Source organism: Dromiciops gliroides, chromosome 2 (genome assembly GCF_019393635.1).
Source record: "Dromiciops gliroides isolate mDroGli1 chromosome 2, mDroGli1.pri, whole genome shotgun sequence".
NCBI lineage: Eukaryota > Metazoa > Chordata > Mammalia > Microbiotheria > Microbiotheriidae > Dromiciops > Dromiciops gliroides.
In genome coordinates this window covers 69,912,205-69,984,293 of record NC_057862.1, presented here as the reverse complement: position 1 = coordinate 69,984,293, position 72,089 = coordinate 69,912,205, and the positions used below count along the sequence as shown (strand labels likewise).

General features: G+C 40.2%; 1 protein-coding gene across 1 annotated transcript; it reads left to right on the top strand.

The window, feature by feature from the left end:
* The first annotated feature begins 35,421 nt into the window (after positions 1 to 35,421).
* RBP3 (retinol binding protein 3) lies at positions 35,422 to 57,778 on the top strand. The gene is made up of 4 exons (XM_043990242.1): positions 35,422 to 38,469; positions 45,152 to 45,342; positions 50,417 to 50,559; positions 57,450 to 57,778. Exons 1-4 carry the CDS (start codon positions 35,422 to 35,424, stop codon positions 57,776 to 57,778), a joined length of 3,711 nt encoding a protein of 1,236 aa, XP_043846177.1.
* The last annotated feature ends 14,311 nt before the right edge of the window (positions 57,779 to 72,089 follow it).

Below are 72,089 nucleotides of genomic sequence, written 5' to 3'. Positions count from 1 at the left end.
GACGGTATTGTCTTCCAATACTCAGAAAAAAGCCCAAAGGGCTATTGAGGAGTTATAGATACAAAGATAGGTAAAAGACTGTCCCTGCTCTCAAGGTTCCCATTCTAATGGGGGAGAGAGCATGCAAAAAAACAGGTACAAACAGGCTATGTAAAAAATCAATTGGAGGGAGGCAGCTAGATGGCGCAGTGGTTAAAGCACCGGCCCTGGATTCAGGAGTACCTGAGTTCAAATCTGGCCTCAGACACTTGACACTTACTAGCTGTGTGACTGTGGGCAAGTCACTTAACCCCCATTGCCTAAAAAAAAAAAAAAAATCAATTGGAAATAATCCATAGATAAAACACAGTAGAAATAAAGGGGATTGGGAAAAGTAGGCTTTCTGTGTCTCCTAAGCTACTAGGCTCCCCACTGCCATCACCTATCCGTCTTGTTTATAGATACATAAAACATACATATATGTACATATATATACATGTATGTGTTATACATTATGCATTTACATATGCATGTATATATTTTATTATAGATATGTGTATGTCTTATGCACTGTAGGATGTGTGTTAACCAGGAAGTCTGTATATATCTACGTGAGTCTTTCTAGATGTGATTCACAGAGAGACATAAAATATGTTTAGACTCTTCCATCCACCCTTCTCCAATGGAAACTTTAATTCCTGCCAGGAAGCAAAGAAAGAGATTGGGAACAGAGGCTGGCCACTCTGCTCTTCCCAGAGTGGGGATCTGTGGCTAGGAGTGTAACTATCTATCCTCCTTAAATATTGTTATTTTAGGGAGAATAAATTTTAGGTTTAAGGTAAGCTTCTGATCTTTATCCCCTAACAGGGAAAGAGTGGAGAGAGAGAGAGAGAGAGAGAGAGAGAGAGAGAGAGAGAGAGAGAGAGAGAGAGAGAGAGAGACCCAGATTTCATCCAACAGGAAATCCATTGAAGTCTCTAGTGTAGCAACCTGGGAACAGGGACATGATTGCGGTGGCAGCGCCTCTATAGGTCAACTTCTTCCCAAATTCCTCCTCTCCATTCAAGAATCTGTAAATAGTCTATAACTGAGTGTCTTCTCTTTCAAAGCTGGAGGATCTCTCTTCTCCCAAGCTCTCATCGATTCCACTCTTTATTCAAGTACAGAGTATTCAGTAATCAATTTCTACCAAGGAAAAAGTAATCTAAATGGACTTTGAGATTCAGGTTATAGTATGTGAATATACATATGTGTGTATATACAGTCATATGTGTGCATATGTATGTATACAAGTATGTATGCATGTGTATAGCTGCTTGGCTTCTGGATATAACATATGCTCTTTCAAGTCAGGGACTGAGAGATTGTTTCACTTTTGTCTTTGTACTCTCAAAGGCCTAGCACAGTCTTAGGCATATGGTAGGACTCAAATAATTGATTATTTCATTGAATGAAATTACTAAATAAATTACAGTGATTCTCCATTGCCTTTGAGATAAACTACAAACTCCTCTCTCAGATTTTAAAAAATAGTAGCTAAGTGGCTCTGTGGCTAGTGTACTAGGGAGTCAGGAATATCTTAGTTCAAAACCAGCCATGGACACTTAATAACTGTGTGACCCTGGGCAAGTCACCTAACCCTGTTTGCCTCAATTTCCTCATCTGTAAAATGAGCTGGAGAAGAAAATGTCAAACCACTCCAGTATCTTTGTCAAGAAAACAACAAATAGGATCAAAAAGAGTCCAACATGACTGAAAATTACTCAAGAACAATGACAACAACAGAAACAACAGCAAAATGTGTGAAGCACTGTGCTAAGCATGGGGCTTCTTTCTGCCTACTTCCACATCTTTAAAATGGGGGCTAGTAATAGCACCTACCTCTCAGGGTTATCGTGAGGATAAAATGAGATAATATTTGTAAAGTACTATATAAATGCTAACTATTATTTAAAGTCCTCTACAACCTGGCCTCCACTGATTTTAACAGCCTCATTAAACATTTTACTCCTTGTCAAATTCTGTCAAATAATTAATCTCCATTCCTTACAAGGCACTCCATTTCCTGTCTCTGTGTCTTTGCCCTGGCCAACCCCATGCCTTTACCTCTGCCTAATAGAATCTATCCCTCTTTTCTAGATGCAACTTAAATATCACTTTCTACATGGAGCCTTTTATTTATCACCCTCACCCTCCCAACTGCTAGTGCCCTTCCTCCCTAACTACCTTGTATCATTTTATATTTATTTTATGTGTGCTTATAGTTATACATACGTATCTCCCCTAACAGAATGTAACCTCCTTGAAAACAGGGATTGTCCTCTTTTTATCATTGTATTCCCAGCCCTTAGCACATTGTTTGGCACATAGTAGGTTACTAATAAGTACTTGTCAATTGATTGATTAAAATTAAGATTATAGGAAAAAGATAGCAAAACCTTTTTAAGTGACAAAAATATGAGAATGGGAACAAAAGGGCAGAAGAGTACACAGACAAATGTGTTTCTGCTATCTGGGGTATAGTAGCCTTAGTACCCTGAAAGTCATCTTCATGTTTCATCTCTGAAGGAATCTTGAAACATTCCTCTCCTGGAAATGACTCAAGGGTCATTTGTGGTTCAGGGGACATTGAATCTTGGACCCTTTGCCCCCACACCAATTAATATAGATGAGAAATCAGACCAGCTCTGAATAATTAAAATTACTTAAATATTTCATATTCCTGACAGCATTCAGACAGGAAGACATGAGTAAAAGAATGAGGACATTCTTTCATTCTGAGTAACTTTGAGTCTTTAGACACCTCTCAGAGAAATAAAAGCAGTCAACATGATCAGTTCCTTCTCTTCCAAAAATAGAGTCTCATAAATTTCTGTAGACAGGAAAAGAATTTCCTATCATTGCCTGAGAATGACTTAAAAAGTCAGTGTCAAAGTACTCATGGCCCTTCTCTTCTTACCTACTGCCTGGATCACCTTTCTTGAGGGAAGGCCTGTGGGAAGGTCCGAGAAGACTCTGGGGCAGAGACCCACTCATGAACATGCTTTTAAGCTTTTCAACAGAGGCATAGACTCAAGGTGGTGAATTTTTGGCCAAAGCAATGCAGAAAGACAATCTGGGAGGCAGTGTGGGAAGCAGTAGAAAAAAATTTGGATATGGAGTTTGAAGACTTAGGTTCAAATCCTGACTCTACCACTAGTAAATAACAGGAATTTCCTATAGGAAAAATTAATTTTTCCATTGACTTTTTTCTCTATATCTGTAACTAGGGCAAAGCAACTGACACTTTGCCTCAGGGCTGGGAATTTAAAAGATGCTGACTTCACTTATTGTCAAGCAGCTAGAAACAACTGAGCTTAGTGGTGAGTTAGTAAGACTAGTTAGTTAAAAAAAGGAAACTATAGTATCACCCACTAGTGCCCCAGCCCAGATAAGCCTTTTTCCCCAATTAGCCATAATTCCCAACTCCCAACTGTTTTTCCCAGAAGTCTGAGGGACCTTTTCTTTCACTTATTCCAGGCACATTCCCTGAATTGGTCCCAGGTGCCTTTTGTGGTCTTTACAGACTCTGTACTCCTTCATTTTTTTTCTATTTCCAACATTCAAATTGAACAGACATTTATTTGGTACCTTATGTGTACAAGATATCAGAAATATAAGGATGAATACAAGACTTGGATTCAAGAGAGACTTGATTTCAAATCCCAGATTGACACTTATTAGCTCTATGACCATGTGTGAACTACTTAAGGTTTCCTGGGACCTCAGTTGTTGTTTTTTTCAACTGTAAAATAAGGGAATCAGACTTGATAATACATGAAGACCCAATTCCCCTCATGATACTGCCCTCCCATTGTTTTTCTATTTACTCTCCCATTTTTCTTTGCTGTGGTCTATGTCTTAATGTCTCTCCAACCTGTGGCAGTTGTCTGTGAAGAACAGTTTGAAAATCCCAATCTTAGATCATGCCTTCTTCACATTTCCAAGCTGTGAGGTTAGGTTATGTATTATGCCTTGACCTCTGCAAGGTGAAGCTAATCCTTCCCCAGTCAATTAGAATAAAGGATGATATAGATAGCATTCATCTGTGTCCTAACAGCCCACTGAACCTACAAAAATCAGAGAATCAAACATTAAGCCTTTCCTTATGACCAAGGGACTCCACGGCTCCGAAACCGGCAGTGGCTTTCTTATTGCTTCTATACTAAAAGAGGTTTTCAAAATAAAAGGGACCTTAGAGCTCACCTGGCAGCCTGGCCCAATTCTATCTTTTTACATATGAGGAAACTAAGGCCCTCAAAGGTGAGTTCCAAGATCATCTGAGTAACTAAAGTGGTAATTGAAGGCAGGTCCTCTGACTCCAAATCATCTCCCTGAACACACACTACTCCTTTCCTCCCCCTTGTCAAGCATTTTCAGAAAGAAAACCTACAGTGGTGGTAATAGCAGGGACCTAAATTCTGTCACTGGGCTAGCCAAGCCCTGACCTTCCAATAGAATCACTTTGGGTTATTGACCCATGACTTCAAGCGTGTAGCAAGAAAGGGATAAAATGAACTATTAAGGAATAAAGTGAACAGGTCTTATTTTTCCCAAAGGAGTGAAAGTAACTAAGTACAAAGCTGTTTGTAGAAATCTATATTTCAGAATAGTTTCTGGTTGTCATTTGAAATATCTGAAAAATCTCAGGGACAATGAAACAAGATGTTTCTATCTCAAAAGCTATTGAGTTCAGGAAAAGTGAGTGTGTGTGTGTGTGTGTGTGCGTGCACACACACAAGCATACAAGCATATATGTTTGTTCAGTAATTCTGTACTTCCTTTGAAATCAGTTTTGAGCGCCAATTATTAAAGACTATCTGAGTTGTCTGCTTTCAGAATAGATAGCAATACACACCTTGACCTGAGAACCCAGAATACCTCCTCCTCTTCCTCCTCTTCCTCCTCCTCCTCCTCCTCTTCCTCCTCCTCCTCCTCCTCTTCTTCTTCTTCTTCTTCTTCTTCTTCTTCTTCTTCTTCTTCTTCTTCTCCTCCTCCTCCTCCTCCTCTTCCTCCATCACCACCACCACCACCACATTTATCTAGCACTTTAAGGTTTGCAAAGCACCATAAATAACACCTCAATTGTTCCTTATGACCACCCTGGAAGATAAGTGCTATTATCCTTATTTTACATATGAGGAAACTGAGGCAAACAATGATTAAGTGATGCCCGAGATCACAGGCCTAGGAAGTATGTAAGGCAGAATTTGAAATCAGGCTTTCTTGACTTCAAATCTAACAGGCAGCCATCTAGCTGCCTAATTTAAGAGTTGTCCCTCAATAATTCAAGGATTTCAAGCAGTGTAACTGCTCCCTCTTCTAATGCAGGGTATATTTCCTCTAGACCTTGGAAGATAGTTTAAGGAATTACCATTGTCCAAAACACTAAATAACCTGGAGTCCAGCTTTCCTGTGATTTGACTATCCAAATTTAAACAGGTTCTTCCTTGGAGGGGTGACAATATTTAACTAAGCTAATACTCAGAGATTTTCCAATTTGGTCAACCTTACCAGAGTTTACACTCCATTGTCATAATCTTCAAGAACCCAAATACCCTGTCACATTCCAATTTATTTTTAGAAAGTTTGATGTTAAATTTTAAAATTTAATGTTAGCAAATATGACTCTGAGAAGAGCAAATGCCACTGGTAACAGGCCTAAGGTTTTGACAAATGAAATTCCTAGAAAGTTTCCTAAGGATTAACAAAGAGAAAAGTATCCAAAAAACACTTCTCCTCTAATAAAATCTTTAAAAGAGGTTACAAAGGAAAATAGCTCTTCCTGAATTATAATAAATGATAAAGATGAGAAAAGATCCCTTGTGATTATAACAGATTAGAATCAGTTTTGATCCAATGTATTTAAGCAAAGTATTCATTTTAATTGGTATTTTTTAAAAGGAGAAAAGTAAGGACTTTGACTCAGAATATCACCATTTTTAAAAAATGTGAAGAATGGTTGGATCTGACCAAATATATACAGAATAAATCTTAAATTTCAAAATTCTATAATAATCAGGGATCTATTTTCAATCTCAGAGAGGTAATATTTTAAGAGAATAGAAAAAATTGTTGATAGTATTTTAGCCCCCCAAAAAGGAGGGAGCAATTGAGAATATATAATCAGCTATTAACCCATATTCCTACTGCCCACAGTCTATAGTCTTTATGAAAATGGACTAGGCACATATCAATGGTATCCTTGAAGAAAATATCATAAGGGAATAGAGTTTTGAATATGACTTTCTCTCTGTTGTTTTTGCAGGGCAATGAAGGTTAAGTGACTTGCCCAGGTTCACACAGCTAGTAAGTGTCAAGTGTCTGAGGCTGGATTTGAACTCAGGTCCTCCTGAATCAAAGGCCAGTGCTTTATCCACTGCACCACCTAGCTGCCCCCATGCATATGACTTTCTACAGTACACCAAAGTTATCCCCACAAATTACTTTTCTTTGGGGGGTTTTTATGTTTATATTTCAAAACTAATATTTATTTTGCTCTTTAAATACATATCTACCTTTAAAATACTTGAAGCATTTTGTCAGAGGAAGCAAGAAATGAAATCATATCATCTATTACATTATAAGAATTCACAGAATTTCAGAATTGGAAAAGGTGATCTAATCCAACCTACATATGAACCCCATTCTTCATCTAGAGTAAGTAAATTCATAGATTAACCAAAGAGTTGGAAATAAATAAACTAATCCAACCACTCTCTCTTTGTTATTAATAAAATTGTTCACTGAGAGACAATAGGGCACCCTGAGAATCACATTTCACCAGGAGTCAGAAGATTTTTTGTCTGAATTCTGCCACTCAATTGTTTTCTAACTTCCACAAATTAGCTATTTTTTTTCTAGCACTTGTTTTTAGTAAGCCAACTTGAAGATACTTTAAAGTGAAAAATAATTAACTAGACTAAGAATCATTTTAATAAACACAAGGCAAATAAATTATGCCTTCTACAAATATCTGGGAATGACTATCAGTGGACTTTAATGGATTATTGCTATGGACATAAATTAATATATATTAGTTACATAATTTAATCTATTTTTTCATAGTTGTGACAATTCTTGGTAAGTATTCCATTCTGTCTTCACAAGTGAAATATTTCAACATGTCAGGTTTGGTGGGAAAGAAAAGATTAGAAAGAATAATGACCAATCTGTAGTGAAAAACTTTTTTAAAAATCAGATAAAGCTTTTCTTTTTATTACACTTTCAAAATTATTTACTCACTTTGGCTCACTCTAATCATATGGATTTGGAGTCTCTCCATGATAATTTGACTGATCTTATTGAAATCCATTAGCTTGTTTATCCTAGCAGTACTCACTCATAAATATAATTCAAAACTGAAAAATTAAATAAGTTGCATCTCCCACCTAGTCAACAATACTCATTTAAATTAGTTCCCATGTTTTCAATTTGGTCAACACAAAATACAAAGACAGAACAATATAGCGGGGTGGATATTCTTTTCACAATTTTAATTAAATTAAATTTATAAGTAACACAAATTACAATTACACATCCCCCAATGTGACTATAATAGGAAGCAGAGTTTTTCTTTTACCGCATCCCAGAATCTCAAACTGAGAGTTCAACCCATGCTTAAACTCCAATCTCCTGTCGACCCTTCCTAACAGACTGTCACCAAGCTTTTTCTTCACAGACCTACAGCAAGGTAGAATCCACTGTTACCAGGCATTCAGCTCCACTGTTGGATAGCTCTCATAATTGGGAAATATTTTTTACAACCCCCTTAAATGTGTCTCCTGCCTTTGCTTCAAATTTGGCCACAGGAACCAAATAGAATAAGTCTAATTTTTATGATATTTGACTGTTCTTCAAATACTTGAAGACAGTTATTATGCTTCTCTCTTTAAGACTCCTTTTCTCCAGACTAATCTCCTGTCTTTTGCTCATAGTGACTTAATAAACACTTGTAGGTTGGCACAGTTCTTTGAATGCAAGCTAGGGACCCTGTTACTGTTTCCCTATTGAGCATCAGAATGCAAGGAGTGAACTAAAGCCAAGAATCAAAGCCAGGGCCTGAATGGAAAGAAAGATCCAAAACATAGGTTAAGAAAAAACTCTTTCTTCTAACCCATTAGAGTGTCCCTCCTTAAAATAAATAAATAAATAAAACAAAGAAAGTGTCCTCTGTTACCATGCCAGGTACTTGATGCCTCAAGAGTGCTTTATGGGATTTCTCTTGAAACATGGGCACTCAGTAGAAAAGCAAGCAAATAATGCGTTTCAAACATATGAAGGCCCTTCCAAGAACTTTTTATCTGATTAAGAATAAATATCATTAGTCCCTTAAAAGTATATGGTACTTGGAGGCAGCTAGGCGGCGCAGTGGATAAAGCACTGGCCCTGGATTCAGGAGAACCTGAGTTCAAATCAGGGCTCAGACACTTGACACTTACTAGCTGTGTGACCCTGGGCAAGTCACTTAACCCTCATTGCCCCCCCAAAAAAGTATATGGTACTTGTAAAATGCCTTAAATTCTGTCCCAGAGCAAAAAAGCAATATACAGTTATCCCTTCCACATTACAACTTTCCCTATCATAATTTTGATATGTCATGGGTCAGCATAAGAAATTAAATGGGAATTTGAGGGGAGTCTTATGGAAACCACAGACAACAACAAGAAGGTCAGCAGATGACACAGAAAAAGTTTAGAAACTCAGAAATATATAAAATATATTTAGATTACTATATAATACCAACACACTTTATCTTTTAATACCATAATAATTCAGACTTCTTCTCTGGTGCGAAGGAAGGGTCAAAAAATTTTACACGGATTTTCCAGATCAAGGGGATGCTGTTCCCCTAACCCCCGCAATGTGTAACGGATAACTGCAATCTTTTAAAGAATCAAATCATTCTGGATATACCAGCTTAACCACTTAGGGATAAAGCAGGCAGCTCTTGCTACTAATGTCTAAAATCCTTCCTCCTCTCAAGATAGCATTGGGAGAACATTCCAAAAGGGAAGCAAAGCCTCAGCAAAAAATTTGGAGACAGGAAAATATGAGGCTGTGTCCAGGGAAGAATAATTATTCCTACCGTGACTGGAACATGGGGTTCCTGAATAGAAAGGAAAGAGGATGAAGAGGTACAGAATAAGCCCCCAAGTATTGACAGTGTAGGATAGTAAACTCATTTCTCATCAATTCCCTGTAACTGATCAGACTGTTCATTGACTCTACTTTGGCATATCTACTTCACACTTCCTCTGGGAATGATAATAGGACTCCAAGGATTTCCTGGCTTTGGATTATAGCTCTTCCCTTTGGACTGACTTCAAGCTCTGGATTATCTGGTTCACACCTCTAGAAGAATGAGCTCTGCCTGTCTGGTCCCTGATTCTGGAATATGCATTCTATTCCAGCATGGAAATAGCTATGGAGCCCTGGCGTAAAGAAGCCCCTAAAATAACTTATTCAGTGTCCTATTTGAGGATAGCACCTACTGTATGTCCAGAATCCTGCTGTGAAATTCTTACTATGGTCGCTGCCTTCAGGAAAGGACAGTATTATAACTTGGTTAGGGAATCTAGAATACAAGAAAAGTGAAAATAACAAATAACAAGAACTAAGTAATAACCTAAGAGGGAACATGCCAACTTCGTAGTAAGCAGTGAATGTGCTTATATAATAAATGTGCTTATGTAATATGAACATATAAATATAAATCTGTTTATGTAATCAATATAAGTGGAGTTCAGAAGAAGGAAAAAGTCATGAGGGTAGACAGGCATGGCCTGGGAGGGCTTCATAAGAAAGTATACTGAGTCTTAAGTGAGGTAGGATTTGGGGAGATGGAAGGGAAGTGGGAGAATATTTCCATGAAATGTAAAAAGGCTTGAGCACCCTCCCAGAGGAGCTTACCATGATGTTATTTTTTATTCTTGTATCTCCAGGGCCCCAGGTCCAAGGCCTGTCACATACTATGCACTTAAAAGAATGTTTGTTGAAGAGATAGAAAATATTATGAAATGCAAAATGGATGATTTTGATGACATTAAATTTAAAATGTTTTGTACAGACAGCAACAATGCCTCCAAAATTAGAAGGGAAGCAGAAAGCTGGGAAACCATTTTTGCAGCCAGTGTTTCTGATAAAGGCCTCATTTCTAAAATATATTGGGAACTAAATCAAATTTACAAGAATAAAAGTCATTCCCCAATTGAGAAATGGTCAAAGGATATGAACAGGCAGTTTTCCGATGAAGAAACTGAAGCTATGTATTGCCATATGAAAAAAATGCTCTAAATCACTATTGCTTAGAGAAATACAAGTTAAAACAACTCTGAGGTACCACCTCAAACCTATCAGAATGGCCAATATGACAAAAAAGGAAAATCATAAATGCTGGAGAAACTGTGGAAAAATTGGAACACTAATGCATTGTTGGTAGAGCTGTGAACTGATCCAACCATTCTGGAGAGCAATTTGGAATTATGCCCAAAGGGCCATAAAGCTGTGCATACCCTTTGACCCAGTAATACCACTTTTAGGTCTTTTTCCCAAAGAGATCATAAAAAAGGGAAAAGGACCCACATGTACAAAAATGTTTATAGCTGTTCTTTTTGTGGTAGCAAGGAATTGGAAATTGAGGGGTTGCCCATCAGTTGGGGAATAGCTGAACAAGTTGTGGTATATGAATGTAATGAAATTCTATTGTGCTGTAAGAAACAATAAGCAGGAGGAGTTCAGAGAAACCTGGAAGGACTAGCATGAACTGATGATGAATGAGATGAGCAGAACCAGAAGAACATTGTACACAGTATCAACAACATTATGTGTTGATCAACTGTGATAGACTTGACTCTTCTCACCAATGCAATGGTACAGGAGAGTGCCAGGGGACTCATGATGGAAGGGGATCTTCAAATCCAGAAAAAAAAAAAAGAATTGTGGAGTATAGATGCTGATTGAACCATACTATTTCTTTTGGTTTCGGTGCTGTTGTTTTTCTATTTTGAGGTTTTTCCTCATTGCTCTGATTCTTCTCTTATAACATGACTAATGCAGAAATATGTTTAATGTTTTATATATATAATATATTATTATTCTATATTATATATATATAACCTATGTCAGATTGCCTGCTGTCTAGGGGAGGGGGGAGGGAAGGGAGGGAGGGAGGGAGAAAAATCTGAAATTGGAAAGCTTGTATAAACAAATGTTGAGAACTATCTTTACATGTAACTGGAAAAAAAAATAAAATACTTTTATCAGAAAAGAAGAAAGCTACCTCTACATGTAACTAGAAAATTATTAATTATTATAATAGCTAATATTTATATAGCACTTACTATTTGCCAGACACTGTGACTAAGTGCTTTATAATTATTATCTTGTGTAATTTTCAAAACCTTGGGAGATAGGTGCTATTGTTCCCATTTTACAATGAGGAAACTAAGGCAAACAGAGATTAAGTGATTTGCCTATGGTCACAGCTGCTAAGTATCTGAAGTTGCTTTTGAACTCAGTTCTTCCTGACTCCAGGTGCAACACTTAATCCCCTGCACCAAAATTGAATTAAATGGTTTTTGCATTTGTTCCTGCTGTATTTGTTGTTTCTGCTCCAAGGAGATGAGAGGTGGTATATATCATTAGTGAGAGCAAGGACACATAGGTCATGTAGAATCAAACTCTCTCTCTCTCTCTCTCTCTCTCTCTCTCTCTCTCTCTCTCTCTCTCTCTCTCTCAATCTCTCTCTCTCTCTCTCAATCTCTTTCTCTCTCTGTCTCTGTCTCTGTCTCTGTCTCTGTCTCTCTGTCTCTCTCTCTCTCTCTCTCTCCCTCTCTCTCCTCTAGACTATAGAATAGTCTTTCAGCCATTTTTCTGAAATCCAAACTATAACCAAGTCTCTATTAGCCGTGCTAAAGAAGAGGACCTCCACTGATGTCATACTTTGAAATTTCATCATGGAATGGAGGTTATTTGATACCCCGAAAGACTTTGCAAATGGAGAGAAGTTAGGAGGTCCAACTAAGCTGGAAACTCTTTGCCTATGGAACAAGCAATAGACTACGCGTCTGTTCTTCAAGCACTCTCCTAGCCAGGTATGGAGGGCATAATCTCAACATGTATAGCTAACTTTCAATGATCTACTGCTAAGACATGGAGGCATTGTGAGCCTCCACAAACACACCTGTGAAATCATGTTATCTTTGGAGTCCTGGAGTGTAACAGACCAGAACTGAACAGGCCGATTTGACTGCTCACATCTGAGATTGGAACAAAATAAACCCGTCTAAAAGTTAACAAAAGAAGGTTTAGCCAGTAACAGCAGGGGGAAGACATTAAGAGCAGGGAAAGGACTAGAGATGCAATTGTTTCAGCTGACTGCTGCTTTCCTGTGATACTATTGATCATGCTGTTGGGCTGCTATCCAAAAACCCCTAGAAAGAATTGCAGTCCTGCCTGCCCTGGCTGGTTTTGTACTCAGGCAACAAGAAAGCTTTATCAACAGCTAGAGTTTTAGTCCTCTGAGTCAATGAAATCTTCATGAGAGTTTTAATACCTTATTTAAAAAACAATCTAACCTGAATGTGGAAGGGTCTTAGAATGCTGTTCCTATGACATGAACTAATAATGAATAAGAAGACAGATGCAGATAATCCAAAATGCTTCCATTTAGTTCTGGTGCGCTGTTGCTTGACCTTCATTTTGAAGAGAACCGATGACATCACAGGGTGTGACTTGATTGGAGCATGAAATGGATTTAAGTGAGGCAGTTGTGCAAAGACATTATCTTCATTCTCTCTTCCAGAGCCACTGAAGTTCAGTGGCAAGGCAAAAGTCAGGATGACTAGCAATGGCCAGGGATCTAATGGATAGCCTTAATGTCTGCAATGTCTCACCAAGCTCTAAGCACTCCACAGAGCCTGCTTCAGTCACCTTCGTGGCTGTTGGAACAAATTGGTTTTTGGTGTTGTTGTTTTGAGTTTTTTTTTCATCTTTTTGGGGAGGGGAGGGGCAGGGCAATGAGGATTAAGTGACTTGCCCAGGGTCACACAGCTAGTAAGTGTCAAGTGTCTAAAGCTGGATTTGAACTCAGGTCCTCCTAAATCCAGGGCCAGCACTTTATCCACTATGCCACCTAGCTGCCCCTGAACAAATTGTTTTTATCCATCCATTCTGCCCTGGGAAGTCTTCATGTGCTTGGGGTAGACACCCCTCTAACTCACCAGTTTGTTTGAAGCCTCTCAGTTACCCTCAACCTGGTTTAGCCCATCTGCTGAGATGGTTTTACTGGGGTGTGGCCATTGCATATGGGATAGCTTCTTGGAGCCACAAGTGAGAGTTGGATGAAGGTAAACACCAAAAGTGGATGCGCAGCCCTAAAAAGGGCTAGGCAAGAGCTCACACCAGATATGCTAATCCTCTCTAAACACCATATATCTTGTGTGTATATTGTGATTAGGGAGGTCAGATTTTTTTCTAATTACTTTTGTGTGTGTGTGTGTGAGGCAATTGGGGTTAAGAGACTTGCCCAGGGTCACACAGTTAGTAAGGGTCAAGGGTCTGAGGTCAGATTTGAACTCAGGTCCTCCTGAATCCAGAGCCAGTGCTTTATCCACCTAGCTGCCCCACCCCATTCCACTTTTAAACTGCTCTCATTGTTAGGATTTTTTTCCTAACATTGATCCTAATTTGCCTCTTTGCAACTTCTACCCCTTGCTCTTGGTTCTGTCCTCTGGTCCAAACCCTTCAAACACTTAAAGACAATTATTATGTATCCCTACTTCCTCCCACCCTTAGTCTTCTCCAGACTAAAATAAACATCCCCATTAAGAGACTATCTATTGCAAACCCATCATCATATAGTTGTTTTCTTGTTAGGCTAGACGTCAAAAAGATGGGAAGGCATCAATGAGAAGATCTGCATCAAAAGAGGATACAACTGGGGGTAGCTAGATGATACAGTGGATAAAGCACCAGCCCTGGATTCAAGAGTACCTGAGTTCAAATCTGGCCTCAGACACTTGACACTTACCAGCTGTGTGACCCTGGGCAAGTCACTTAACCCCCATTGCCCCACAAAAAAAAAAATAGAGGTTATAACCACATCAGTGAAAGCCTAGATCCCTTTGAGCACTTGATTTTTTCATGTTTATTTGTGAATCTTTAGGCCAATCACTTTACCACGCAGGCCTCCCTTTCTGTAATTGTGCAATGATTGGAACAAACTAGATTATCTTGAAGGACTCGTAACTCTAAAATTCTGTTATGCTCTAAGAGTCAGGCCTGAAGTCAGAAAGACTCATCTTCTTGAGTTCAAATCCCATCTCAGACACTTACTAGCTGTGTGACCCTGGGCAAGTCACTTAACCCTGTTTGCCTCAGTTTCCTCATTTGTAAAATGAGCTGGAGAGGCAAATGGCAAAAGACTCCAGTATCTTTGCCAAGAAAACTCCAAATGGGTCACAAAGAGTCAAATGTGACTGAAATGCAATTAAACAAAAAAAAAAGCTTCATTTAGTATTGGAAGGAATTTTCATTTTCTGACAATAAGAGGAGGTGGTTTAGAAGTAGAGAAACCAGGGGCAGCTAGGTGGCACAGTGGATAGAGCACTGGCCCTGGAGTCAGGAGTACCTGAGTTCAAATCCGGCCTCAGACACTTAACACTTACTAGCTGTGTGACCCTGGGCAAGTCACTTAACCCCAATTGCCTCACTAAAAAAAAAAACAAGAAGAAGAAGAAATAGAGAAACCTACATAGAGTAATAGAAATAGTTCTAGCTTGGGGGCTAAGGAACATGGATTACTCCCTGTATAACCTCATACAAATCACTCAATATTGGTACTCAGTTTTCAAACCCCTAAGAGAAAGAGGTTTGAGGACTTCTGAGGTCTCAATCTATAAGCCACAAATAATTGGGAATTAAAATTCTTCAGCCATGGGCAAAGTTCCCTGGAATAGGGATTATTAAGCCAAATACCTTGTGATGAAATAGAAATAACACCCGGCTTCAAATCCCTCCTCTATCACCCACCAGCTATGCAACCTTGATCCCTAAACTGTATTAGGCCTCAGTTTCCTTACTTGTAAAATGATAGGTTCAAAGTAGATTCCAAAGTTCCTTCCAGCTCAAAACCTAAGGGGTCCTGTGGTCATCCAGGCAATAAAAAAAAAACAAACTGTGCGACCTGGAAAAAAAAAAAGATTGTCCATAGCTCACACTTGATGGGCCTTGCTTCTATTTTCTGCCAACAGTTGAAGCCATCAGCTCCCACTTATCATTCCCAATATAGGGATCTCTATGTTAGGCAAACAAGCTGAATGACCTGCTGGTGCCACTTCCTGCTCTGTGGTTTCCTCTCAGGATTATTCTGTCACTGGGCAGCCACCCAAGCCACCAAGAGCTTGGTCACACCCAGCACTTCAAGGTTTTGAGGCCAAGCATACAAATTATTCTTCACCCTCCTTCTCCAGAATGACCCCAGTGTCAAAGAGGGGCACAATTCTCCTTTGAAGAGCTGGACTACTGAGGCTCAGGCCAAAGGTGAGAACCAAGAACCCAATCATTCAGGGAACAAACTTTTTTGCACAATTGTTTTCATTTTTTATGGAAATTCTAAAATGAACTATTAAAAGTCATTCAGCCTGCAAAGAGCATCTGTCCTGCTTCTTAGAATAGAAGGAATAAGGACCCTAGAATCAGAGGATTTGTGTTCAATTCTTCACTCTTCCACTTACCAGATGGGTGACCTTGGGAAACTGAGCCTTAGCTTCCATTTCCATAAAATGGGGAAAGTAATAAAAGTGCAAAGAGACAGTGAGATATGATTAGTACTAATACTGACCTCAGAATTGACTGTGTGATCCTGGGAAGGTCATTTAACTTTTCATTGACTCAGGGAACTTGCTAAAATGTTAGACTGTAGAGAGGCATGTGCTGATTGAGGGAATCTTCTCTCTGAAAGTTCCTCATAGTAATAAAGTCACAGGTCTGGTCAAAAAAATAAAAACAAAAACAAAATTACTACATGCATCATGGGGCTATTGTGACGAAAGGACTTTGAAAGCCCTAATATGATATTAAAATATTAGTTAAGGAGTTTTTATTCTTTGTAAGATTATTGATTTAAAGCTGGAAGTCACCTAGTCCAATCCCCTAGTTTTAAAGATAAAGCAACTGAGGTGAGTGATATGCCCAAGGTCACACTTGTATTAAGTGGCAGAGGTCAAATTCAAACCCAGGTCCTTTGAAGAAATTAAACTAGAACTGTTTTGGTTTGGTTTTTTTGAAAGTCCATGCTGTGAGATCATCTTATTGTAAAAGTGCTTGATGGCAAAAAACTTAATGCCCTTGGAGGGGATCCAAGACCTTCCAATTTCCCCACTGGGGTGATCTCCCTGCCAGATGAGGGCCCCAAATTGATCTTCCCTTGCTTGGTCACCCAATGACATGAAAATTACTTCACAGTGTTCCAACTGTAGATCCACATACACTCATCTGCAATACCATTCCCTCAAGTCGAACAGTTCTTATGACCAGATTAAAACTGAGAAAGAGCAAAAAAAATTTTTTTTAATTTAAAAAAATAAAAAATCAATGAAAAAAAATTTTTTAAACTGAGAAAGAGCAAAATTCTACTGAATTTTGGTCAGATATACATGTATGTGCTGGGAAGTCAAGAAGGTCCCTCTGTAATCTAGCACTAAGCTGTGCTAATGATTTTGAAGTGGAGGCTGTGCAGTTTCTGTACACTCTGGAGCTGGTGGTTTATTTGACTGAATGTGAAAGCAAAGGGAAGAGTACTCCCTCCTCTGACCCCTGCCTTTGGAATATGGGTGTTACTGGCAGAATTCAGACACTCCTCCCTCCTCCTTACAAGATATGACCTACTCTCCAGTATCTGACCTCAACTTCCCCTTCTGGAGATGAGGAGGAGGAATGAAGAAAGGGCATGATGACCTCACAACCCAACCTCTTCCCAGACTTCAATGGCAACTCATGCAATTTCACCTAAGGACACAAGTTCCAAATGACCATTTTACCTACTTTGAGACCTTCATATAAAATTAGTAGTTTGGTATTGTTTTCTCTCATATTTATTGATCCTGAGCCCCAGTTGTTATTCACATTTACCAACAATTCACTTTATTCTCTAGACCGAGACCGGTCACTGTTCTCTGCTTTTCTAACCTACCGTTCACAAATAACAAGACCCACAAATAAAAAGCAGCTGTGATCAAAGTTTTTATCTGAAATAAGTCAGTGTTAAGGTACTGAGCAAGTCAGGAATTGTAAGCAAACTTAAAAGAACACAAAAATTCTGAAGCAAATGTCATCTGAAGCAGAAAAAATTGGTGGAAGGACAGAGCTTGACTGCCTGTGAAGCTTGTACCTCCACTCCCCACTAGAATGTCATAGACCACTGATGGCTGAACCATCCTCTACATAATGTCTTCAACTGCTGCTGAAAAGAGGGGTGCTGCAACTTCTGGGGGGTTGGCATCAGCTCCATGTCAGCCTCTACAGCTCAATAATCAACCTCCCAGTCTCTAAACTTTTTGAAATTTTTAAAATTTCAAAGTGCTTATTAGATCTTCTCTTTCTCCATCTTCATCTTTCTGACTCTGATTCACTGTCTCTGTAACTGAGTCTCTTGGTGTCTCTGTGTCTCTGTGTCTGTCTCTATCTCTACCCCTCTTTGTCTCTTTGTGTCTCTATCTCTGTCTCTTACTGTCTCTCTGTTTTTATTTATCTCTATCTCTGCCTTTCTATCTCTCTGATTCTGTTTGGTTTTTTGGTCTCTCTCTGTCTTTGTCTCTAACTCTGCCTGATTCTTTATCTCTCGGTGCCTCTATTTTCTGTCTCTCTCTTTGACAGTCTCTGTTTTTCTGTTTCTCTTTCCAACTCATCCTCTGTGTTTTTCTATCTCTGTCTCTATCTGTTTACACACACACACACACACACACACACACACACACACACACACACACACACGGATGTATTATGATGATTCCCCTTAAGGAAGGACAACCATCAGTGCTTATCTTGGGTGTACCCCCTTGAGTATGTCTGATTAATCCCCAGACTTGTTTGCAAGTTGTACAAAGGTCCACACTCTTAGAACAGCAAGGGGAAATGGTTAAGTGGTGATCTAGTGCTCCAGGCTCAGCTTTGCTGAATTCCTGAGCAAACACTGTGCTGATTATTTCCTTTCTTTTTTGTTGTATCTGTGACATAGGTCAGAGTTGCCAAACTTCATTGAAAATTGGTTTTCTGGATACACTGAAGGAGCCAATTCCTGATATCACTTCAAGGTCCTGGAACCCTGCTGAAGACCATTAGAAGCCTAGACTTTCTCTCTGGAAATGCAAAAGACCACAGGTTCAGGCTACTCCTTTAATAACCCCAATTCTCCAATTCCTTAATCTCTAAAGGATTAAATGCAGGGAGGGATGCAGGCAGAAAACTGAGGGTAAGAGATGAAGCATTAATTTGGTCTCCTGTGCAAAAAAAAAAAAAAATGGCCTTCCCATTCTCCAATGCAATAGCCGGTTAAGACATTTTCACAAGGCAGGAACAGTTTTTAAAATTCAAATGTTGGCCATGGTTGTCTTGCCCTCTCCTTTCAATGTAGAGGCATCCTTAAGCCCAAACACTTATTTATGATGTTTTTGAAATCATGAAACAGGCATGAGTCACACAGATGACAGGGACAATTTTCTTCTATAGTATCTTGTAAACCAGACTCCTCTGGGCAGCCAAGAGCAATAGAGATGCTTATCTACCCTTCACAGGGCTTTCATCCTACCCAGACAGACAAAGAGAAAGAATCCTAAAAATACTACTATATCTACATGCAGGGCAAAGAGGTGTTGCAGTGTATAGACTGCTAGGCTTGGAGTCAGGAAGACCTGAGTTTAAATCTGGCCTGACACTTACTAGCTGTGTGACCCTGGGCAAGTCACTAACCCTGTTTGCCTCAGTTTCCTTATATGTAAAACGAGCTGAAGATGGAAATAGCAAACCACTCAAATATTTTTGCCAAGAAAACCCCCCAAAAAGGGTCATGAAGACTCAAACACAACTCCTTTAAAAATTCAGGCTTTGTTTAAAAAAAAACTTTTCTTTTTCTTTTAGTTTCTTATAGCTTAATTAAAGCCCTAATTAATGAGCTCCTTTTCTTGTCTTCATAATAAAGCCAAGTCATGTCCTGGTCATGTCCATGGTCCAGTCCAGGTCTGGTCCTGGTCTAGTCCAGGTCTGGTCCAGGTCATGTCCATGGTCCAGTCCAGATCATGTCCATGGTCCAGTCCAGGTCTGGTCCTGGTCTAGTCCATGGTCCAGTCCAGGTCTGGTCCTGGTCTAGTCCATGGTCCAGTCCAGGTCATGTCCATGGTCTAGTCCATGGTCTAGTCCAGACCTTTCCAATTATAATCTCATTCAATCCTCACAACAATCATGAAGATAGGTGCAATGATTATCCCCTTTTTACAGATGAGGAAACTAAGGCAAATAGAGGTTAAGTGATTTGCCCGGGGTCACATAACTAGTAAGCATTTGAGACTGGATGTTAACTCAGGTCTTCCTGACCCCAGACCTGGCACTCTGCCATCTAGCTGCCTGCTACTTGTCTTCCATCAAAGGAAGAATATGACTGCAAAGTTGAGACCATGGATATCAGAGAAGAATTTGGACTTGACCCTCTAAGCAGTAGAAACCACATCTTGAAATTGTGATTTTCTATAAAAGCATTTCCCTTCCTTGTTTTCTGCTGGGTAAATTTGGAGGGAATTACATCACAAAAGGTGATGAAATAAAGAAAATTTTGAGCCTCTTGTACAAGAGAACTTACCAAAAAAAAAAAAAACATCTTTTTTTAAAGACTGGATAGCATCCTGAACATTCATAGCTCTTAGAGAAGTCAAAATGATTGTATTAATTTGGAAGGAGCTTACCATAAACATACACATTTGTCAGATGTAGTTCTGAGATGGAAAAATTATAATTTCATGTTTTAAGTTTTTTAAAAAGCTTCCATGGGAGGAATAAGACCTGGACTAGACCTGGACATTTATTGGACAAGACCTGGGCTAGACCTGGATACGACCTGGACGTGACCTGAACCTAGTCATTTCACTTGAGTGGAATGGAAACCAACAGGATTTAAATTCTTGAGCACCCAATCTCATCAATTAATTTAAACCAAAAAAAGCCAAGTTTAAACCAAAAGGCACATCTAGAAAGTTGAAGTACTTGGATTATGGTCTTTCTTAATCAATCTTTCTTATTTCTTTATTGTTGCTATTTATCAAGCCTTTTGCACTGATCATTTCAGACCTGGACATGACCTGGAATAGACCTGGACATGACTTAGACACACCCTGGACTAGACCTGGGCTAGACCTGGACATGACCTATTCTTGACATTTTTAGTGTGTCTAAATATCTTATATTTATAAATGTTTGGAGGATTTTTATAAAGATGAAAAAAAAGTAATGCATTGGGAACCTTTCTGCCTATTGGTCTTTGGTGTCTCTAACTACATAAGTCTTTCATTTCTGTAAATATAAGAAAGCTATTGTATTGCCATTTTCAACATTTGTCTCTTACTAATAAAAAGCTTAAGGAGAGCTTTGTACAGATGGAGTGGCCTTCCAAATTGATCCTTTTATTAACAAAGTCATAGCTCCTCCTAGAGGTGCATACTAGTACTGCAAAAGCAATGGCTAAACTTTGGTTTTTGTAGTCATCCTGATTTTGAATTTTTCTTAGTTTGAGCTATTAATTGCTGGATTAATTCACACTGCAATAACCCTGCCACCCTGCTCCCTTTCCATTGTCAAATGAAGAATGATTAAAGAGGAGAAGCATAATGAAGGTGTAATCTTTAAAAGAAGATAAATTTTCCAGTTTAGAATAAAACTAGATTCATCCCCTTCTAAATGATAAGAAGGTGGAATTTTCTTTTGTTCTACACCTCATCAAGCAGAAGATTACAAGTGTTCTAGAAATAAGTGCCCCAGGTGCTGGACAGTGTGAGGACAGAGCAGAGGGAATGGGAAGCTACAGTGCTCACTGGTCCAACTCTGAAAATCATAGAATTTCAAAATTGAAAGAGATGTTAGCAATCGTCTAATCCAATCCATATACAAACATGGAATGCTCTACAAGTGATCATCTAGTCTTTGTTTAAAGACCTCCACTGAAGAGGAACCCACTATCTCCAGAGGCAAGCCTTTCCACTTTAGGATGGCTCTGATTATTATTAAGGCTAGTGAGGAAAACTAAGGACTATGAAGAGGGTTTTCTTTTTGCTTCTCTAATTCAGTTTTGGGGGTTTTGTTCTTTTTAGACACATTTGGATGGGACAGTAATAATGGACAAGAGAGAGAAGGCAGAGCTGCTCCTGTTATCTTGCTTGGTGTTTTTTTTTTTTTAACTTTTTTTTTCTTTTTAGGGCAATGAGGGTTAAGTGACTTGCCCAGGGTCACACAGCTAGTAAGTGTTATGTGTCTGAGGCCGGATTTGAACTTAGGTACTCCTGAATCCAGGGCCAGTGCTCTATCCACTGCGCCACCTAGCTGCCTGCTTGTTTTTTTTTTTAACTTGAAATGACATAACAAAATTACTAACTAGTTGATGACAAAGATAAATAAGAAGATAATGAGAGAAGAGCTAATTTCTCTTAATGAGATGAAGTCTCCTTGCCCAGATTAACCACATCCTCAGAACTGAAAGGTATATTTGGTGAACTACTCTCAGTAATATTCAAAAACTTATCAAAAATGGGAGCAGTCATAAGATTGAAGAAGGGTAAATATCATAAATTTGTTAAAAGGGGATAAAGGGGAGGGGAGAAGAGAGGAGAGAAGACAGAGAGAAGAAGAAAAAGAAGAAGAAGATGATGATGATGATGAAGAAGAAGATGAAGAAGATGAAGACAAAGGAGGAGGAGAAGGAGAGCAAGAACAAGAAAGGAGGGAGGGAGCAGGGTATGTAAAATATGGTCTAGTAAGACTGATTTTTTTAATCTAGAACTGGAAAAATTCTAGAACAGATCAGTAGAGAGATGAAAAGCAGTGTTCACATAGAACCCTCAGGTCTTCATCCAGAACAGGTTATTCTAGATTAGTATCATTTCCTTTTTTTGACAGAATTATAAAATAGTAGATAAAAGGAATGTTATAGTTTACACAGATTTTTCTTGGAGCCAAGCAGGGTTGAGTGACTTGTCCAGGGTCACAGAGATAGTAAGTATCTAAAATTGGTCTTCCTGACACTAGGACCAGTGTCACAAAGCTGCCCCATTTACACAGATTCTATCAAAGATTTTGACAAAGTATCTCAGCCTGTTCTTATGCATAAGATGGAAAGTTGTCAACTAGAAGATAATACAATGTGGTGGATTCAGGATTGGTTGAAAAGCTGGACTCAAAGAATAGTTTTTTGATAATTCAATGACAATATAGCAGATGAATCGCCAGTAAAATAGCCAAGGGATCCATACATGGTCCTTTGCCATTTAACACTTTTATAAGTGACTTTGATTTGGTTGTATGCTCATCAAATTTTCAGATGGCACAAAGCTTCAAAAGATAGCACTAGACTATTGTTTACATGGCTTTTTTTACAGTTGTGTCTTACTCTTCATGACCCAATTTAAGGTTTTCTTGACAGAGATAGTGAAGTAGTTTGACATTTCCTTCTCCAGCTCATTTTCCAGATGAGAAAACTGAGGCAAGCAGAGTTTAGTGACTTGCCCAGAGTCACATAGCTAGTACATGTCTGAGACCGGATTTGAACTTACAGAGATAAGTCTTCCTGACTCCAGACCCAGCACTCTATCCATTCTGGCACCCAGTTTGAGTATAAAGAATCAATTCACAAGTACAAGCTGATAGAGGCATGGTTAGATAGCAGTTCTTGTGGGGAAAGATGTGGAAGTTTTATTGGATTGAAAACTCAATCTGTGTCAATGGTGAATATGACATCTAGAGAAGCTAATGAAATTGTGGACTGTTCTCAGAGACACATAGTTCCCCAAAATAGGAAGGTGATAGTAACCCTATACTCTTCCTTCAGAATTTGTCTGGAGTATTTTTTTCAGTTCTAAGAGCCACAGTATAGAAAGTAAATTGGTAAACTGGAGAGTGTCTAGGGGAAAAGAAGCAGGATAGTGAAGGGCCTTGAGCCAATGTCATAAGAGAATCATTTGAAAGAACTGGGCATATTTTCTCTGGAGAAGAGAAGAGAAAACTCGGGCAATGGGGAAAGGGGCATGAAAACTATCTTCAAGTATGTGAAGGGCTATCACATGATTAAATTTATTCTATTCATCTCAAGAGGACAACAGCAAAATCAATGAGAGGAAATTGCAAAGAAGCCAATTCAGGTTTAATATCAGGAAAACCTTCCTAGCAATTTAAGTTGTCCAAAAGTAGACTGGACAGCCTCTTGGGGGATGGAATGGGGTTGGCTTCCTGCTCCTTAGAAGTCTTAGAGCAGAGATTGGATGACAACTTGTCTGGTTTGTTACAGTGGGGATTTCCTTCATGTCTGCATTAGAATACATGGTCCCTGAAGCCCTTTCCAGAACTCAAATCCTGTGATTCTGTAAATGATGAAACAAGTGTAAGAGAAAAAATTCAGGTTCTGAGAAAATAGCGAAATGAAAGGTAGCTAGGGAGGCTAATTCTTCAACATCCTCCTCAAAATGCCAATAGAAACACCAAAAGAAATTAAAACTATTAAGAAGCCTAAGAAGAAAATATTGTAAACACTCTCAAAGAAATGAGGACAAAGAAAACTGAAACACTTTATATAAATAAGTTGAAAAATAAATGCTAGAAAAATGTTCTAAAAATACCAAGAAGAGGATCAGAAACAACAATATTTATAACTAGTCTTTCCTCAAAACACCACAAACTAGATTATAAATGCTCTAAAAGAATTAAAGGAAGATATATTAGAAAAAATATCACAATACAAAATTAAAAGGGAACTGATTATAATTAATGGTCATAGAAAGATATGGTGAGAAAAGTTAACTTTAAAATGTCCATGGAAAGTATAAACAAACCAATAGATTTAATTTTTTAAATCAATTGTTTTATTAGAGGATGTTTATAAAGCAGGATGAATAATGGGAAAAGAAATATTCAATGAGAAATAGATTTGGAAGCAAAGACAAACATGAGAAATCTGATGGAAGGAACCAAGGGAGAAAGAATGGAGAAATATGGGTCTTTCCAAAAAACTTTAAACACTAAAAGAATATGAGCATTTTGGGGACTAGGTGGTGCAGTGGATAAAGCACCAGACCTGGATTCAGGAGGATTTGAGTTCAAATCTAGCCTCAGACACTTTATACTTACTATCTGTGTGACCCTGGGCAAGTCACTTAACCCCCATTGCCATGCAAAAAAAAAGAATATGAACATTTTATTTCAAGAATATTTACAGAAATAATGAAAAGGTAACACATTGCAAATAAATAGAATTAACAGGATGCCAATAGTCAAAAATTCAATTCATCCAAAAGCATCATTATCAAACTTCAAGATATATAAGGAGATAATTTTCCTGGCAGCCAAGAATAAGGTGTCATATATGAAAAAAGTAAATACCAATTCCATAAGATTTTTCCACAAAAATGAGAAATGATTGAACTTGGAATAAGATGTCCTCGATGTAAAGGAATGGAGATCTTCATTTTAGAATCAGCTTGCTGAACAAAGCTAAACAATCTATTAGAAGAAAAAAGATGGACAATAAAATATCAGGATGGCTTCTAGAAACTCAGGAGAGAAGGATCAGCCTTAGAGTAGTCTTAGATATGCAAATTCAATAAGAGCTACTCGCTTCCTGACAGAGAGGTGATAAGCTTACAATTCCAAAAGAGACATACATTTTTAGACATGGATAATATGGGAATCTGTTTTTTCTGGGCTATATAGGTATATACTGAGGGATTTATTCATTGGACTTTGAGAAAAATGTTCATTGAAGGTGGTGGAGTGCCAGATTATTTTTTAAATACTAGTTACTTGAAAAAAAAAATAATAAACTAAAGATGTCTATTGTCCAGATTTCAGCATGCAGTTAGGCAGTCCATTGCTTTAGTCCATCAGAATACATATTTTGGACAGGTAAGGTAAGCAAGCCAGATAGATTTAAGTAAACTGCACAAAACTATTCACTAATACGGAAAGGCATTTTTTAACACTAGAATCCTTCCTATAAGACAAAAGAGCTGAGAATCATAAAATGCTACAATCTCTAAAGAAACAAAATGGCAGTTAAGCAGAATACTGAAAAAAATAATTCCTTAAAAATTAGAATTGGGCAAGTGGAAGCTAATGTCTCCATGAGACATCAAGAAACAATAAAATCAAGTCAAAAGAATGAAAAACAAAACAGGACAAAATGTGAAATTTTTCATTAGAAAAACAACTGGACTGAAAAAATAGACCATAATTTAATTGTTGTACTACCTAAAAGCCATGATCAAAAAAAGGAGCCTAGACATCATTTTTCAAGAAACTATCAAGGAAAACTACCTTGAAATCCTACAACCAGAAGGTAAATTATAAATTTAAAGACTCTACACAATCACTTCCTGAAAGAAATCCGAAAATGAAAATTGGCCAGGAATATTTTAGCCAAATTCCAGAGCTCTCAGGTGAAGGTGAAAATATCACAAAGCAGCCAGAAAGACACAATTCAAATATCATGGAGCCATAGTCAGGATGGCACAAGATTTAGCAGCTTCTACATTAAAAGGGCTTGAAATATGATAGCACAGAGGGCAAAGGAGCTAGTATTACAACCAAGAATCACCTACCCAGCAAAACTTAGTATAATCCTTTGAGGGGAAAATGGATATTCAATAAAATTGAGGACTTTTAAACATTCCTGATGAAAAAAACTAAGCTGAATAGACATTTTTTACTTTCACATGCAAGACTCAAGAGAAAGATAAAAAGGTAAACAGGAAAAAGAAATCATAAAGTTATCATAAGGATAAATTGTTTCTTTTGTTATTGAGGAAAATGATACTTGTAACTCCTAATAACTTTAACGTTATTAGGACAGTTAGAAGAAGTATACAAAGACAGAAGGCAAGGTGTTAATTGATTATGATAGGTTGATACAAAACAATTAAGGGGTGAAAAAGAGAGATGCATTGAGAGAAGAGGGAAGGGAGAGACAGAATGGGGCAAATTATCTCACATAAAAGAGACACAAAAGAGTTGTTTTACAATAAAGGGGGAAATGAGGGATGGGAATGGTGGGCAATACTTGAACCTTACTTTCACTGGCATTGGCTCAAAGAGGGAATAACATACACACTCAGGTGTATAGAAATCATTCTTACCCTGGGGGGAAGTAAAAGGGGAGGAAGATGGGGGTGATTTAAAGAAGGCAGCGTAAATTGGGGAAAGTAGTGGTCTGAAGCAAAACAGAGACACAGTGAGGAGGGACAAGGTGAAAGGAGAGAAAGATAAATGGTAGGGGAAGTACGATGGAGAGAAATAAAGAGTTAGTAATCATAACTGTAAATATGAATAGGATGAACTCAATCGTAAAACAGAAGCAGATAATAGAGTGGATCACATGATTGAAACATTAGGAGAGATACTATAAGCAAATTGGAGGGACATGAAATAGTTTACCTGTCAAATCTATGGATAAGGGAAGAATTTATGACCAAACAAGAAATAGAGAATATTACAGGATGTAAAATGAATAGTTTTATTACATTAAATTTAAAAGGTTTCACACAAACAAAAACAATGCACCCAAGATTAGAAAAAAAAAAGCAGAAAACTGAAAGAAAAAAATTATAGCATGTTTCTCTGATAAAGCCCTCATTTCTCAAATATATAGAGAACTAAGTCAAACTTATAAGAATATAGATCATTCCCCAATTGTTTTAACATGTAATTGGGGAAAACTAAAATAATATTTAAGAAAATAAATATTTTATTTTGTTCAATTACATGTAAAAACAATTTTACATTTGTTTGTTTCTTTCTTTTTTGGCAGGGCAATGAGGGGCAATGTGTGACTTGCCCAGGGTCACACAGCTAGTAAGTGTCAAGTGTCTGAGGCTGAATTTGAACTCAGGTCCTCCTGAATCCAGGGCCAGTGTTTCTGCTCATCATTTCTTATAGCACAATAGTATTCCATCACAATAATATAGCATGGGGGCAGCTAGGTGGTGCAGTGGATAGAGCACTGGCCCTGGAGTCAGGAGGACCTGAGTTCAAATTTGGCCTCAGACACTTAACACTTACTAGCTGTGTGACCCTGGGCAAGTCACTTAACCCCAATTTCCTCACCAAAAAAAAAAAACCAATAATATAGCACAACTTGTTCAGTCACTCCCCAATTGAAGAGTATTTCCTCAGTCTCCAATTCTTTGCCACCACAGAAAGAGCTGCCATAAATATTTTGTACATATAGACTTCCTCCCCTTTATTGCTGGATCAAAAGATATGCACGGTTTTATAGCCCTTTGGCATAGTTCCAAATTATTTCCCAGAATGGTTGGATCAGTTCACAACTCCATCAACAATGCTTCAGTGTCCCAATTTTCCCACATCCTCACCAACATTCATTTTTTTTCTCATATTATCCAATCTGATAGATGTGAGGTGGTACCCCAGAGTTGTTTTAATTTGGATTTCTCTAATCAGTAGAGATTTATGGTGTTTTTAATATGACTATACATGTCTTGGATTTCTTCATCTAAAACTGCCTGTTCTTATCCGTTATTCTGAAAAGGGGCCCAGAGGTTTCACTGGACTTCCAAAGGAATAGGAGAGAGAGAGAGGAAGGGAAGGAGGAAGGGAGGGAGAGGGGGGGGGAGAAATGAATGACTGGTTTAAAAATTATTTCCCACCCCACTTTTGATCTTTAATACCCAGGCCCTAGCCTTCATCCCTGCTCCCAGTATCCTCATTACTTCTTCCCACATTCTACCCGACACTGATCTCTACTTCCCTCAGCTTCCTATATTTTGGGGTCACACAAGACAGAAACCTTGTAATAACCCCAGCATCACTGCATTCTCCTTTATCGACCCTAAGACACAGTCACGTTAGTCCCAAGACACCAAAACATAAAGTATCATGCCCACCTTGAGATATTAAGTCTGGCCAACTTTAAGCCAGCATTTCTGGGACACCTGGCCTTAATGCAGTTAAGTGGGTGTGTGTGTGTGTGTGTGTGTGTGTGTGTGTTTTATATATACATACATACATACATATATATATATATATATATATACACACACACACACATACACACACACACACACATATATATATATCTGCATTATGATAATGGTTTCCTGCCTTTGCCAATATCATAAAGCAGTTAGGGGTGTGTATGTGTGTGTGTGTGTGTGTGTGTGTGTGTGTGTGCGCGCATGTATGTAAAATTGACCTGATCCCTATTCATACTCACCAGTTCCCATACAGCTATTACCACTTTTTGATGTAAAGTTCTAACTTTGGAAATTCACATGAGGTTCCCTTCCCTGGGGTTTTAGTAGATCATACACACACACACACACACACACACACACACACAATCACGAGGAATATATAGCTGGGTCAATGTATATCATCAACACTAATTTTCCAAAACCCACTCCCTGGGATGAAACAAAATATTATCTAGAGTCCCAAGAAGGAGAAAGTGCTCTAGTCATCAAACCTGTAAGAGCTGGTGAAAACTGGTTTGACTGGTACTGCCCAAGCCCCCAGAATGCATGTGAGCTAAGACTTGCCTTACTCTAGGACTGAATATTCCCTCCCTAACTCCTTGCTTGCTGTGGCACAATCAGAGTTAAGTCTCCCAGGTCCCTTCCGCTTAAATATCACTCCATGTTAGGCAATTCAGGAAATATACCCATTTCAGTGGTCCTGACTACCTGATTGCCTTGTGCCAGGATTACAGGGCAGTCTTCATTTAGTTCCACATCAGCTTTTTGTCTAAAACACTAAATAAGTTTGAGCCCTGAGTGTCTTTGCAAACTTGGATCCAGGTGTGCATCTCCCTATATGTCCTAGCCCTCAGCCTACTCACGGAGCTGGAGACAGTTGGTTGGGGGAAGAGGGTATCCAGCTATTCTATTGGCATCTGTTCTCCTCCCATTTATGCCATACCTCTAAGGCAGTTTTATTCTTTGGGAATAGTTTCATCCTCTTTTACCCTGCAGATGAGAATGAAGAATTAGGGGCACACTGTTTCTAAGGTCAGTGGAAATCTGAGCAACTCCTATAGTCTAACCTCTGACTTCTGGGTAGTCAAACCAGCTGCACAATATTATAAGTTCTTCGAAGACAAAACTGGTTCATTAATTTCTCTGAATCCTCCATAGGTCCTAGCACAGTGCTTTGCATGTACATTATTTACTGGTACCTTTCAATGTGACTCACCTTGTGCTTACTGAAAGGAGAAAAGCCATTTCACTGCTGGAGAACCAGGAAAGAGCAGGATTGGAATTTAGAAAGGTAACCCACATTACCTTTAAACTAAGTATAAATGCCAAGCATCTTTTTGAAAACTTCTTTCTCTAACGATGAGTAAACAAAAAATCAATTTGGAGAACCATAGAAAATTCAGTCATCTGGATTTTGAAAGAATGGTGTAGACAAAACATTCAGAGGATTTAAAGTCTTCACTTTGCAGATATTTGAATGCTGGGAAAACACAGCTGGTAACTCTTAGCTGCTCACATTCATTCAAGATGTGCAGATTTCCATGCCCAAAGGGCTATAAAACTGGGCGTGCTCTTTGACCCAGAAATATCATTACTAGGTCTGTATCCCAAATAAATAAAAGGAAAAGGATCTGTATGTACAAAATATTTACAGTAGCTCATTTTTTTGTGGTGGCAAAGAAATAGAAACCGAGGAGATGTCCATCAATTGGGGAATGGCTAAACAAGTTGTGGCATATGATTGTGATGGAATACTGTTGCACTATAAAAAAAAATGACAAGGGGAATGTTTCAGAAAAAAACTAAGAGAAAGACATGTGAACTGATGTAAAATGAAGTGAGCAGAACCAGGAAAATATTGCAGAAAGTAACAACATTGCAATAATAATCAATAGTGAAAGACTTCACTACTCTGATCAATATGATGATCCAAGAGAATTCTAAGGACTCATGTTATTCACCTCCAGAGAGAGAACTGAAATTTAAGCATACTGTTTTTCATTTTCTTTCTCTTTCTTTTTTTTTTTTTTTTGCAGCATGGCTAATATGGAAATGTTTCATATGATTTCACAAGTCAACTTGGTATCATATTGCTTGCTTTTTCAATGAGTAGAAAAGGAAATGGAGACAGGGAGAGAATTTAGAACTCACATTTTTTTTAATGAATGTTAAAAATTAATTAATTTTTTTAATTAATTAATTTTTAAAAGATGTACTGAGTTTCTTACTTGGCATATTCAGATCCCAACAATCAGGAAATGCAGGCAGGCACAGGGCAGGCAATACCAGTTTGGCATCTTCTGTCCTTTTCGTCTGGACTAGAATTCAAACTTCTTCCAAACTTTGTGGCAACTTGTTTACCTTTTCTTCAGTGTTGTTGTCCTCAAATAAGCCTAATAATGATTTACATTCAATTACTTTCTAGGAATGTACTAAGAATTAACTAATTTAAATCATAACACTTGGGGGTCAATGTAGCCCAAGTTACTTAAGTTCTTTGAGTCCCAAGTATAATGAGAGGTTTGTACTTGGTGACCTCTTAGGGTCACTAACAACTCTAAATCCAAACATAATATCTAATCAGCTCAGTTTCACAAAATTCCTGCTGCATGAGAGTGCAGTGGAAAGAATGCTGGATTTGAAATCTGAAAACCTAGGTCCAAACCTTACCTCTGTCGATTACTACTTCGGTATGTTTGGTCAAGGAGCAGCTAGGTAGCACAGTGGATAGAGTTCTGGATCTGGAGTGAGGAAAACTCATCTTCATGGGTTCAAATTTGACCTCAAACACTGACTAGCTCTGTGACCCTGGGCAAATCACTTAACCTTATCTGCCTCAGTTTCCTCATCTGTCAAATGAGCTGGAGAAGGAAACAGCAAACTCCTCTAGTATCTTTGCCAAGAAAACCCCAAATGGGGTCATGAAGAGTCAGACATGACTGAAACAACTCAACATGTTTGGCAAATTCATAACATTTCTCTGCATCTGTAAAATGAGAGTATTATATTTAACAACCTCTAATGTTCCTTCCATTTTTATAATCCTATATAATTTTTAATGTAAACTATATGAATATGCTTTGGTTTCATATCCACCAAATGTCCCCCATTTCTCTCTCCTTACCCCCTTCCAGAAAGTGGTCTTTCTATACAAAAGGCCTTTTTTTTTTTTTAAGAAAAAAAATCAGCAAAACAAATCTATGTACTGGAAAAAAATCTGACATTGTATGGAGTGTTTCATATCTATGAACACCCACACAGATACATATCTCTGCAAAGAGTTAGGCAACTGTGTCTTCTCATATCTTTTCTATGGGGTCAATCTTGTTCTTTGTAATTTTGCAATAATCATTTTGATTGTTTTGTTGTTCCATTTACTTACATTGTTATAACCATTGTATATACTGTTTTCTAAGCTCTACTTAATGTTACTTTGCATCAGTTCATTTAAATCTTTCCATGTTTCTCTGTATTTAACATAGTCATCATTTGTTACAGCACAGTAATATTCTATTACATTCATCTACTAGAATTTGTGTAACCATTCCCCACATAGATGGTTATCTAATTTGTTTCCAATTCTTTGCTACCACAGAAGATAGTACTATAAATGTTTCAGTCTGTATGGAGATTGTCTTTTTATCAGTTGCTTCCTTGGAGCATACTCCTAGCACTAGAATCTGAGTCAAAGAATATGGGCTTTTTAGTTTCTTTATTTGTATAATTCCAAACTGATTTCTAGAAAGTTTGTACTGATTCATAGCTCCATTAACAATGCATTGGGGGGGGGCAGCTAGGTGGCACAGTGGATAAAGCACCTGCCCTGGATTCAGGAGTACCTGAGTTCAAATCCGGCCTCAGACACTTGACACTTACCAGCTGTGTGACCCTGGGCAAGTCACTTAACGCCCATTGCCCCGCAAAAATAATAAACAAATAAACAAATAAACAAATAAACAAACAAACAAATAAATAAATAAATAAATAAATAAATAAATAAATAAATAAATAAATAAATAAATAAATAAAAACAATGCATTAGTGGGGCAGCTAGGTGGCGCAGTGGATAAAGCACCAGCCCTGGATTCAGGAGGACCTGAGTTCAAATCCAGCCTCAGACACTTGACACTTACTAGCTGTGTGACCCTGGGCAAGTCACTTAACCCTCATTGCCCCACCAAAAAGAAAAAGAAAAAACAACAACAACAACAACAACAACAAACAATGCATTAGTGTGCCTGTGCATGTAAGTTCAGTTCAATCCACAATCCTGCCAACATTGACTATTTCCATCTTTTTTTCAGCTTTGTGAATATACTGAATATGAAGTGAAACCTCCAGTTTTTTTATTTTCATTTCTCTTATTATTAATTACTTGAAGAATTTATGTGAATAGTTATTGACCTATGCCCCTTGAAGCTATTGATTCAGTGTATTTATTACAATAACATTTATATCATGTTTTTAAATTTGCAAATCACTTTTTTTTCTTTTAAACCTTAAAGCAACCCTGTGAGGCAAGTACTACTAACCCCATTTTTAGATGTAGAAATTGATGCAAAGAGAGGTTAAGTCAATTGCCTGTGGTCATGTGGCTAGTCAGTATCAGAACCAGAATTTGAATCCAGGTCTTCTTGGTTCCAAGTCCAGCATTCTAACCTGCTTCTGACAAGTTAGCAAAGCTAGACTTAGTCTAGTTTCACATCTAAACTGCACTAAAATCAAATGCTCTAAATGCATCTGATACTTGTCTGAGGACTCTTGGGGATGAAATAATGCTTCCTCTAAACACTTGTTACCTGCTAAGTACCATATAAACCTCTTTTTGCCAATTTCCCCCCGCCTCAGGGATCTCTGTGTTCTCTGGAACTCCAACCCTATCAGGTAGCCTGGTACCTACCCAACTGTCATCTTCTCCACTGTGTAGAGTCTTTACAGAAAGTAGTTTCTGACCCTTGTCTAGTCCCACTAGATTCATAAACAAGGAAAATTGTTACCAGAAGACCCTGAAGACCCAGAGGCAGGAAGGTCCTATTTAACTAACAAAACTAACCCCCAGTACTCTATCTGGTGCCTCTTCATTTTGTTCTATCTGGAAAAACATTCTCTCTCCTTTTAACACTCACCTTTACATCCTCTCTTATACAGATAACTTCCATTTTAGATTATAGTTGTTTGTGCATCTCTCTTATCTCCCCTCTCAGATTGTGAGCTCCTTAATATCAATGGCTCATTGGACAGAGCACTGGACCTGGAGTCAAGAAGATTCAATTTCTTGAGTTCAAATCAGGCTTCAGATACTTATTAGCTGTGTGGCCTTGGGCAAGTCACTTAACCCTGTTGGCCTCAGTTCCTCATCTGTAAAATGAACTGGAGAAGGAAATGGCAAACCACTGCAGTATCTTTGTCAAGAAAATCCCAGATGGGATCATGAAGAGTCAGACATGAATAAAAAATAACTGAACAGAACAGAAAATAAATGCATATTGATTATTGCCCAAGAAGCTGTGTCAAGAGAGACATAGTTTTGTCAACCTTGAGGGAAAAAAAAAATGAACATAGCCTATGGTGGGGAGGGCGTAGGGGAGTGTCCTTTATCAGTACTTACAAATTATATTGTATATAGCAGGAAGAGAGCCAAGAAGGTAAAGACACTCTTTTACAAAGTGGCATATGTGGGGGCAGCTAGGTGGAGCAGTGGATAGAGCACTGGCCCTGGAGTCAGGAGGACCTGAGTTCAAATCCGGCCTCAGATACTTAACACTTACTAGCTGTGTGACCCTGGGCAAGTCACTTAACCCCAATTACACCACACACACACACACACACACACACACACACACACACACACACACAATGGCATATGTGGTTTGGTGGAAAAAAATCAAATGTTTACCCTGAAGCAGAGATTTGGAGGTGGGGCGAGGCAGGTAGTCATGATAGTTCTCTTTAAATATTTAAAATACTATTATATAGGAAAGTGTTCATACTTGTTTTGTATGAATCCAAAGGACAGAACTGGAATTGCTGGATGGTAGTCACAGAGGGTAAGATTTTAGCTCTCTATAAGGAAAACCTTTTGTCAATTAGAGTTATCCAAAAGCTTTGGAAACTGGTGAGCTTCTTGTCATTAGAAGTCTCCAGGTAGAGAAACTAAATGACCACTTTACATAGGATTCCAGATCAAGTAGGGATTGGATTAGATGGCTTCTAAGATCTCTCCCAACTCAGAGATGCTCTATCCTAGGCTTCGATAATAAATACATAATTAGCCCCTTCCAAAGATGCCGGACCAAGGTCTCCTGAATACATCTGCCCTTCAAAAGCAAACCTCAGCTCTATTGTAGTTGGAGCTGCATTTCCATTGGTTGAAAACAGTGGGGAGACATCACCATATGTCACTAGGGGTCATTAAAAGTAAATCCTAATGAGCTAAGAATTATGAAGATTAAAGTGCCTTCAGTTTTTGCTGCACTGGGCTGCGAGTGAATGCAGCCGTCCTGCCGGGCTCCTGCAGCCTGTCGCGGGTGGTAGCTTTTTGTCACGGCTTTCTCATCAATGTGTGTTGTCTAGAGACTGCAAATAGCCAAATGCTAAAGCATTGGGAAATTGCCCTTCCAGACGATGGGCTGCAAAAATACAAATCATTACTAGCAATTATCCAGGCAATCAGGGCAGTGTGAATTTGGCTCCAATTTATGCTCACGAGATGAGTGTGTGATTGCAGTGAAGTTGCCAGAGGGTAAGTGAGTTCCCAGCAAATAGCTTTACAGTTGAATTACTTGGTGTTAAACAACACTGGGACCAATTATTACATCAGTAAGATCCAAAGGGGAGAGGACTGGTGCATATTCAGCAGCAGCACAAAGATGGGGGTACAATGAACCTGTCCCTTGTAAACCACGTTCTTTACCCACATTCATTAATAGGGTTGTAAACAGCAGGACTGGCTACCATTATCACCCTTTGGCTGATGCACTTCAATTTAATGAGATTAAAGGTTTAATGGAGATAAAAGGCCTTCCCTTTATTCCCTGCTCCCATATTTAGCATAAGGCTTTCTGTCTATAGTCATTGACAAAGAGGGACACACAACGCAGAAGAGACTCTGCTTTGTGGAACAAGAGAGAAGATTCTTTCCAAAGTGTGTTCCTTCTTCTGTCTCCCAATGACTACCCAGTGTCTCCTGCTGTTCTCAGCCCTACTATTTAGTCTGGCCCATGCAGAACAAATCTTCCAACCTAGTCTGGTTCTGGATATGGCCAAGATCTTATTGGATAACTACTGCTTCCCAGAAAATCTAATGGGGATGCAAGAAGCAATTGAACAAGCAATCAAGAGTGGAGAAATCTTGGATATCTCCGACCCCCAAATGCTGGCCAGCGTCCTGACAGCAGGTGTGCAGGGCTCTCTCAATGACCCACGGCTGGTGATCTCTTATGAGCCCAGCACCTCCGAGGCTCCCCAGCAAGTCCCCAGACTCGCCAATCTCACGCGGGAAGAATTATTCACTTTGCTCAAGCAAATGATCAAGTACCAGGTACTGGAGGGTAATGTGGGTTACCTAAGAGTCGACTACATCCCTGGCCAGGAAGTGGTAGAGAAAGTAGGGGAGTTCCTGGTGAATGAAATCTGGAAGAAGCTCATGGGGACCTCCTCTCTGGTGTTGGATCTCCAGCACAGCACGGGGGGTGAAGTTTCAGGAATCCCCTTTGTGATTTCCTACCTACACCAGGGGGATGTCCTGCTGCACGTAGACACAGTTTATGACCGGCCATCAAACACCACCACAGAGATCTGGACCCTGCCCCAGGTGCTGGGTGAGAGGTACGGTGGGGAGAAGGACATGGTGGTCCTCACCAGCCATAGTACTGTAGGGGTAGCTGAAGATATTGCCTACATCCTCAAGAAGATGCGCCGGGCCATTGTGGTCGGAGAACAGACTCTGGGAGGGGCTCTAGATCTCCGGAAGCTGCGCATCGGTCACTCAGACTTTTTCATCACTGTGCCGGTGTCCCGTTCTCTGAGTCCTCTTGGTGGGGGGAGCCAGACATGGGAGGGCAGTGGGGTGCTACCCTGTGTGGGGATTCCAGCAGAACAGGCCCTGGAGAAAGCATTGGCCATCCTCACCCTTCGCAGGGCAAGACCAGGAGCCATTAAGCACCTCATGGAAGTCTTGCAGAATTACTACACCCTTGTCGATAGAGTACCTGCTCTGCTTCATCACCTCACTGCCATCGACTATTCCTCCGTGCTCACGGAGGAGGATTTGGCTGCCAAGCTCAATGCAGGACTACAGGCTGTGTCTGAGGACCCCAGGCTCCTTGTACGGGTTCTGAGGCCTGAGGAGGCTACGGCAGGGGCTGAAGCCAGGGAGGAAGCTGCTACCCCTGCAGCCCCATCACTGCCTGAGGGTGAATCTGAGCGGCAGGCCCTGATAGACTCTGTGTTCCAGGTGTCAGTGTTGCCAGGGAACGTGGGCTATTTGCGGTTTGATGAGTTTGCTGACTCCTCGGTACTTGGCACGCTGGCTCCCTACGTCCTCCGACAAGTCTGGGAACCCCTTCAGGACACGAATCATCTCATCATGGATCTCCGCTACAATCCCGGAGGGCCTTCCTCAGCGGTACCATTGCTCCTGTCCTATTTCCAGGACCCAGCTGCGGGCCCTGTTCGCCTCTTTGCCACCTACGATCGCCAGACCAACCAGACACAGGAGTACCGTAGCCGGGCAGAGCTGCTTGGCAAACCCTATGGAGCCGAGCGAGGCGTCTACCTGCTCACGAGCCACCACACTGCCACAGCTGCGGAAGAGTTTGCTTTCCTCATGCAGTCCCTGGGTCGGGCCACCCTGGTTGGGGAAATCACAGCGGGCAGTTTGATGCACACCCGTACCTTTCCTCTGCTGCAGCCTCCCAATGGGAGCCTAGTTCTCACCGTGCCCATTCTCACTTTCATCGATAACCATGGTGAGTGCTGGCTGGGAGGAGGAGTCGTACCCGATGCCATCGTCTTGGCTGAGGAAGCTCTGGACAAAGCCAAGGAGGTACTAGAATTTCACAAGAGCCTAGGAGCCTTGGTGGAGGGCACAGGGCACCTCTTGGAGGCACATTACGCACTCCCAGAAGTAGTTGGGCAGGCCAGCGCCTTTTTACGAGCCAAGTTAGTCCACGGGACCTACCGCACAGCTGTAGACTTTGAGTCATTAGCCTCCCAACTCACCAGTGACCTGCAGGAGGTGTCTGGGGACCACCGTCTACACGTATTCCACAGTCCTGGGGAGCCGGTCCCCGAAGAATTATCCCCACCCCAAAAGGGGGTCCCTTCCCCGGAGGAGCTGACCTACCTCATCGAGGCCCTCTTCAAGACAGAGGTGCTACCTGGGCAGCTGGGCTACCTCCGTTTTGACATGATGGCAGAGGTAGAGACGGTGCGAGCCATCGGGCCACAACTAGTGGAACTGGTGTGGGAGAAGCTGGTGAACACAGAAGCCTTGGTAGTGGACCTGAGGTATAACCCGGGTAGCTACTCCACAGCCGTGCCCCTCCTCTGTTCCTACTTCTTCGAAGCTGAGCCCCGCAAGCACCTGTACACCATCTTTGATCGAGCAGCCTCCCAGGTCACAGAGGTCTGGACCCTACCTCAGGTGGCCGGAGAGCGTTATGGTTCCCAGAAAGACCTGTACATCCTGATCAGCCACACCAGTGGCTCTGCAGCCGAGGCCTTCGCTCATACCATGAAGGACCTGCATAGGGCCACAGTCATTGGTGAGCCTACAGCGGGATGGGCCCTTTCCATGGGCATTTACCAGGTGGGTAACAGCCCCCTTTATGCCTCCATGCCCACCCAGGTGGCCATCAGCCCAGTCACTGGCAAAGCCTGGGATCTGGCTGGGGTTGAGCCTGATGTCAGCGTGCTGGCCAGTGAGGCCCTTGTCACCACCCAGGGCATTGTCGCCCTTCGAGCCAAGGTACCCACCATTCTACAGACAGCTGGAAAGCTTGTTGCTGATAATTATGCCTCCCCAGAGGTAGGCTCCAGAGTGGCCGCCAAACTGGCAAGACTCCAAACCCAGTATGGGCAAGTCACCTCAGAAGGGGAACTGGCTGACATGTTGGGGGCAGATCTGCAGACTCTCTCTGGAGATAGACACCTGAAGACAGCCCATATCCCTGAGGACGCCAAGGACCGCATCCCTGGGATTGTTCCCATGCAGGTGAGACTCCAGAACAGTCCTGATAGTATCAAACCTAATGAGAAACCCTCGCTTAATGGTACTTAGGGTATAAGTGGAAAGAGGAGAGGATCACATAATCACTAGACTCATTCTGCTTAGTTCCAGAGAAAAGGACCAGTGGGTAATTAAAAGGAGATAAACGAGTCCAAACATAGAGCTATCCAAAAAAAAATTTTAAAGGCTGCCTCATGAAGTAATGAGTTTCCTCTCACTGCAGGTATTCAAGCAATAGTTATGGGTACAGGGTTGAGCAGGGTAAAATGTAAAGGAAATTCATGCTTCTGATAGGGATTGGACAAGATGGCCTCTGAAGTTTCTTGCTACTACAACATTTTATGAGAGCAAGAACCACTCTCTTGCCCAGGGAGGTGAATCAGCACTATGGTTCATCTTACTGATTGTGAGGAAGGCACTTTGGCAAACCCACCAGGTCAGGTTGTACCACAAGGGGTAGATAGACAGGGCTACTTAGAACCTTTACAGGGTCCATCTATTGTTGAGGAACATAGTGTTCTACAGTCATTGCCAGAGGGCTCACCAGAGTAGGCAGGGGATGTCAGAGAACCCAGTTGATATAGCTCAGTGTTAGTAGCTTTGGGAGACTGTCTGGCAGGAGAAGAAGAGGTAGAAATAATTAGCTGAAGTCATTTTGAGGAATTATTAATGAACTTTATCTTACTGGGCTCCTCTCACAGTCGGTGAAAATGAATTGATGTTCAGTCTTTTTGGGGTTGTATCTGACTCTTCATGACCCCATATGGGGTTTTCTTGGCAGAGATCCTGGAGTGGTTTGCCATTTCCTTCTCCAGCTCATTTTACAGATGAGAAAACTGAGGTAAACAGGGTTATGTGTCTGAGGCCAGATGTGAACTCAGGAAAATAAGTCTTTCTGACTCTCAGCTTGTCACTCTATCTACTGTGCCACCTATCCACCCAAGGAGAATTAATTAAATGGGCAATTATAAAAAGTTATAACTTATAGAAGAATAAATCCAATCGAACAAACACTTACTAAGCACCTATTATGTCAAGTCAAGCCAACAAACTACATGCTAAATACTGTGCTAAGTGCTAGGGTTTCAAAGAAAGGAAAAAATAATTATTTCCTTAAGGACTTCACCTTATAACCAAGAAACAGCTTGTAAATAATGAGGTATGTCCAGATATATAGTGAAGGTAATCTCAGCAGGAATAGTACTAGTGGGGACAGAGTGGGGAGAGCCCAAAGGACACGCCTCCTGCTGAAGGAAGTATTAAAATATTAAAATCAATCTCAGAGGAAGTCAAGGAAACTGAAAGGTAGAGCTGAGGAGGAACATTCCAGTCATGGGAGACAGGTGGCACAACGGCAGGGATTGGGGAAGGAACGTCATTGGGGAAGAACAGCCAGTAGGCCAGTGTGAGAAAGAAGATGCAAAGGTGAGGGGACACAGCATCCCCAGGCATGGCGGACAGACAGTTCAGAGACATGGAGATGGGAAACAGAGTGTCTTGTTCAAGAAACAAGTTGACTCATGTTTTCTGGATTGTAGAATATGTTGTTGAGTCATTTCAGTTATGTCTTTGGGACCCCATATGAGGTTTTCTTGGCAAAGATACTGGAATGGTTTGCCATTTCCTTCTCCAGTCCATTTTACAGATGAGAAACTGAGGCAAACAGGTTAAATGACTTGAGTTAGAGGGGCATAAAATCTACTCTATTAGGCTCTGTGAATATGAAGAACAAAAATTACACAATCCCTGCCCTCAAGGGACATACATTCTGTGGGGGGGGAAGGATATACCATGAGAACAGTTAAGAACTGGACATACCATATATCATTTGATGTGGACAATAAACTGGGAGTATCGTTATACTAGAAAGGCCTGAAGAACACAGCCACCCTATTGCATCAAATTACTACAAGCTTTACTATTCTATTTTACAAATGAGGAAATTGAGGCCCAACAGAGATATGTGACTTGCCTATGCTAGTAAAAGTTAGAGACAGAATTCAAACCTAGGTCTCTCCCAACGTCCACATGAGTGGGCTTTCTATCCCCTGCACCTTCTCTCATAGCCCTACTGAGCCCATAAAATGGATGAACCCAAATTCCTTAGTGCTTTTTCAATGGGGGAAGAGGAAAGAGTTTGAAGTCTGTCTTTTTTTACAAAAAGGAATTGTCTAAATGCATATTTCTCATCTTTTTCCTTGGCCTGTGAGCCAATCATTCTTCTTCAAGGAGTTTTAACCTGGCATTGATCTTCTGTATTTAGCATTGGCCTTGCATGATGCAGGGGACAGAACAGCACACTTGGAGTTAGAAGGTTTGGGTTGGTGTCCTGGGCTCTGCTTCTTGGTAACTGTGTGACTTTAGTCAAGTCCCTGTCCCCTTCTGGGCCTCAGTTTCATCATCTGTAAAGTAAGGGGATAAAACTAGGTGATTTCTAAGGTCCTTCTCAGCCCTGATGGTCTCTTATTCCACCTTTGATCCAAGGTGCATTTCTGCCTACTATGAGTGAGCCCCTGTGCAGGGTCCTAAAGACGAGGAGAGAGGCATTCAACAATCCCAGAGCTGCTTTATAGAGCTCATAGATTTTAGGTCGAACTTAGAGGTCACTAAAAACAAAAAAGACTGTCCAGATCAGAGCAGGCTTGGCCCCACTCAAGGCCTTTTTAAGTACTTGTTGAGAAAATATTGACACCCCATTTAAAAACGATCTCAGTAAAACACTTTGGTTTATACACACACACATACACACACACACAAGTACGCATGCATACATGCACACACTCACACATACAGTTGCTAAATTCCATAGAGCTTCAAAAGATGAGGAATTACCCTCTCTCAGTGACCTTTATTACTCACCCATACCACGAGTCTTAAAAAATGTCAAGCGTCTTTTGAAATCACCTCTGTCTAGCCAGGAGGGGGCTTTTTCACATGAATTCAGGATTTCTGAACCACACATAAATAGAGTCAGACCGAAGCCATGGAGATAATGTGTATATTCCTGGAACCCAGGCCTCATTAATCAATCCACACACTCGAAAGATCAAGTGGAATTCCTGTCACTGGCCACTGGATTGGAAATGACAAACTCAATAGCCTCTGATGGTCATGTGCAATGGCCAAACAAAGTAAAGAGAAAGGGAAGGGAGGGGAGGGAGGGGAGAGGGGAGGAAACCATTTGTGTAGAACATCAGGTCTATGGCCTAAACCCCCAAATAAAGGAACTTAGCTGTGTTCAGAGATGCTGCCTGCCACTGGGTGATGAGGATGTAGTGGCTAAGGGAAGGAGGGTGATGAAAAGCAAATTCGGTTCAGCAAATATTTGTTAGTTTTTTTCCAATTATTATTAATTATTAATAATAATTTTTATTTCTATTAGTTAACTGTTTATTGCATTCAGGTTCTGGTGTCAGATATGGGAGGAAGTTCAAACATTAGTCCCATAACCATTTCCACCCACATAGACATTGCAAATTTAAAAAATGTTTATTTATTGGGAAAAAAATATTTATGGGGGTTGGGAGGAGCCCAGGCCTGTAATTTCGTTTTTGTATAGAATACCAGTATGGAAATACCCTCTATATATGCAGATAAGGAATTTATCTGGATCAGAGAGCCATTGGGGGTACTAAAAGGGTAAGTGACTTGTCTGTGGTCACACAGCTAGCTAGTACATGTAAGACCCAAATCTTCCTGACTCGGAGGATGTCTCTCTATGCACTATACCAAGGTTAATACCAAGAAAGGGCTAGTTTTAGGGCTCCAACTGACAGGACTTGGTAACTGATTGACTACAGGAAACAAAGGAGAGGGAAGAGTGAAATAAAACACCAAATTGGGGAACACAGGAGACACTGAGAATGATGGTGTCAGTGGTAGGAGAAGAAAAATCAAGTAGAGGGGGAAAAACAATAAGTTGTACTTGGGACTCGTTGAATTTGAAGTGCCAATGGAACAACCAGATGGAAATGTCTTATATTAAATAGTAGACGTTGGCAAGAGAGATCAGAACTGGAGATATAGGTGCTGAAATCAGGGGTGCCAGTATGATATGGGAATAAAGGAGGTGGTCAAGGTAAAGATACTAGACCCTTGAGTCACCCACCCTACCTTAAAAGCTCAGGATGAGGAGAAGGTCAGGAAAAGATGCAGAGTAGGGGTCCTGGAATTCACAAGGGAGTCCTTAACAGTAGAAAGAATTTAAATGTCATTTAGTAGTTTCCTAAAAGTCTTCCTAGCATCAGAACATGCTAGAGCTAAGAAAGGCCTGAGAGATCTTTTAATCCAACCCTCCCATTTGTCAGATGTGGAAATGGAGCCCTAGAGCAATAAAAGACTGTACCCAAAGGCCGCAGAGATGGAACCAGAACCCAGATGTCCTGAGGTCTAGGCCACTTATATTCCCACTATATTATACTGTCCAGTCCAAGATGGCCCATGAAGGAAAGGTAACAAGAGTCAGAGTAGCCCAAATGTACATGGTTCTTAAAGTGCTATCCTTATGGAGTGCTAAGGAGAATATCCCACTTGTAGGGTGCCCAGAGTAATAATGTGGGCCAACAAACTCTACACTTGCTTAACTGATATCATTATTAGTGATAAGGACAGAGTTAGGGATCAGGATAGGGATGAGGAGGGGTGGGGTCAGGGATGGGGGTAGGAACGGAGGAGGAATAAAAACAGAGACAGGATTGGGGTAGGATTAGGAATGGGGAGGAATAAGGTTATGGATAGGGGTGAGGATGGGATTGGGGATGGTATTGGGGATGAATTAGCAATAAGGTTAGGGAAAGAAATTGAACCTGTGATTTCAGTGATATAGAGAATTCCCATAAGAGGAAACTCAGTCTACCCTTGCAGATTGGTACCTTCTCTAAAACTTAGTCTCAGAGAATTGCCCAGAGCCCTGAAAATGAAACAAGTTGTGACCAAGAGTCACACAATCAGTATGTGTCAGAGCTGGGACTCCTAGCTGGATCTTCCTGGCCTCGAGACTAGCTCTCTCCTCATTATGTCATGCTGCCTCTCGTTATCACAATCAGTATTAGTAATAATAATAAATAATAACAATAGCTTCCTTTTACTTATAGGTTTGAAAGTGCTTTCACATCTCATTTCATTTGCTCTTCATTATAACCCCATGAGATGAAACAGAAATGATACCCATTTCACAGATGAGGAAACTATAAATGGCAAAGTAAGGACCAGAAGCCAGATCTCCAACTAGTCTCATGACCCTCCAACTCTAGATGAAGAAAATGAAACATCACACAGTCCAGTGAGTCCCTTCAATTCATGCTGAAAATGAGCCCAGGGCCAGGGTTAACACTAACTCATTGGTGTCTGACTCCCTGAGCCTGATGACTCATTATAAGTCATGGATGGTGGGAACAGATAAATTTAATTTTATCAATAACATTTGAGAGCTGGTTGGAGAGTAAGGAGAGAAAGCCAGAAATGAGAAAATAAGGGACTTAGTAACATGGAATGGGATGAAAAATGGAGCTTAAAAATAATCTTTTTTTGCAAATAAATACCTCCCCCACCCCCTTCACTGATAGTTCATGCTTAGGAAATTAACTCATTGAAGGGGAGTATCTGTAGCCTATTGGATCCCAGGCTATGAAGTTAACAAGAGACTAAAGCATGGTGAGAATATCTTAGCTTTAAAAAAAACTTTAGTGGAAATTCACTTTGCTTTTCTTATTTGGGAAGTACTGGTGTTTGTTTGGGGTGTCCAAAATTGGGAGCTTTTAGTATTTATCATCCAGATATCGAAACTTGTACAACAAGCATATTTCAAAAGCTCTTTTTCAGTGTTAATAAAATTCTCTGAATATTTGAAATGAGGTGTACCCCAGAAACAAAGGGATAGGGCTGGATCTGGCTTTTTATGGTATAGAGAACTCTCAAGTAAGTAAACTCACCTGTATTGCATGCAGATCAGCAACTTCTCAGCGACTTAGAATCTTAGAAAGTTGTCTGTTCTATAGAACTTAGAGGTTAAGAGATTTGCCCAAGGCCACACATCCATTATGGACCAGAGATGGATTCGAAACTGGGATATTCCTAGTTTTGAGGCCAACTCTCTGCTTCCTACACAAGTTAATTCTGGTACTATGAATATGAATCTCCTACTCTGAGCTTTTGACTTGCTCCTGACACTTAAAAGTTTCCAATCATATAAAGGTGATGTTTGGTCCTTGATGGGGAAATATTATTCTTCTTAGTCAGAAATTCATGAAATTTACTCAATTCCTTCTAGACTGTAATCTCCTTGAGGGAAGAGACTACATCTTAGTTATCCTTTCATTATCCTCGCTCCCCCAACACATAGTTATGATGTCTTCTGAGGGGATATGGGATGGGGGGCGGTGGTGAGCCTATGATTTCAATCATTCAAGGAACTCCTAGTGGGGAAACTCTCTCCACAAATGTAAACTAGCAACTCATTTTGGAGAGTTGTCTAGGATATCAAGAAGGTAAATTGTGACCCAAGCCTGTGTCAGAGAAAGAACTTAAACTTAGATCTTCCTAACCCCTAGACTGGCTTTGTCTCTGCTATGCCATGCTATGGTCAGCTATTAAAGGTAAATGTTGACAAATGTATTTGTTGGATGAATGGATTCTATGACTTTTCCGGTTTTATTTTGAATTCTGTTAGCTTCCCTCTCCTGAAGCATTTGAAGACCTGATCAAGTTTTCCTTCCATACCAATGTGTTTGGGGGCAACATCGGCTACCTGAGATTTGACATGTTTGGAGACTGCGAACTGCTTACCCAAGTCTCTGATCTCCTGGTGGAGCATGTCTGGAAGAAGATTGTGCACACAGATGGGATGATTATTGATATGAGGTAAACATGGGAGAAAAGGGCCCCCAAACCTTGCCTTGAAAGCCAGGCACAGGTGGCAGTAGAACTGAATAAACCCAGAGCTGTAACTAGATTGGGATACAGTGAGGTCACTCAGTGGACAGAGTACTAGGCTTACCATCAGGAAGAGCTGAGTTCAAATACAGCCTCAAACACTTACTAGCTGTGTGACCCTAGACAAGTCACTTAACCTCTGTTTGCCTCAATTTACTAAAGAAGTAAATGGCAAACCACTAGTATTTTTTGCCAAGAGAACACCATAGAGAGTATTGGTGTGGCCCACAGAGTTATAAAGAGTTAGACACAACTCAACAACAACAACAACAACAACAACTAGCTTGAGGTTATGGTCTAGAACCAAGGAAGGGAAAGTAGGATTTGACTTCAAGGTGGTAGGTCAGCAAACTTTAAATAATCTCCTCTTCTTCTTCTATTTCTCCCATAAAGAAATAATCAAGCCATCCTACCTTACTTTACTCCCTCCCCAACCCCAGGTTTCCTCTTTCTTATTGTTATTGTTGTTCTTCTTGTTGTTGTTCTTTTGTTACCTTGAATTTATTTTGTATATATTTATTTTTGTGTGTTTGTGAGGCAATTGGAGTTAAGTGACTTGCCCAGGGTCACACAGCTAGTAATATTTTGTGTATGTTTATAAGGCATATACCTACATGGGTTTTGAGTCAAGATGGGCCCCAGAGGCCACCTAGTCCAAAATTTCCATCTTACAAATAGAGACACTGAAGCCCAGGGAGCTGTAGTGATTTGCCCTAAGCTACACAGGCAATAAGCACCAGAGCCTGAATTTGAACCCAGATCCTCTGACTCCAAAGAGAGTACTCTTTCCACTGTACCAAACTCCATCCTCAGCTTTTGTTTATATAAAGACCAGCTTTTCTTCCACCTTCCTTGAATAAACATCCATATCTCCTCAGCAATGAGGGCAGAAATCCCCATGCTACCTTGCCTGCTTCACTGTATTGGAGAGATGCTCACCAAACTCTCTCTGATAGAATCAAAGGAGCCTGGGACCCCAGAACCTTAGGGTTGGATTACAGGGCCTCTGAAATCCTTTCTAATGCTGAGATTCTATCCCCTAAACCATTAGAGTAACGATTCTTCTTCCCACTTGACTCAATTTATCTGAATTACTTCTTGTATCGTTTTCTCATAGTGAATAGCAAAGCTGATTCAAAGAGGGCTTTTCCTGCTAGCTACTGCTTGACCTAGGCAATGGTTACCTGGATGTTGCTAAGAATGGCTCTGAATGAGACTAAAATATTTCGCTATTCCAGTTCAATACCTCCAAGTATATGTCTTAGAATGAATGAAGATGTCTAGTAATTATCACTCTCCTGCTTATGATAGAATAAGCAAATGAAACCTGAAAAATAAAGTCCTATACATAACAGTATGCCTCTCCCTAAGAGAATTCAATATATGAAAACAAATCAGTCTTCACAAGAACATAAATTCTGGATTGATCATTGATTTCACAGAATTTTTTTTTTCAAATAAATTATCTCCCAGAAAAAGACTGCCTTATGTCTATAAATTATGCTTTATTTGGCGCCTAGGTGGCACCATAATGCTCAGAAACCTGGAGCTGGAGTCAGGAAGCTCTAGGTTCAAATCTAGCCTCAGACACTAACTACCTGTGTGACCCTGGGCAAGTCATTTTACCTCTGTTTGCCTCAGTTTCCTCAACTATAAAATGGGGGTGATGACAACACCTACCTCACAGGATTCTTGTGAGGATTAAATGAGACATTTGTAAAATGTTTAGCATAGTATGTAGCAGATAGTAGGTGAGATACACACACACACACACACATACACACACACACACACACACACACACACATATACTTAGTCTCTCCTTCCCCTTAATTTGGAGAAAAAAATAATTTGAACGTAGGATCCCAGTAAGAAGAGGCAGGGTGGCTTTGAGAATAAAGAGAGATTCCTAGGAATCGGGAACTAAGTTCAAGACCCATCTGTGGCATATATGGCTATATAATCCTAGGTAGATCACTTAACCTCTTAGTGTTCTAGACCAGTGGAACCAGGGGACATTAAACCATACAAAAGGATCCCTGTGGGCAGCATATTTACTTAGGAAACCACATATTAACATTATCTACATTCAATTGTGTTTTATCTATTTTGTTTAATATTTTTATCTGATAGGAGCTCCCTGGAGTATTGGGTCTGAAAGCACAGGCCTGTTCTAGACAACACTCCAGACAAAACTATAACTAAATTTCAGAAAGGATACTAACCTGCATTAGTAAAGGAAGTTTCCTCACCTGGGAGATTCCTATATTAAGAAAATGGTAGGTCCATGCCTCTTCAGGAACATAAAAGAATTTTGGAGTTAGAAGAGAGCCCAACCCATTTACAAAGGAAGAAACAAGGCTCAAAAAGATGGGGTGACACCCAAAGTCTTGTAACTAGTGAGTGGCAGAACTGAAGCTAATACCTAGGTCTCAGATCTATTGCATAAAGGATGCTCAAGTTATATGGATATGCATGGGAGATACAGAGATAGATGATTAAAACACAGTAATTGGCCTCTCCTTTTGGAGGCACTGAATGACCTCTGAGTTGTTCTCTTGCAAGGGCTGTATCACTGCTTCACCCAAGCCCTCCAACTACTTTTAGGAGATAAAAAGATAACGTGACTTGTAAGATGAGGGAAGGTATTTCTCTTATGTGGGAACAACTTGGACTTCTAGAGAGAAGGTGGGAGGAAATGGAGGAAGTATGAAGTTCCTCTCCACTCTGTCAAAGAGAAGAGACTAACCTTGGGAACTGGAGGCTCACCACCCTTAGTTCCCCACTAAGGAATTACCACCCTTGGTGATCACTAGGTGGCACTAGACTCCACAAAAACACAAACTTGGCCATTCACAGGGAAGTCATAGGAACAGAATAAAACTGTTTCTCATGGTCCTATATTTGAAGATGCTGCTTCTGAATAGTTGCTGTCTACAAGGTGGCTAAAATTCTAGCTACACTGTCTAAAAATCTAATAAGTGGTCACCAATAAATTAGAAGCTTTAGCAAGAGTTTAGACTTTTAAGCATTTATTAAGGAGCATAAGAATTTGGTGAGGAGAAAGAGGCCTAGACGCCTTCATCTGTCTATCTCAGGGGACCAGCATTTCTAGCTCCACTCCCCCCCACCCCGAGGTCCCCAGCAAAAAGAGGGAGAGATTCTCCCCTTCTTTGTCCCACAAGCCTCCTGTGAAAACTGGAAACATCCTGTCCGTCCACACACAGCTCCAAGCTAATTGGCTGGTAGCTTTGATCGACAGTACCCACGAGCAAACGTCACTTCCTGATGCCAAGGAACTGACCTTCCAAGCTACATGGCTTGCCCTCAGACGCCTTCTCATAGCGGAGCTTTCCTACAGTATCTCTCCAGCAAGGGGGCGTCACTCCAATTTTCACACTACCTAGCCTATGTTAGGGGAAAAGAGGCAGGGGAATGGGAGGGTTGTGGGGAAGAAGAGTAGAAACAAAAGATTTCTAATAGATCAATATTCTGTCCTTCTATAAAGCCTACCCTTTGATTTGCCCTTGTTTTATCCCCCTGGGGTCCTTTGATTATTGTTATCATCACCACCACCACCATTATCATCAGTCATCTATTGGAAATTTACTGGTGCCCAAATGGCCAAAGGGATAATCCTTTACCTCTGAACTATGATATTTACAATTTATAAAAGGTTGAAAGTTGGGCTACATTGGAAGGATCAATTAGTTTCAAGTTAGAGTCCTTGGATTTGACACCTGGTTCTACTATTTGTTATTTATATTTTAGAAATGTAGTTTTTCTGGGCCTCCTTTTATTCACATAAAAATTAAAATGTTGAACAAAATTACCTTTAAGATCCCTTCTAACTCCATATCTATTATACCTTCATACCTTGGATTCCTAGATTCAGACTCAGGGGTTGGTAGAAGCAGGGATGTGCTAGACCAAACTCTAACTGAGAGCCAATTATTATATTCTCGGGGTGAGCATTTATACCTCAAAAAATCTGTAATCATTATAAATCAGAGGTTGGTTTATTGTACTGTTGATTGTATAGCATCAAGAAAGTGTTAATAATGCAGGTTAAACTTAAATTGATGTGGTGGCAGCTAGGTTGCACAGTGGATAGAGCACTAGCCCTGGAGTCAGTAGGACCTAAGTTCAAATCCAGCCCCAGACACTTACTAGCTGTGTGACCCCAGGCAAGTCAATTAACCCTGGCTGCTTTAAAAAAAAAAAAAAACTAAAACTAAAACTAAAACAGATGTGGAAGTTACCTGAGAGGACATTTATTCCAACCCCCTCATTTTACAAATGAGGAAACTAAGGCCCAAGAAAAAGTCCAAATCCCAAAATAGTAACTATACCTTTTACCCATTACTAAGTTGAACATCTCAGAATTTCTAAACTAAAAGGAATTTTAGATATTGCCTATTCCAACCGCCCTCATGGGGGGGGGCAATGAGGGTTAAGTGACTTTCCCAGGGTCACACAGATAGTAAGTGCCAAGTGTCTGATGCCAGATTTGAACTCAGGTCATCCTGAAACCAGGGCTGGTGCTTTATCCACTGTGCTACCTAGCTGCCCCCTCAACTTCCCTCATTTTACAAATGAGAAAGCTGAGACAATGTAACATGATAAAGGGCCACATAGCACAGCAGGCCACTGAATTTCCTCCCAACTTTGGGAATTTATAATTTTATGGAAAAAAATGACCCAGAAAGCAATCTATGCCCACAGTAGAATGCAAGATGGGAAGATGGAATGTCTTCTATTAGCAGGTAGCTTTAATTTGTTGTTTTTGTTGTTGTTGTTGTTTGTTTGTTTGTTTGTTTTTGCAGGGCAATGGGTGTTAAGTGACTTGTCCAGGGACACACAGCTAATAAGTGTCAAGTGTCTGAGGCCAGATTTGAACTCAGGTCCCCCTGAAACCAGGGTCGGTGCTTTATCCACTTCACCACCTAGCTGCCCCCTAGTTTGGTTTTTAGACTTTCTCATTCTAATTACTAACCAACAGGTTCAACATAGGAGGCCCCACCTCCTCCATCTCAGCCCTGTGCTCCTACTTCTTTGATGAAGGTCAAGAGGTTCTTCTAGACCGGATCTACAACAGACCCAATGATTCCATCAGTGAAATCTGGACACAGCCTCAGGTTGCAGGTGAGAGGGATATTGGAGGATAGACTTTACCTAATTGGTTTTCATGACAATACGATTTCTTTTCAAATTGTTCTTCAGCATGAATTAGGAAATCCATAACCATTTTGGGAGTCATGGCAATCCTGTGAAACCTAGAGGCCCTTTCTCAGGATGATGTGTTGAAAGAGATAAAAGATAAAATCAATATGATCACAAAGGAAATCAAATACATTGAAAACAAGTTATCAAAATATTCAAAAATATCAGAAAACCAAGTTCACAAATTCCAGGTTGAAACCCCTTGATTTAGAACAGTCATTTTAGGGCTAATACCTAACTGGGTAAGGTGATGCTGGACCAGGCGATTTTTTTCGTTGTCGTTTTTGCGGGGCAATGGGGGTTAAGTGACTTGACCAGGGTCACACAGCTAGTAAGTGTCAAGTGTCTGAAGTCAAATTTGAACTCAGGTCCTCCTGAATCCAGGGCCAGTGCTTTATCCACTGCGCCACCTAGCTGCCCCTGGACCAGGTAATTTTTAAAGGATTTCTTAGAAAAAGAAAAGAAGTAGTCTAAAGAGATTAATGGGGACACACAAGGAACTCATCAAATGACTTTGATTTTTTAAAAACATCCAGAAGATGAAAACAAAAGCAGGTGATGGAAGAGGAATACAAAAGCAGGAATGGTGAGAGCTATTAGTTGGGGAAAGCAAGAGAAGCTAAGGAAAATAAAATGGCCCCTGGAGGCTGTTGATTTTGGTTTATTTATTAGTTTTTCCAAATTGGGGGAAAAGGAGGACCAAAGAGAGGTTCAGATTTTTAGCTTGGGTGGACAGGGAGATGATGATGGACAACAGAGCAAAAGCAGGCCTGTCCAATTCATATTTTGCTTCTAATTACTCTGCTAAGGAGAGTGATCTTAAACTCATTGGAAGTAAGGGGAGGGATGACCAAGAGAGAATTCATGCCCCAGATAAGTAGGGTTATAGTAAGAGACCACCTACTTACCTTTGATGAATTCTACATGCTGGAAAAGCTGGCAGAAAAATGATTGCTGAGTCACTGTCAGTAACCTTTGAGAAATCATGAGGAATAGAAGAGATATACAACTGGTGTCCCAAGTTCCAACAACAGGAAGAAAATAAAGTCAGCAGGCTATGATCCAGTGAGTTTAATTCACTTTAATTTCAAGCAAAGTTCCACATATATTATTAAAGACATGGCTAGTAAATTTGTAGGGAAAAAATCGATAATAGCACTATTATATTTTATGGTTTCATTTTTAAAAAATAGGTCATACCTGACTAATCTCACTTCCTTTTTTCGACAAGGTTACTAGAAGATAATGCTATATAGTTTGCCTAGATTTTACTGAAGCATTTAATAAAGTCACTCTCCTGTTATTCTTGTGAAAATTATTTTTAAAAACCATTATCTCAGTGATAGTATAATGAAGTAGATTCAGTACTGGGTGAATGGTCAGAACAAAAGAGCAGTCACTGATCCCCTAATCTATTTTTTTTTTTGGTGAGGCAATTGGGGTTAAGTGACTTGCCCAGGGTCACACAGCTAGTAAATGTTAAGTGTCTGAAGCCGGATTTATACTCAGGTCCTCCTGAATCCTGAATCGATAATAGTGCTTTATCCACTGTGCCACCTAGCTGCCCCCACTGTTTAACATTTTAATCAGCTACTTAAATATGGATACAAATGATAAGCTTAGCACATTTGCAGATATAGCAAAGCACAGAGGGATAGTAATTCACTGGTTGAAAGACCCAGTCCAAACAACAACAAAAAAATCTTGATGACTTAGAACATCAGATCAAAACAAATAAAATAAAACTTCATAGAGATAAATGTTAAATCGTACCTGAGTTCTAATAAATCAACTTCAAATGTACAAGATTGGGGAAATCAATAATCCAGTGGGTTTAATGGATTTTAAGTTCAATATGCATCAGCAACCCAAAAAAATCACAAATTATTAGGTTACATTAAGAGAAGCACAATGGATGATTTTTTTAAATGTAGGAAAAAAGGAAATGTTGGAGAATCTATGGAAAAAACAGGCATTCTAATATATCACTAGTGATGCCATTCATTAATTCAACCATTCTGAAAAACCAGTTTGGAATTATTCTTTTGAAGTGCCCAAAATATCCATACCGTTGACTTGGAGATCCCACACCCAGGCATATAGCCTCAAGGAGGTCCAAAACAGAAATAAAGGTTCTCTACAAAACTTAAAATGAGCTGAAGATGGTAAGGAAAGTTAAGTATAATAAAAGATATTAATAGCTGAACTTTTGTGGCCACAAAGCACCAAAAAATAATGAATGGATAAAACCACATGTATTAAGTGCTTAATATAATCCAGGCACCATACTAAGTACTAGAGATATCAATGCAATAGTTAAGAGCCTATATTAATTAATAAGTTGAGTATATATAGATATCTACACATACATACATGTATATGTGTATGCATACATATACATATATACATGCATACATGTAAAGGTTAAAGAGATGCATTTGGATTTTATAAGTCACAAGGATAATAAGCTGCTCTATAAAGAAGAGAATTGGGGCAGCTAGGTGGCACAGTGGATAAAGCACCAGACCTGGATTCAGGAAGACCCAAGTTCAAATCCAGCCTCAGACACTTGACACTTACTAGCTGTGTGACCCTGGGCAAGTCACTTAATCCTCATTGCCCCACAAAAAAAAAAGAGAGAGAGAGAAAGAGAGAGAATTAACATACCCTTTCCAGAAATAAAAGTATTATTGATTTGATTTATGTGCCCAGAAGTGGAAAACTAGGAATACAGAATGATAAAGCACTGACAAAGTACTTGAAAAGTTAACCTAGATAGATTGGTCTGAGATCGACTAAACCAATTGGACTAGGTGGTTTGTACTTTGTCCATGGCATAGCTCCACAGTAGGAGTTCCAAAGCTGAGTAGGTGCCCGTCAGTCGGGGAATGGATAAACAACTTTTGGTACATAGATGCAATGGAATGTTACTATGTTGAAAGAAATGATGACTATGAGAAATTCAGATAACTATGAGAAGACTTATACGAACTAATGAAGAGTAAAATAAATATAATCAAGAAAAGACTATACGCAATAATTGCCACATTGTAAACAGGAGGGAAAACAAAAATGAAATGGAATGCTACATGATTCTAATTACCAAACTTGTCCCTGCTGAAAAGCTGAGAAAATACAGATCCCGACCCTTCTTAAAGAGGTGGGAAACTATGGATATGGAATATATATATATATATATATATATATATATATATATATATATATATATATATATATATATATATATATTCTCAGGTACTGTTGATATGTTGGGTTTTCTGAACCATTTTTTTCCTCTTTTTAAATATTTGTTACAAGGGACAGTTCACTGGGTAGAAGGGAAGGAAAGATATTCAGAAATGAAGGTGATGTAGAAATCAAACATAGCAAAGGTCCCTGACCATTTTTCAGGGATTTAACAGAGAGAATTTATGTTTAGACAAAATGGTTTGAGGAAATGACCTCCTACATCCCTTCCAGTCTTGATATTCTATGACTTCAAAAAGCTAACACACCATATAAGGGAATCCAAGCAGTGAGAAACCACACGACTAGAAATTAAGTCTTTGAACTCATGGGGTCAGTATTTTATCTATGAGGCCATGTGCTAGTATGTTAGAACTTGCACAAAATGTGCTTGTGATTCCACAGTTCAGTGGAGGGGAGCCATGATTTAGATAATCCTAATGGCAGATAACTAAAAATCCTCCTGCTGTTAGATTTTTTTCCCTTTGTCCTTCTGTTTGAACACAGATGTGTCTGAGGTTTGGGAATCCATAACATTTATAGTCTTGTAATGATGGTGCACTGTTGGCAAACCTCTGGGAAATCAGTATGAGGGGGGAAATACCCCCTTGACCATCTTCAAACCCAGGTAATTCCAACAATCCAAAGAGTTGAAGTAGCTCCTGATTAAACCAGGCAGCAGTGCATAGTATAAAGAGTACTAACTCTAAAACCAGAAGAGGGTTCAAATCCTAGCTCTGGCACTTACAGCCCATGTGACCTCAGGCACATCACTTAATCTCCCGAGGTCTCAGATTCCCCATCTGTAAAATGAGAGTGTTGGACTAGATGGCTTTTGACATCCCTTCCAGCTCTAAATCTTGGATCCCATGATGTTTTAGAGGAGGCACAGAGTCAGAGAACTTAAGAATTGGGCGGGACCTCAGGGACCTTCTAGTCTAACTCATAAACTAAAGGAATCACCAATATGACATAATCAGCAAGGGGGTGTCCAACCTCTGCTTAAAGGTCTCTTAGGAAGGAGAAGCTATCACTTCTATAGACAGCCTATTGCACTCTTGGACAGCTGTCATTGTTAGAAAGATTATCCTGAAAACAAACCATAATTGGTTTCTTTATGACTTCTATCCATTGCTCCTCGGGGCCCAACAGGATGGGTATAATCACTCCAACAAACCAATCCCCAGCATCCAAGACCAGTCCTCATGTGACATGGACTCAAGGCTCTTCCCCATCCTGATTGCTCTCCTTTGAACTCTTGCCATTATATCAACATTCTTCTTAAGCTATGTCACTTAAATCTGAACACAGTACTCACATGATAAAATCAGAGTTCAGTGGGATTCAAAGTTCAGTCATCTGTTCAGTCATATCTGGCTCTTGGTGACCCCATTCGGGGCTTTCTTGGCAAAGACCCTGGAGTGGTTTGCCATTTCCATTTCTAGCTCATTTTACACATGGGGAAACTGAAGCAAAGTGGCTTACCTGAGGTCACACAGCTAATAAATGTCTGAGGCTAGATTTGAACTCAGATCTTCCTGACTCCACTCCCAGCTGTACCATCTAGCTGCCTCCTTATTCCCAGAAATAATTCCTCTCAACCTCTAGCCCAGGATCTCATCTTCCTTTCTGGATGACTCATCACACATATTGATCTTTTTCAGAACGACTACTAACCATAGCTTCCTCACTTTATATTTGTGAAATTTATATTTTGGGGACCAAAGCATAAGGCTACATTTATTGTCCCTGTTAAATTTTACCCTATTAAGTTTATCTCAGTGCTCTAACCTGTCAAGATTTTTTTGGAACCTGACTCTGCTATCCAGTGGGTTAACTATCCCTCCCAGCATTGTATGGTTATAATAATCATGGCATTTATATAGTGCTTTGCAATTTGAAAAATATTTACCAATATTAGCTCATTTGATCCTCACAACAACCTAGGGAGATAGGGGTAAAATTATCCCAATTTTACAAAGGAAGAAACTGAGATAGAGGTTAAGTGACTTGCCCTGGGTCACACAGCTGGTAAGTGTATGGGTCAGGATTTGAACTTGGGTCCTCCTGACTCCAAGTCTCAAACTCTATTTACTAATCCACCTAGCTGCCTCTTGTCTTATCTGCAATTTTTTTTTTTTTGGCGGGGCAATGAGGGTTAAGTGATTTGCCCAGGGTGACATAGCTAGTAAGTGTCAAGTGTCTGAGGTCGGATTTGAACTCAGGTCCTCCTGAATACAGGGCCAGTGCTTTATCCACTGTACCACCTAGCTGCCTCATCATCTGCAAATTTGATATGTATGGCATCTATAATTTTATCCAAATCACTAACTCCCATATTTTTAGTCTTATATTTCTTTGTTCTGAGGAAATTAGAATCCCCCCCCCCAGAGAGGGGGATTGTTACTACATAACAATAACATGGAGAATACAATGAAGTGGATATGGAACACAGCTCTCCCAGTAGTCTTAAATGAGACCAGGAACACAGGTCTGTATGTGGGAAATTGTCCGTAAGACAGACAAACCATAAGACTTCCATTAAAAAGGGGGAATGTATACAGTGTTTCGCTTTCATAAAGAATGTTTACATTCAGTATCTCATTGGTCTCTACAACATGCATGTTATATAAGAACATGGAAGGGGGGGTAATGGAATTAGAGTCAGAAGACCTGGGTTCAAATCCCAGTTCTGCCATTTACAATATACATAAACCTGGTGGTTTCAGTTGTCTCAATTGTAAAATATGGGGCTTTGTACTAGATGGCTATGAGCCCCCTCCCAGCTCTAAATCTAATGACTCACTAGTGGTATAATAGAAGAAGTACAGAACTGGGCAACAGAAGGCCTGGGTGGAAATTCTGGCTTGGAGAGCAAGGGATGTGGAGTTGGGCAAGTGCCTTAAGTTCCTTGGGCAATCCTCAGTTTCCTCAGCTATAAAATGGAACTAGTAATAGTGTTGACCTCAGGGTGTTGTTATGAGGCCTGAATGAGATAACGAATGTAAAGGGCTTCACAACCCTAAAAGATAAGATTATACACCGTGTTAGTATGAATTTCCAGATGAGGAACCCAGATGTCGACAGCTGCAGTGTCTTCACAATAACAGGGAACTAGACTTGGAGTCAGAGTGGCCCAGGTTCAGATCCTGCTTTGGACACTTCCTAGCTGAACGACCCTGGGCAAGTCACTTAACTTCTCTGTGACACAGTTTCCTCATTTGTAAAATGAGCTCAAGGACTTCTGTGGCTCCTATTAGTTCTAAATATATGATCCTATGAAATCATGGCAAAGTCAGGATTAGAACCCTGGCCTCTAATGTTCTTTCCGTCATCACAAAATGTGTCAGCAACAGACTAAAGAGGAAAGCACTCTGAGACTTCTTTACCCTCCCCAGGAGGATGATTGTGACTAGTCACTTGTGAAACCTTCTATCAATCAAGAAGCATTTATTAAGCACCTACTTTAAACCAGGCACTGTATTATGTTCTGGGAATACAAAGGAAAAAATGAAACCATCTCAGCCCTCCCAGGCCTTACTTTCTATCGACTTTGTCTCTTACAGGTGAACGATATGGTTCCAAAAAGAGTGTGATCATCCTCACCAGCAGCATGACGGCCGGTGCAGCGGAGGAGTTTGTATACATTATGCAGGGGCTCGGGAGGGCCTTGGTCATTGGGGAAGTGACCAGCGGTGGCTGCCAACCCCCACAAACCTACCATGTGGATGACACTGACCTCTATATCACCATCCCAACCGCCCAATCAGTTGGCTCTGGGGACAGACCCTCCTGGGAGGGAATAGGAGTGACCCCTCATGTGGAGGTTCCGGCTGACCAAGCCCTAAGCAAAGCCAAGGAGATGTTCACCCATCATTTGCAGAGGGCAAAATAGACCCCTCCCCCAGCCCCGGCCTGCTAGAAGCAATGTCAAAGTTCCCTTGGGTTAAAATTGTCCTAAAATTTATCGATGTACAGAAACAAGGGATGTGCCTAGGTGTTATATAAACTATATTTACTATATAGAGAGACCAAGGCTGTATGCCTTGGGTATGGATATATGTGGTAGAACTTGGTTTTATGTATTTTTCATTTATTTATTTATTTATTTATTTTTTGGTGAGGCAATTGGGATTAAGTGACTTGCCCAGGGTCACACAGCTAGTAAGTGTTAAGTGTCTGAGGTCACATTTGAACTCAGGTCCTCCTGAATCCAGGGTCAGTGCTTTAGCCACTGCGCCACCTAGCTGCCCCTATGTATTTTTCTCTAGAAGCATAGAATAAGGACCTTGATGATCAGCTTGAACAACCCCACCCCACACCAACTCCTCTACAGCATCACTGGCCACCGATCATACTCCAGCTCGAATACTTCCTATGATGGGCAGTTCACTACCTCTCACAGCAAATAATGATTCCACTTTTTATGTTGTTCTTAGAAAATTCTTTCTTCCAAAGAGCTGAACTTCTCCTCCCTCTTACTTCTGTCCATTGATTCTATCTATACCCAATGAAGCCCCCCAAAGAGCAGTCTAATCCCTCTTTCCCTAGGGAATCTATGACAATGATTTCCCTCAGGCTTCTCCAGTTCTCTATGCTGACTACTTGAGGCTTCGTGGTTTGATAACAAAAGCAATAGATTTGGAGCCAGAAGACCTGCTTTCAAATCCAGGCTTTTCCTATTTGGTTCAGGTTGCAAAGGCAAGCTTCTCATTTATAGTAAGTTGTGCGTTCTTTCCTCATCATGCTCTTGGGTTTGTAAGCTTCTGTAAAAGTAGGGTGAGGGGGGGGCGGGTCAGCTAGGTGGCACAGTGGTTAAAGCATCGACCCTGGATTCAGGAGGAACTAAGTTCAAATCCAGCCTCAGACACTTGACACTTAGGGTGTGACCCTAGGCAAGTCACTCAACCCTCATTGCCCCGCAAAAAAAGAAAAAAAGAAATGTCCCATGGCACTTACAGAATTACTGCATTCACTACAACCCCAAAACTTCCAAAAAAAGATTGAATAACCTCTGTCAAGCCAAGTAGATGGAAACTAAGAAGGTTTTTTTTCTTTTTTTAATTATTTTGCCATTTTAGAAATATTTATTTTCTCTCCCTTCCACTCCCCTCCCTGCCTCAAAAAAGAGAAAGAAAAGAAAAACAAAACCCTTGTAACAAATACGCACAGATCAGATGATATGATGGTCTACTTAGAGAATCCTAAAGAATCAACTCGGGGGCAGCTAAGTGGTGCAGTGAATAAAGCACCAGCCCTGGATTCAGGAGGACCTGAGTTCAAATCCGACCTCAGACACTTGACACTTACTAGCTATGTCACCCTGGGCAAGTCACTTAACCCCCATTGCCCCGCAAAAAAAAAAGAAAGAAAAAAAAAAGAATCAACTCAAAAACTACTTGAAACAATGAACAACTTTAGCAAAGTTGCAGGATATAAAATAAACCCACATAAAACAAATATGCACAGTCAAGCCCAACTAATTTCTACCTTTGCTATGTCCAAAAAATGTATGTGTCATTCTGTACATTGAATCCATCACCTGTCAGGAGATGGGCAACCTTCATTAACAGTCCTGTGAAGTCATGACAGATTCGCAGCATTGCTCTGAGTTCTTAAGCCTTTCCAAGTTGTTTTTACAATATTATTTCAGTAAGAAATTCCTGGGTTTTTAATGTTGATTGGCCACACTTGTTCCGTCCTCTCCTCCTGGGATAATACAAGCAAAGGTTTGTCAAATAATATCACCAAGGGGAAGAGAAGGGAGAGGAGAGGAGATGAGAGGAGAGGAGGGGAGGGGAGGGGAGGGGAGGGGAGGGGAGAAGAGGAGGACTTGAGAGAGAACTTGAGGAACAAATTACACATACTTAGGGGACGGGGAGGGGGGAATACTTTTGCTTTCATTTATAAGTTAATCTTTTCCCTCTCAGAGACAGGTAATGAAGCTAGTGTTAGCTCTCCACTCTCTAATTGGATTTCAAGGAAGTACAAAGAGTGGCCTAACCCCAGCTCCAGACAGTTTGCTATATGCTTCATTATAAAAGATGAGTCCCCAATACTATCCAACTCACCATCATATCTTTTAGCCCAGTGGTGTCAAATTTAACTGGAAAGGGGGTCACTGAACCAAATGTAAAGGTCCCTACAGACCATACACTTAGAAAACCACATGTTGGGACGGCTAGATGGTGCAGTGGATTCAGGGGGACCGGAGTTCAAATCCAGCCTCAGACACTTGACACTTAACTAGCTGTGTGACCCTGGGTAAGTCACTTAACCCTCATTGCCCTGCTCCCCCCAAAAAGAAAACCACATGCTAATATTATCTATGTTCTATTGTATTTTTATTTATTTTGTTAAATATTTCTCAATTACATTTTAATCTGATTTCCTGTGCACCAGACACCTCTCCATCTTTTCCAAGAACAAAACATAAGAAGCTTATTCAAATGTCTGACCAAAGTCTGAGTATATTCTATCTACCACATTCCCCTCACCTGCCAGGCTACTTATCCCATCTGAAAAAGAGATGTGGTTAGTCTGACTTGCCCTGTTCTTGATAATTACATGCTGGCTTTTATTGATCACTATTTGTCTTTCTAAATGTCACTAACCATTCCCTTAATACTGGGTTGTGAGATTTTGTCCCAAACTGAGGTCAACTTTGCCAATCCACAAGTTAGAAACTATCTACCCCCTTTTTGTAAAAGTTGGGACATTTGCCCTACCCACTCCAATCCTATCTCACCCCTTCCCTTTTCCATGATCCCTTTCTCCATCATAGATTGAACATCATTAAGTAGCAGAATGGTGTAGTGGACACAGTGCTGAACTTAACTCAGGAGACTCAGATTTGAATCGCTCCTCTAATAATTTTTGCCTCTCAGATCCTCAGAAACATAACACTTAGAACACCCACTTCAAGGTATTGTAAGAAAATTGCTTTGCTGATGTGCTGGCCATATAAGATAGGGAGAGAGACTCAATTTACTACTTCATTGGTATAGAAAACTTCTTCTACCCATGTAGGTCAGAATCTTCTCTGTGAGGGAATGGAAGGATTAAGCAAAATTATCCAGGATTACACAGTCAGAATGGACTTGGACCCAGATCTTCCTAGTGCAGAGACCAATTCCTTATTGATTATGCCATACTATTTCTCCTCTGTGAAGAGGAATTATTACTAAAGATTATTGACAGCAGCTCAGTACCCATTTCTTTCTATATTCCAGAATGTGGATTATCTGGACCTGGTGACTTGATCTCATTGAGAAGAGCTAGATTCTATCTGGCCTTTTCCTCACCCTGAGTTTCCACTATCAGATAACAATTTTTGTTCTTGCCTTCCCAGGACAGAGATCATTCTCCTTTTGAGAGAAAACAGGAGCACATAGGACTGCTTCAGCCTTCTCATCGCTGTCTATTCCCTTCATACTAACTGCCCAGGCAATAATCCCATCTCTTCTTTGATACTCCTCTTGATCCAACAGTAGCTAAAAATCAGTTGTCTTTCTAGCATTCACAACCAAGTTATTCTAATCTTTAATACCCCTGAAATAATTCTATGCAATATGTAATTTTATTCATCCCCAGATCTGGGCTCCTGCTTGTACCTTCTATGGTATAAACCTCTCTATACGCATGTCTTTTGAAAATCTTAAATTTGTCCATGTGTTCCCTATGGATGCTTAGTCTCTTTAAGCCAACTGCCCCCCCTCCTTTTTTTCCTACTCACAGTGCTCATTTCTGCTTGGGTCTTCAGAGTTTTATTACCAAGAGTTTCCCCTTCCTCTTGGGCTGATTTCCCTTTCAAAATATTGGGCCACTGGATCCTGCCTATCACTTTTCTGAATTCTACACTACTTGCCTCATTATGTAAAATACTATGTAATATGAACGTGCTATGATATTGTCAGCTATGTGTGAGCTGTACCAACCACTGTTGTGAGCAAACAAGGAAGGGGAGATCAATTTTAACCAGAACCAAAACCAAGACTATCAATGTATATCCTTGCTCTGTATTAGACGAGTCTGTCCTTATAACCCAAGTAAACACATTCTTTTATAGCCCTTCCTCGCACCTAGTAAATCATTGTGACATGTCAACACCTAGGCTTAGATTGGCTATGGTACCTCCTAACAGAACCTCTAAGGTCTCTGCCAGCTCAAAATCTATGATCCCATGATTTCCCAGGAACCCATGGCCAGTCCCACAGAAAAAGGAAGCACTATAATAGCTCTTTATTGAAGGATGGAAGGATGAGTGATGATGATATAGTATTTCTAAAATAATTTTGGCCTCTAAGTATTTGAGGATTTAATTATATTGACAGAAATCATAACTGGCTGAGAGGCTCAGCAGGAAGATGGAATACCATCAGAATAAAAGGCATTTAGGAAAATTGAAAACAAAATAGAGGATATTAAATCTCATCAAAAGTAGATTGTTTCATTCCATATATTGGAATCCCAGTGCACAGAGTAGGTGCTTAATAATGTTTGTTGATTGACTGACTTCTCATGTCAAAAAGTAGTCGTTTTACAATTATAACTGCATTATTGTTTTTTTTGGGGGGTTGCATTATTATTATTATACAATACAATTACCATTCAAGTATTTTTATGTGACATTGTTTCATATTTGATCTTTTAGATAAGGGAAAAATCACTGACATCAATATTTTCTCCTACAACTTCTACATTGTATGGAATACAGTTTTGCCCAAGGTCACTTCAAAAATTCTATACTACAATGTATTTCTTTTTTTTTTTTTTTTGGTGAGGCAATTGGGGTTAAGTGACTTGCCTAGGGTCACACAGCTAGTAAATGTTAAGTGTCTGAGGCCAGATTTGAACTCAGGTCCTCCTGACTCCAGGGCTGGTGCTTTATCCACTGCACCACCTAGCTGCCCTACAAGTATTTCAATATTATTCCAATTTTTGACAACATCCCTGAATCCTGTTTTGTATCTATTGATTCCCTCCCTCTTCCCCTATGACAAGTTATGTGGAATAAATAGAGGTTGTATGTACAGCTCTATAGTACAACCCAAATATCCCCCTTTCATTCGCCATTCATTCCCTAAATGCCTATTCAGCAAGTCACTGGGTTTTATGCTGCAGCAACTAGGTGGCCTGGTGGAAAGAGAGCTGGACCTGGGGCCAGAAAGGCTCATCTTCATGAGTTAAAATCCAGCCTCAGATACTTACTAGCTGTGTGACCTTGGGCAAGTCCCTGTTTGCCTCAATTTCTTCATCTGCAAAGTGATCTGAAGAAGGAAATGGCAAACCACAGTAAACTCAAATGGAGTCACAAAAATTCGTACACAACTGTAATACAATTCAACAACAACTAAGTTTCTTTGGTTTTATGCTAGAAACATATAATATAAATAAAATCAAACTGAATTCAAAACCCTGATTTCAAGAAGCTGACAGGCTAGTAAGGGCAATGAGACACATACCCAAATATCTCTAATACAAAAACAAACACATGCATAAGAAAGATTCATACTAAGTATTGAAAGATTGGAGAAGGGAGAGGGAATTTTCAACTGGGATTAGAAATGTCACCTGACATGATCCTTGAAAGAAGAGAGGGATTTTGACTGCCTGAAAACTGGGGTAGGGGAAAATCCATTGCAGGAGTAGAGACCTCATGTGAGCTAAAGTAAGGAAGTGGAAGAGGACACGAGAAGAACAAGAGAAAAAATATAATCCAACTTTGCTGGAAATCAAGCCAAGTTAATAAGCATTTATGAAGCACCTGCTCTGTGCCAAGCACAATCCTAAATGCTGGGAACACAATAAAGGCAACAAACAAACAAGGAGTTCATGAAGGGGAATAGTATGATCCTAAACTGGAAAGATAGATTGTAGTCAGATTGTGGAAGGAATTAAATCATAGTCTAAAAGGTTTGCAATTTCTTCCAGTAGACAATAGTGACCTACTGAAGATTCAAGGAAGGAAGGAAGGAAGGAAGGAAGGAAGGAAGGAAGGAAGGAAGGAAGGAAGGAAGGAAGGAAGGAAGGAAGGAAGGAAGGAAGGAAGGAAGGAAGGAAGATTGTCCTTCCTTTTAAATTTGAGGAAGGCAATGTGTTCTATTTAGATTCTTTACACATTTAAATCTAGAGCTAGAAGAAATATAATCGGCCATCTCATATAGCCCTACTCCTCAATTTTACAGATAAGGAAACTGAGTCCCAAGGAGGTTGGGATTTTCCCAAGGTCACACAGATAATATCAGAAATGGGATTTGAACCCAAGCCCTCCAATTCTAGAAATTGTGTTCTCTCCACTACACTATGCATCTGAAAATACACAAACGATGAATGACTCCTCATTATAATGAACTTCCTTCTTGGTATAGGAAATCCTTCTATTTATAGAGACTAATGCCTGTCCATGAATTAGCAGATAAGTCTTAAGTAGGTGACTGAGGCAAACACAGGTTAAGTGGCTTACCCAGAGTCACATGCCCAGTATCAAGTGTCCATTGAGAATTTGAATCTAGTTCCTGAGAGCAAGACTGTCTTTGCCTTTCTCCAGCAAAGTGCCTGGCACAAAATAGGTGATGAATGAATTTTTTTTTGATGATTTGACTTCAAAGCCAGAATATGATTGCCTTGATTTTCATTTCTCTAACCCTAAAGGAATTTGAACAGCATTTGCCTAGACTTTACTACAAAGTTGTGGGTAAAAGGGAACAAAAACCTACTTTCATAAAAGGATTCAGAGTCACTTTATTAGGAATGGGAAAATGTGTTACCAACTGGCATGTCCATGTTGGAATTACTGAATAAATAGTAGTGCATTTATGAAATGGAATGTCAAGATATCATAAAATGACAAATATGAAGAATTCATGGAAATATGGAAGGATACACATGGTGATCCCCAAAGACCAGGAGAATAATCTAACCCATTGCCTACAACTATATGTATATGTGCATAGTTATGAAGAAGCAAAGGCAATGGGGCTTAATAATTAGTCAAATAGCTTTTATTAATTTCCTACTATGTGCTGGACACTACATAGACAAGCTGCTGGGGTTACAAGTTACAGAAACATGATATTTCTTTTCCCTTGAGAGTTTATACGAGCAGGAGGATACAACATATTCACAGACAAATAAATAAATGCAAATCAGCCATTCATGTGTATCTTGTCCTGTCCCCTACCCTGACCATCATATTACACATGACAAATAAAACCCAAGTCCTAGAAAGGCAATGCTGGACCTGGATTTTGGCGGCTTTTTCCCTTGATTTTAGGTCATAGGTTCTTAGCCTATCATATTCAAAGCTGGAAAGAACCTTAGAAGTCAAGTTCAATCTCATTTCCCTGCCTTGGGTTATACATCTAGTAAATGTCTGAGATTAGATGTGAACCCAGGTCTTCCTAGCTCTAAATTCAGTGCTCTTTCCCCTTGCTCTATGTTGCCTTTATGAGATCTAAAGGACTTAGATTATTTCAGTTGGAACTACTCCAGTAGTCATAAGGATGACTATGACAGGAGAATGGGCTTAAACTTGACCCATTTTTCCAGAAGACATAGACTTTTTTTTTTGGTGGGGCAATGAGCATTAAGTGACTTGCCCAGGGTCACACAGCTAGTGTCAAGTGTCTGAGGCCCGATTTGAACTCAGGTCTTCCTGGATTCAGGACTGGTGCTTTATCCACTGCACCACCTAGCTGTCCCCAGACATAGACTTTTTTGTACAGTGCAGAGCTGAGGTGAAATGGATGAAGGATACTTACTGGGAAATCCTCAAACTAAATTGGACTTTGTTGAGGTTTAAGTGTCAGCCTCCTGAGAGACTTTAAAAGTAGTTATAAATTAATTCTATTTTAAGTTGTTCCATCAATAAATGTAGCAAGTCATTTGAGAGCTTTAGTATTTCTTTTGAATGTAAGAAATAAATAACCTGTCCCATATCTGATTCATATTGTACACTGAGTACTTTTTCATTCTACCTCTGGGGAGGTCCTAGACAAGAACTAAAACCTAAGCTGTAAGTATATGGTTCCCAGGGTTCCTGGGTCTATAGGTTTAATGATATGGGAAGGGTAAAGAATAAAAGGGTTGAGGGGAGAGAATAACTTCATCAGAGGCCAGGCTCTCCCTGGTCTAACCCTGGTCTGGGCCCAGAGTGGAAAGGCCCCTTAGAGAAGAAAAGAGTGATTACACCACCAGCCCCTTGGACCCATTTAAATACAAAATACTTACAAAATAATTTGAAATGGAGGGATTCATTGGAAAAGGCCTCCTAAAGAAGGTGTCCCTTGAACTGAGTCTTGAAAGGATTCCAAGGGCTGTAGGTGAAAAGGGAGAGTATTCCAGGAATGAGATGCAGCCTGTGAGAGAGGTTTGGATATAGAAAATGGAATGTCACATATGGGTAACGAACCATATGTAAGCCCGTTTGGCTGGTGCTCAGAGTGCATAAAAAGGGAGTAATGTGTAATCAGCCTGCAAAGAGAGGCTGAAGCCAGATCATTATAAGGATGTGAAATGCCAAACAGAAGAGTTTGAACTTAATATGTACACAGACTGAATTGGAAAGGGATGAAGAGTAAACGTATTGGAGATTTCTGTTTATATTGTGTGAAATTGGTTTAGGTGGTAGGGAAAATGTATGCTATGAAATTATTGTTTTTCCTTCTGGTCAACATGTAAATCTAATTTTAGGGTTTTATTCGGAGAGTTTGATAGATTGTTTATTTACTTATTAGAATTAGCTGTAAAGGGTCAGTTATTGGGGTTTTTTAACAGAATTGACCCCATCGTTTTAGCCAGAACTGTCTAACTAGCCAATGTTTGCTTACACAGCCTTTGGGCCCTGCCAAATGGACAAGAATTTGATGATGGGAATATCTCAGCCATCACACACATTCTTTTCCATTTTCAAAAAAAAAAAAATACATCTGAGCTACAAATGCTGCAACCACAAATACTAGCTGTGGAATAACTGGTTGGTTCTGGCCAAGTGCTATTCTGGGTCATTTATACAGATTTCAGCCAATGAATACTGACAGCTCAGTGGCACAATGGATAAAACAATGGGCCTAAAGTCAGAGAGATCAAAGCTCAAATTTGGCCTCGGTTACTTACTAGTTTTGTAACATGGGGTAAATCACTTCATCTCTCTCTGCCTCAGTTTCCTTGTCTGTAAAAATGGGGATGAATCTCACCCACCCCACAGAGTTGTTATGAGGATCAAATGAGAGGTTTTTAAAGCTCTCTACACAGTACCCAGCACCTAGTAGGCCCTTAATAAATGCTTTTCCCTTTCTCTTCCTATCATGAATATCTGTAATAAGCATACCTTCTATTTAATTTCTACTAGGAGAGATGGGAATCTGGGCATGTGTTAAAAATCTGAAAAAGGGGAGGGAGGTGGGGGGAAGCAGCTAGAATTTTGCAGTCCACTCATGTTTTAGAGTTTCTATCATGTACCCTTTTGACAATCTGTTAAACCTATGAACTCCTACTCTGAATAATGTTTTTAAATGGCACAGTGGATAGAGCACTGGACCTGGAGTCAGGAAGACCTGAGTTCAAATCTGTCCTGAGACATGTACTAGATATGTGACCCTTGGCAAATCTCTTAACCTCCATGTACCTCAGTTTCCTCATCTATAAAATGGGGATAATAATCACCTCCTTCCCAAGGTTGTAAATATCAAATGAAAGAATGTTTTTCAAGCATTTTCAAACCTCAAAGTGGTACATAAATGGTAGCAATTATTATTTTTATAAAATGTATGAAGGAAAAATACATAAGATTACAAAGGAAAGCAATTATATAGAAATATGGTTTTTTAAAAGAGGTTGGGGGGCGCAGCTAGGTGGCGCAGTAGATAGAGCACCGGCCCTGGATTCAGGAGTACCTGAGTTCAAATCCGACCTCAGACACTTGACACTTACCAGCTGTGTGACCCTGGGCAAGTCACTTAACCCCCATTGCCTAAAAAAAAAAAGAGGTTTGGGGGGCTGCTAGGTGGCACAGTGGATAGAGCACCGGCCCTGGATTCAGGAGTTCAAATCCGGCCTCAGACACTTAACACTTACTAGCTGTGTGACCCTGGGCAAGTCACTTAACCCCAACTGCCTCACTTTAAAAAAAAAAAAAAGAGGTTTGGGTTTTTTTTTTTAAGTTTATGAACACCAGGTTAACAATCCCAGCTCTAAAGTAAGATTAGGAAGTCTGTTGAGTGTCATGGGAAGCCTGAAAAGGCAGCAAGGGGGAAATCCAGCAGTAGAATTGACCATGGGAAACTACAAATGTTTATAAAGTCATTGCCATATTTCTTTAGGGTAGCCTAGTGGTAAGTGTTATGGGGTTGGGACATCAAGGAATTTGGAACTATTAAAGTTTAAACTGGCCAGCTAAACTAAAGGACATGAGTCAAGGCTAACTATCCTTGAGATGTTAAGCTATCACAACAGACACACCTAACAAGTGAGGGAGATAAGCCCATTAGGCGTGGCTGCTGCCTGATGGGCACCAGGTAACAGAGGTAACTCCAGAAGTTGGGATCACCAACTCATTCAAGCTTCCCCCCACCCCAAAGGGAACTTTCCATCTGTCCACCCCATCTATAAAATCTTTTGCCTTCCTCCTGTTTCAGGAGATAGGTATCTCAGAGAATGTCTCTCAGCTATCTCCCCCTTGGTCTCCTTTCTCTAGCACCTAAATAAAAGATTATTTTATTCTAATTGGATTTGTGTGCAAGAAGGTATAATTCTTTAAAGAGGAATAACTAAGGACCCCCCATCACCAATTTCCCCGGTGACAGGAAGGAAGGAAGAGTGGCTTCAGATTCAGAAGATGGGTTATAGACTCCTGATCACCAAGTGGGAAGGGGCCATCTAACCCACACTTCACCAAGAATCCATTGTCAATCCTGATTATCCAAGTCCTCTGGATCCTCTTACAAGCTATGTGGCTTAGAATAGGTAAATTAATTTCTCTGATTCTGAGTTTCCTCTTGTGCAAAATTGGAATAATGATATCTCATTTAAATTCAACAAATGTTTATTATCACGCTATACTATTGGCACTTACATTCTCCTTAGGGGAAACATTTGAATTACTTTATAGGACAATAGTAAAGAAACCACTTGGTCAGTGGTAAAGTGCTATGCAAATGAGAATTATTAATGTCATTACTGTGAATGGATGTAGCCTAGTGAATGGCATGTTGGAACTGGAGTCAGAAAGATCAGGATTTGAATCCTGCCTCAGGTACTTACTAGCTGTGTAATCCCGGGAAATCACTGTCAGTCTCAATTTCCTAAAGGGTTGAAGTAGAGTTAGGGACTCAGATAGAGATAGGGACAGAGATAAGACTAGGGAAAGGGTTAGTGATTTAGATTGGAATTAGAATTAGAATTGGGGAAAGGACTAGACTGATGATTTCATTAGCCTAAGGAACTCCCAGAAGAGGAAACTGTCTCCCAATGCAGATGAGCACCTTACAGTATTTCCTAGAGTATGAGAAATTAAGAGATTTACCCAGAGTCACACAACTGGCATGTGTCACGTGCAGGTCCTATCTATTAAGTGTGGAGTAAATACAACTGGAGTACTTACCTTACAGGATGGTTGTGAGGATCAAATCAGGTCATGTTTCCTGAGTGTTTGGAAAACATTAAAGTGCTATAAAAATGGCCTTTGTTATTTTTTCTATTAATATTCAAAGGGGCAGGGAGGTTCAGGGTCCTTTAGTACCCGTAAGTAAAGTACACATGAGATAATTTACCCCTTCCCTCAAATTCATTAGACTGTGGACTCCTTGAGTTTTGACTTTTGCCTTCCTATGTATCTGCAGTGCTTGACACAGTGCCTGGAATATAGTAGGTGCTTAATAAATGTTTATTGACTGACTGGCTAACTGACTGACAAATTTGGTGTTTCACTTTAGTCAGCATAAGAGAGAGTCTGGGATAAGGTCATGGGAAGGAAATAACAATCAGGAATTATGGAAAGCCCACCACTCCTATCACACTGCACCCGTTTCTACCCTCAGGGCATCCACAGAATAGTTGCAGAGATTCTGAGATAGGAGATCAGGGAAAGGTTGTAGTCATCCCTACTGCTTCTGGTCAAACCAAGTCACACACTTCTTATCATGTTCCCCAAGGTCAGACCCTGGGTTCCTCCCCCAAAGGATGAGGCAATACCTGTCACTCTGGAAGCTTAGCCTGAAACCACGAAGAGTTCAGTCTGAAATAAGGAGAGCCTGACCCCTTTGCAAGAATATGCCACTTTTCCCTCTGTACCTTTGCCCAGGCTGCCCTCCATGCCTGGAACACATACCCACCTTGCCTCTGCCTCTTAGAATCCCTAGCTTCCTTTAAGGCTTATCTGGGCGGGGGGGGGGGGGGGGAGAGGGGTCTTCTGAGTGGACGCCCTTCTGGCCTGAAACAATTTGGTATCTACTTATCTGTATATACTTTGCCTGCCCTCACCCCCCCCCAAAAAGAATTAAAGTCTCTTCAGTGAAGGGACAGTTTTACCTTTGGTTTTGTGTCCCCTACACCTAACAAAATGTCCTGCATGCAATGAAATAGAAAAGAATGGAACAGAATAGAATTGAATGGAACTGAGATTAGAAGTCATTCCAGTAGCTGGTATGGCTGTGTTAGTCAATGAGCAATCACTGAGCACTGGCTATCTGCCAGGACCATACCTAGCACTAGGGACACAAATAAAGACAAAAATAGTCCCTGCCCTCAAGGAGTTTATAATGCAATGGATGAGAGAGGGACGACATGCAAAATAATTTAGAGGTAATCTCAGAGGGAAAGCACAAAGATTAAGGGGTGGGAAAGGTTTCATGCAGAAGGATGCCAGGGAAACCAGAAGGCCAAGATGAGGAGGGAGAGAGTTTCAGACATGGGAGACAGCCGGTGAGAATTACCAAGAGCCAGGAAATGGAGTGCCTAGTGTGGGGATCAACAAGGAGACGAGCATCACTGTACTGAGAAATGAGACCTAAGAAGACTGGCAAGAGAAGAGGCCAGATTATGTGAGGCTTTGAATACCCGATACAGGATTTTATATTAGATTCTAGAGGTGATAGAGAATCACTGCAGTTTATTGAACAGTGGTAACATGGACAGAACTGTGCTTAAGGAAGAGCAGGTTGATAAATAAGTGGAAAATCAGCTGAAGTTAGAGTCTAGGAATGCCAGGGCAAAAGGGAGACTAACTTTGTCATAGAGGCTGTAGCCAGATATCAGCTGCTTCCACTTTGTGAGCCTATTTAAGAAACTATGGGGGGCAGCTAGGTGGCGCAGTGGATAAAGCACTGGCCTTGGATTCAGGAGGACCTGAGTTCAAATCCAGCCTCAGACACTTGACACTTAACTAGCTGTGTGACCCTGGGCAAGTCACTTAACCCTCAGTGCCCTTCCAAAAAAAAAAATTAAAAAAAAAAAAGAAACTATGGGAGGTTACTTTGACCCTGGGCTTGTCAAAGTAGGTTTACCCTCCCTCAGATCTAAAAAGAAAATCTTTCTTGGGCATCACAAAGCTGGATCCACGGCTTCTCCTACAGCCAGAAAGTTAAAACCACTTTGGAAGCCCTAGGAAGTCATTACCCCCATTTGAAAACACCTGGGTCACAGGTAGAAACTGCCTCCTGATGCTAACAACCTAGGTGAGGAGAGACACTAAAGGCAGCCTGAAAATTCAGCAGACTCAGTGGTTGCTCCAAAGTTTCCATAGCAACAGTAGACACTCCACTTTACCCTCTGGCTGCTGCCAGGGACTTTTTTTTTCTTGAATCAGTGGAAGAGAAAGGAGGGAAAGGAGGACACATCCATCTGCTTCAGTATGTCTATGTGCCCTGTCGATAGCTGACTGAGCAGTTCATTGGTATCAAGGCTGGGCAACTGTAGTCTAACCTCCAGTTCTTAGCATCCTTAGCCATGCTGCTTAGCTGGCTTAGCCGGTGGCATTGGTGCAAAATAAAGAGAATGCATTTACTATTACAATTTTGAATACCCTCTTAGTACAAAATGTTTGCCTCCTGCCCAAATTTTCACTCAAAATGCTTTGGTGTTCAAGCAGACACCTCTGAAAATCCAAGATGGAGAGAAAGAGTTTTTCTTTCTAGTTTTGAGTGAAAATTGATAGGACTCTCAGATACCAAGGAGGGGAATCAGGTGCAATGCTTGCTCATCAGTGAGTT

Bases quoted from the DNA above. Each gene is read 5' to 3' on its own strand.
- RBP3 (XM_043990242.1), top strand. From the start codon at position 35,422: ATGACTACCCAGTGTCTCCTGCTGTTCTCAGCCCTACTATTTAGTCTG. The intron at 45,343-50,416 runs GTAAACATGGGA...ACTAACCAACAG, and splicing joins GGGATGATTATTGATATGAG to GTTCAACATAGGAGGCCCCA. The intron at 50,560-57,449 runs GTGAGAGGGATA...TGTCTCTTACAG, and splicing joins GACACAGCCTCAGGTTGCAG to GTGAACGATATGGTTCCAAA.